Below are 72,089 nucleotides of genomic sequence, written 5' to 3' on the forward strand. Positions count from 1 at the left end.
GCAGTATCCCATCAATCAGAGGGGGAAAAGGATGGGTGAGAATAAGCTAAAGAGAAAATGGTAGAGGAGGAAGTAGAGACAGAGTACAAATATTGTGAAAGTAAGCGTTTTTTGAGTGGGTTTTTTTGGTTTTTGTTTTTTTTCCAAAAGAAAGCTGAGAAACAAGGCAGTAGCTGGTGAAGTGGTCCCAGAAAATGATTAAAAAATTACTAGAGAAATGTTCCAATAACGGAAAATGATGATGTAGAAAGGAAGAAGGGAAAATTGCTGGAGTGATTCATATTAAACCAACCTTGAATTCCTGAAATAAACCCTACTTTTGGCAATGTTGTTGCACCTTTTCTTAAGTATTTGCTGGATTTGTGTTGTTAATCCACTTCCTGAAGAGTATTTTTGTATCTATATTTGCAAGTGAGATCTTCCTGTAGTTTTTCTGTTTTATAATTTCCTCGTCAGATCCTCATCAGATTCGGGTATCATGTTTATTCATATCAGCCTGAGAAATAAGTGACCTTGTTTTTTCTTTGCCATTTTATAGAAAGGTTTGTATGAAACTGTATATTTCTTCCTAAAATATTTAATAGAATTCACTGATAAAGCTACCTAAGCCTGGGGTATTATTCTCTGTTGATTTTTTTTCCCCATTTGATTTCTATTTAATAGTTAAGAGTCTTCTCTGTTATTTCTTTTTTCTTGTGTCAATTTTCATGTTTAATTTCCTAGAAAAGACTTTTAAGTTGGCATGAAATCATTTGTAACATCCTCTTATTTCCATATACATAGCATTATGCTTATTTTAATTACAAGAAAATATTTATCAAGTAATTTTCCTTCATAATATCATCATAATATATAGCAAAAAGTAGAACTTCTAGGACCAAAGGTATGAAAAACTATACATTTTGCTGTTACGCTCCATAAAACTTAACACTAATAGTAGTGGAGAACAATGATAATTTTTGTAATTTCTGCCATACAAATAATATGTCTTTTTTTTTGGCCAATTTACCTTATTGAAAACTACTTAATTTTAATAGCATTTAAACATTTATTTGGAAGGCTAAGCATTTTTAGTTTGCCTACATTTTGGTGAATTGACTGACACATCCTATGGGTTTCATTTAATTTACATGCTTAAACACATAAAATTGTTTTTTCATTTGTTCTTTTTAAGATATACATGACTGGTATATTTTGACATATTATACATACATGGCGTATAACTTACTCTAATTAGGATCCCATGTTTGTGACTGATTGTAAATGATGTGGTTTCACAGGTTGTGTATTCATATATGAACATATGAAAGTTATGTCTGATATGTTCTTTTTTCCTATTCCCATCCTCCGCAGTTCCCTTCATTCTCTTTTGTCTAATTTGATGAACTTCTATTCTCTGCACCCTTATTGTGTTATCATCCACATATTAGAGAGAACATTCAGCTTTTGTTTTTTGTGGATTGGCTTACTTCACTTAGCATGATAATCTCCAGTTCCATCCACTTACTGGAAAATGCCATAATTTCATTCTTCTTCATGGTTGAGTAATATTGCATTGTCCATATATGCTACATTTTCTTTATCCATTCATCTACTGAAAGGCACCTAGGTTGGTTCCAAAGCTTAGTAATGGTGAATTAACTGCTCAAAACATTGCTGTGGGTGAGTCACTGTAGTATGCTGATTTTAACTCCTTTGGATATGTATGGAGCAGTGGGATAACTGAGTCAAATGGTGGCTCCATTCCAAGTGTTCTGAGGAATCTCCATACTGCTTTCCAGAGTTTTTGTACCAATTTGCAGTCCCACCAGCAATGTATGAGTGAATATTTCCCCTGCATCCTCGCCAACATTTATTGTTATATATATTTTTTTTATTTATTGGTTGTTCAAAACATTATAAAGCTCTTGACATATCATATTTCATACATTAGATTCAAGATGGTTATGAACTCCCAATTTTACCCCAAATACAGATTGCAGAATCACATAGGTTACACATCCACATTTTTACATAGTGCCCTATTAGTGATTGTTGTATTCTGCCACCTTTCCTATCCTCTACTATCCCCCCTCCCCTCCCCTTCCATCTTCTCTCCCTACCCCATCTACTATAATTCATTTCTCTCCTTGTTAATTTTCCCATTACAAAATTACATATAAGAGGTTGTGAGGGGAATGTTACTTATATTTTTGATAACTGCCATTCTGACTGGAGTGAGATGAAATCTCAGTGTGGTTTTAATTTGCATTTCTCTAATTGCTAGAGATTTTGAACATTTTTTCATATATTTGCTGACCATTTGTATCTCTTCTTCTGTGAATTGCCTTGAACAGGTAAAAATCTGAAAAAAGGAAAAATGTCAAGTTCTTCAAATATGGCCACTGACCAAATAATGTTATTAATAGTGTGTGATATTCATTCTTATTTAAAACACTAAGTTGTACATTTTAAAATATGCATGAGTACAACAAAATTTTGCCATTGACTATTTTACATAACTCTTCCCTATCAACTTATTTGTAGAGATCTAATTGTATGAATATTTTTTAAAGCAAAACAAAACACTACATGTAAATGTTTACCAAATCACAAGTAAAAATTGTTATCATATCAAATTGTCTCTTAAAGCAAAAATAGACAAAATGAAGATGCAATAGATGCATACTACTAAGTTTTTGCTGAAAAATTCAAATAAATTCCTTAGAAGTCTAAGTTTTTGCTGAAAATTTTCAAAATAGATTCCTACAATAATTCAACACACCAACAACTACATCGTTAACAGTATGTGACTAATACTGGCGTTTGATCATTAACAATTTGTACATGAATTTGAAAAATAATTTATAATTTTTCATTAATTACATCTATTTTTGAAACCAGTAATTTATAAATTATTTTAAAAACCATTCTTTCCAACTAATTAATGGGTACCAGAACATGGAAATTTAACTCAATGGAGCATAGAAGAATGAAACACTTAATGATGAAATTAAACACTCAATGATGAAACTGCTATCACAGGGATCCTTATTATGGAATTTTGAGAGCAACAGGTAAAAACTGTAAGTGGATGAATAGAAAACTGTACTACTGAATTGGCCTTGAACTATTTACTGTGTGATCTACACTAAGGCATGTAGATATTGAATATGTCTCATAGAATTTCTTAACACTAGTGACTCTTTTTAATATATATTTAATAATTTTTATTTTACTAATCTTTTTGGTAACAGTTCTTTTTCTATTACTCAATTCAAACTTTTCAAAAATTTTGTAACTGATCATTGTCTTGTGAGGCAAATGCTGGTTAGGAGCTCAGATCCCAGAGTCAGACAACTCTGTGTTCAATATCATTTCATCAATTACTAGCTGTAAAAAAATGGAGCAAAATTTCTTTTTCCTTTGTAAAATGGTGATAGCTATTTCCTATCTGACAAATTGCTGTTTAGGCTAAAATATTTAAAAGTGCAAAATACATCCCCTTTTCCTGAACTGACAACTACCATAAGCCTACCATAAACCTACTCAAACCTGAGTCATTTCACATCTTTCTTTCTTTTCTTCCTCATACCTACCATTGTAAATCCTGTCAACTCCTGTTCCTTAACTCCCATCATCCATACTCAGTTCCCCATCTTAACCACTCATACATCCTCATCATCACCCCCCTGTCCTACTTTTATCAATAATTTCCAAATCTGCCTTCCTCCACCTTTGCCCCTCTAATTCATTCTCCGGGAGAGTAACATTTTCAAAATATAAAATAAAACATGTCAGTAGAAAAAAAAAAAAAAAAACTTTAACAAAATTAAAAAAAAAAACATTTGAAATAAGAAAAAGTATATAAGTGGTGCTATGCTTGTGGCTCAGTGATAGAGCACTTGCCTAGCATGTGTGAGACACTGGGTTTGATCCTCAGCACCACATATAAATTAATAAAATACAGATCCCTTGATAATTAAAAAGTATTTTTTTTTAAAAAAAGAAGTACATAAGTAATGAGATTCTCAAACCTGTATCTCTACCAATTGTGACAATTACAATGTAGTCGGATATAATTATGTTGATTCAAGTATCATGGATGATGTTCTCAATTGCATAATTTTCCAAAATGATGATCAGCACCTGGTAAAGTTCCAGACATTAACAGGGCAATTATTAATTGGGTTATTACAATTTTAGAAAAAATTAATGTATATTTAAACTGAAAAATCATCTGTTTACATATAAAATTAAGTCAAATTTAAATTCAGATAATTGTAAATTAAATTTTTATCTACATGAGTATACAGCGTGATAGTATATGTGCAAGGATAATTCCTTATTGTACAGAAATGTCCCTTCATTGTAGGATATGAAATGCCAACATCATTTTCATCATTTTAATAAAAAATATACCCTTCTTTGAAGCAAAAAAAAAAAAAAAAACATGTCAGTAAACCGTGTGGGACCTTGTGGATAGGGTCCTCCATTACTTCTAGAACAAAATACACTCCGTAGTAAAGTCCCTAAAGAGGTCATCTGACTTTCAGAACCTTTCCAGTCTCAGGGACTGTTTTCTTTTCTTTTTTTTAAAAAAAAAAATATTTATTTATTTTTTAAGTTATCGGCAGACACAACATCTTTGTTGGCATATGGTGCTGAGGATCGAACCCCGCACGCATGCCAGACAAGCGCGCTACCACTTGAGCTACATCCCCAGCCCTGGGGACTGTTTTCTTCCATTCCATCTCCAAACCCCCTTCAGTCATACTTAACTGTCTGCTGGTTTCAAAACTTACTAAGTCATTTCGCAGTTCCATACCTGTCCTCAAGTTTATCTCAAAATTTTCTGTAATTCAGCCCAAGACATGTTCTTTGTGAATTATTTCCCTATCTTCTTTGTCTTCTCCTCCCTACCCAAGGCAGGTTTGACTTCCCTCACTTCTGTTCCCACTGTAGCCTAGACAAACGTATGTCTGTATGGTAGCACCTGACATCTTTGTATGTGTATTCCCTGATGTTGAACTCTAAGGACTGTATCATCTTTAACAAAGAGTCTGGTAGCCATATCTTGGAATCATCTAAAATCTGACTTCTTAAGAAATTTTATTATCCAGGGAAAAGCCATTAATATTACTGTTCTAAAATGCTATGGTTTCAAAATCAGAGTCGAAAAGGTCCTTCTACAACCTCTCCAGGAGGTCATCATATTAAATGGAATAAGCCAGGCACAGAAAGACAAATAGTGCATGATATTACTCAAGTGTGCAATATAAAAAATGTTCATCTCATAGAAGTTGAGAGTGCAATGGTGGTCACCAGGGCCTGAGGAGAATAGAAGATGAAGTGGGGAAAGGCTGATCAGTGGGTGCTAAGCTACAGTGAAATAGTGTGAAGAAGCTCTGGTGTGCATTGCAGAGTCGGGTGACTATAGATAACAATCATGTACTTCGTATTTCAAAAAGCTAGAAGAAAGAATCCTGATATTTTTATTATAAAAATGATAAATGTTTCAGGAGAGATATTTAATCTGATTTAAATATTACACAAAGCATACATATATTGAAACGTCACATGGTACCCCATAAGCATGAACAATTTTTTATATTTTTGTGTCAGTCAAAAAATGCATTTTTAAAAATAAAGTTAAAAAAATTCTGCCAATATACATTCTACTGTCATGTATAACTAAAAATATTGTTTTAAAAAAAGTACATCTATTTTCTACTGATCATTCTAAGTCATTTTTGAGAAACAAATGACCTGGATTTCTGTTGTAAAATAAGATTATGATACCCTAGAAATACTTTCAAAGTCATTAACTGGAAAGACTTGTCACCAATGCTTGCAGCAACCATATGATATCAGTAGACATAAACCATTCTACGTAGACTCAAGAGGCTGAGGCATGAAGATCTGAAGTTCAAAGCCAGCCTCAGCAACAACCAGATGCTCAACAACTCAGTGAGACCCAGTCTCTAAATAAAATACAAAATAGGGTGGGGCTGCTTAGTGATTGAGTGTCCCTGAGTTCAATCCCCACCCAAGAAAAAAAAAAAAAGAAACCCCCAAAATTGGCAAATTAGTATCTAGAAACAAGATTTCAATGACTGTTTCTGATCATAGATATGATTGATAGTGCTAGCCCATGAGAGAATACTCTTAATAAGAAGACCAACATAAAGCAACCAATTATAATCAAGTGTTAGGACAATGATTGGAAGGAGAACACTTTATGAGAACTATCTTCTGTTCTTATATCACATGCTGCATTCAGATAGAAATGAAGACTTTTTAAATGAGCTTTTGCAATAGGCACAGGTGCTTGTCCACACTGGGAACAACCATTGACAGAGCTACATGTAAAAGTATCTGGAGATGTTGTCTAGAACTTTAGATAAATTAATAAAAGCATTAACTAGTGTGATTGAATCCACTATTTTTGTAAGGGCTATCTATTACTTTTGCTTTTCTATATAACTAACAAACATAATTTATGCAACTGTGAGAGTTGTATCTGCCAGGGCCTCTACCCAAGGACAGGAAAGGGAGAGCAGTGTTAGCCAGTTAGGCTGAAGGGCCTAATGGCATTCTGGTCTTGCCTACATTTCTCTTCTAAAACCTTTTCTGAATTATTTTCTGCATTTCACTACCTTTTTTCTTTTTAGTATTTGTAGAATGTCCTTAGATTTTGTAAACTTGTTGAAATTTCATTTTTGTCACAATATGGCTAGAATAAGTTCTGGAAAATGGAAACAATTCAATTTATTAAGCTGAAGTTAGTGCCCCTTTCTTTTAGTGTAAGAATTTCTCTTCTACAGTCTGAACCTTAAATTTCCTTTCAGGCAGAAAAGGTATGCTAGAGATTGTCTAGATGTCTACGACCACTAATTATTTATCCTACTTATGGCTACCATCATTTGGAAGTTTTTCCTACAAAGCTATTGGAAACCTAACATTGTTTAGGCCAAGTTCTTTGAAGGCGTTCACACATAGGTTCTTAGTTATGAAAATTCTACAAGAATTGAAAAGACGTATTTATAGAATGAAATTTTGGTTTATTAACTTGATGTTTCCCAAACTGTGGTTTGTAGACATATTCTTGTGTGTCCATAATAATCATTAAGAAAAAAGATCTGTGTATCATCAAATTGGGAATATTTATATATGCTACCCCTGCTCCAAAAGGGGGAAACCTTGAGAGGGATCCTCTGTGCATTTCAGCCCTTTTCTTTCTCTCCCTTCTGATATTACTGGAGACAAAATGAAAGCCAGACCCTCTCTGCCAGAAAAAAAATGTGTATCTCACAGATTCGGGAACCAAAAACTTCAGGTATGGAACCACAGACGCCACACTAAAGGACACAGGTTTCCCAATCTAAAAAGACTGAGTATTTCTTCTGGGCCCGTGAGCCAATAATCGTCTTCTCAGCAAGATGAGGTATGTCTGAGATATGTATGCTACCATGAATTTCCGGAATGCTCCTCTATGAAAGCATTTCCCCAAGTGTGAGCTGTGGAATTATGGTACAGGAAGATGTTCCATTTGGAAAGTAATATATCATAGTCTATACATTAGATTACGCCATATAAAATAGTCCTTAATTAAAAAAAAACAATATTCAAAAGTATTAATTAAAGTAATGCCTAAAACTATTTTCTTCTCCCCGTAAATACTTTTCTGCCCATAATCGGATGAACAGATTTGAACTTCCATTGTTGCCAACAAATATAGCAGCAATTACAGTCAAAAAACCAAACTGTTGAAGAAAATTAATCGTTTACTTTGAATGAATCAGACACTATGACAGCTTCCATAATTGTGTCTGACAGTACCAAATCATGTCTGAGATAAAACACTGCATGACACATAATCAAACAAATAATTTGCAAGAGTCCTGGGAGGGGAGAGAACAAATGCTCCCCAGCACTCTTGTATGTCATGGGAGCACATGACAAAGGGTGTTAAAGAGGTACAATAGGCTACTGGTACTGAGACCATTTTAGACCATCTTATCACTGGAATACTACAGAACACCATCGTCTATTTATCACATAGTAAGAAGGATTCTATGCTGATAGGATTTGTTTGTATTTGTCCTATTTTATTATCATTTGACTAACATCCTCTGTTAGAAACAATATTTAGCCCATCTAGCCTCAATATAGAAAGCTTTTACCACATGAACAAAATCAATTTGTTCTGTTTGAAGGACAGAGTAATTTGATTAACTACAAAGTACTATAATGCAAAATTTATTCCCATTTCATCAATCTAATATAAGCAGAAATGAAATGTAGTCAACAAGTAAAATATGCACAACAACCAGGCTTTTTTATACTAGCCTTCAAATGTGTGTACATACAGATAGATATCATACATATAATGGTATACATATACTTTTGCCGAATATCCAGAGCATTCAACATATTTCTTCATTGTCGATTTTTATTAAGTGTTTTACCATTTGATAAACAAATTTATACCTCATTTCCAGGATACTAAGTAATTGTACATGTCTAACCCAGTAATAACAATTTAGGTACCTAGCTCAAAACAAGTACTTTGGTCCAATAGATAACATTATGAGAATGTTTTCAACTTTAATTTCAACTACAGTACAGAAAATGTTTTTTTTTCTAGAACATAAATCATATAATCCATATCCATAAGGTATTTTTGACATTCATGATGTATTTTTCATATCCTAATTTGCATCCATATACATTTCAGATCAGACTAGGTACAGAGTGAAAACAGTAGAATATTTGCAATTTATCTGAAGAACACAAACGTGTACGGGTTTTTTTTTTTACACTGAATGTATAAAATTATGAATAATGCAGCATTATCTGACAAGAATTCTCACAAATAACTATTTTTAAATTTCCCAGCTTGCATTCTACCAAAATTATTTTTCATATTTAGACCTCACAGCTTATCAACGCTGACAAATATGCAATGTCAAAATAAATCTTTTATAAACACATTGTATGAACACATAAATAATTCTATAAAATATCAATTTATCTTTTTGCCTCTTATTTAAAGACTGTAATACTATATGAACTTACTTTCCCTATACCTATGGAAGCATATGACTACAGATTTTTGAAAAATTCTAAAAACCCTGAGTACATAAGGATAGTGTCCTAAGTAAACAATCTTCTCAAGACTTCCTTAGGTGCATTAGATGAACAGATTAGGAAAGAGTGAAAAGTAGATATGCTTTTTAAGGATTTTTTTCTCTTTTGCTCATATTCCCTGACTTGAGGCATCCAGTTGAGAGGGACTGCCATTTCTGTAACAGAAGCCAATAAAGGGAAATTACGTAAAAGAACTAAAGACATTAAAATTAGTTTGTCTTAAATTTATAAATTGATAAAATCAAATAGAAATTCCAGCCATTATTATTGAAAGAAAATAAATAAAAATGACATTATGTCTGAGATGCTCCCTCAACAGTATCATTGCCATTTTAAGAAACCTTCCTTAAACATGTTTCAGTTCTGGAGGCAGGGAGGCCATCATGAAGATATCAGCCTCTTTGGTGTCTGGTGAGGCCTGCTCTGCTTCCAAGGTGGTGTCTCGTTGTCCCATCCTTGCCAGGGAAGAACATGAGGTCCTCACACAGTGGGAGAAATGGAAGAGCACAAGAGAACTAAGGCAGCCCTCAATCCTCCAGCCTTTTGTAAGGCATTAATCCACTAATGAATGAAGCCTTCATGATACAATCCTATCCCCAAAGGTCTCATCTCTTAATACTGCTACGATGGGCATTAAGCTTAAACACATGCATTTTGGGAGGAAAACAATAAAATCATAGTAGTTGGATTCCTCTTTTTAAACTTCCAAAGACAAATGTAGTTGACAAAAGAGGACCAAGGATACAAATCCCCCCACCCACTGTGGCTTAACTTCTTCTTCTTCTTTTTTTTTTTTTTTGCTGCCATAAACCCCACATCTCTACTACTAGCCAAGCAGAACTCAATGAAGTTCCAGAATGAATGGGCACGAAGTTGAAGAAATTTAATTTATCCTAAAATATTTGCAGACTAACAACAAATTCAGGAGATAAAGTATAAGAATGTTATCTTTAACAAACTATTCAGGTATTTCTAGGCACCTCAAAGTTGCAAAAGCCCTGAATCAACTACAGGAAGAGAGGCATATTGGGCCTAAGTGGCTAAAGGTATCAAACTAAATGAAAACATGGGTTAATCTCATTTATTTCTATAACCAGACACATTCTACCAACCAGAAAAAGGCAATGTCATAAATTAAAAAGCAAACTTCTAAAGAGAAGCTGCAAAAACATTTTAAGAAGGAAAAATGAGGAAAATACAAATAGGATCAAATCCAAGTATACCAAGGTGGCACTTCTCAGCTTGTGTACTAAAAAATCCTGCAGAGTGAAAGGTGGGATAAGTGGCTTTCAGATCACTCCCATGTGCCACACAAATATATACAAATATTTTCTAAGTATGTTAAGGAATGAAAATATTGTGAAGTATCAATTTAATGAAAGTGCTAGCCTGAGAGAAAAAACCTAGGTTCAACTTCTTGCTATCTCAGTAGCTAAATGACCTTAAATTACTGAGCCTTTTGAAACCCTTAGTAAGACGCATTTATTAAATGAGAAATAGTTTAGACTAATTTAGCTCTAAAATTCCATCATTTCCCATACATATACACTTGATGTAAAGTAACAGCCACACTTATTTAATTAAAAACTCTCAACTCCTTCAGTCAATCAATAAATATTTATCAAGCACCTAATCTGTGCCAGGTATGTGAAAATCTGGAAGACATAATTCCTAAATACATCTTAATGTGAAAGTGGTTAAATAGTAAATGCTTCTAAATAGAAATCTGCATATATAATGAAAGCTTACCTATGCATAATTAATAAATATTAACTTTAGTTATAGTCAGAGCTTCTGCCAGGATGATTTTCCTCCTCTATATACTCAATTGCTTTTAAAAAAATTATTTATGTAAACAATTACTGCTAAACTGCATTTAAAATCAAAATCAATTCCAAAAGTATAAGTTTATAAAAATAGTTTATTTTTAAAGACTCAATACGACTTCAACATCTTATTTTCAGATTATACCAAAAAAGGCAATTGAGTGTTCAATATATTTTAATTCATGATGGAATCTGTTCCATATTGAAGACTATATATATATATATATTGTCTATTAGGTGGGGGAAAGCATGATTCAAAGTTTTAATTAAATATTACATAATTGGATTTCACCCCAAATATTTAAGCTGAAATTTTCAAATGAATACAATTTCACAAGTTACAAATATATATATCAACTTACAACTGAAACATTTAGTATTTTTACAGTGTTTTTAAAAATCTAGTTCCATAATCACTTTCTTTTCCTTAAAAAAAATCCTTAGCATATGAGAAGTTTACATTTCGCTGGAAATGCATACATGCACCTAATAGTAAGATCCAAAATGAGAAGAATTACTATCTCCAGGAGTGGGTGGGGGAGGTAGTGGTGGAGGAGGGGGAGGCGGGGGCAAGGAGTATGGTAAGTTAAGCATTGGATGAGGTGCCATGTTAGGTGCAGCCCAACCCATGTTTACAGATGGAGGTGGTGGAGGGAGTGGAAAGTTATGCATGTCAAACACAGGCGGAGGAAAGGGGTATTGTGGCATAATAGGATTATCATGTCTCTGAGGTGGAAATCCCAAAGTCTCTTGAGATACCATATGTTCTGAATTATAAAACTGCTGAGCTGGAGGCCTGCTGTGGCAAGATCGAGGGTATCTACCCCTAGAAAATCCTCGTGTGAATTCCCTGTTGCGATATCCTTTTGAATGTTCTGAAGAAGGGCTATAAGCATTCCAATTCTGATGAACTTCAGCAAAATCTTCACCTTTGAGTGGGGAAAAAAAATATATACATAAAACCAAAATTAAAATACCAAAAAGCACGGTTTGAAATTTTAATAATGCCTTTTTTAAAATTACCAAAATACGGCAGTTAAAACAATGTTAAATTTGAAGTTGTCAATTTTAAATAAATTGAAAAAGTAAAACTTAAAGCCCAAGGATTGGGATAAACCAAGACAGAAAACACTGAAGACAATGACTCCAGCCAAACACCACAGAAACAACCACAGCACCATCCCACTTACACTCTCAAAGGTGAGCAGACAGCCCAGACTTCTACCCTTGACCACCTGTAATGAAACACCCAATCATCCTGCCAGGACAGTGTCAGAGTCAGAGTGAGCATGGCCCTAGTAACAAAACCTCCTCAGAGTGATGGTGGAGAGCACATAGAGCCAAAACTTCCACCTCCACCAGCAGCAGCACTGTGTTCTTCCCTTTGTGCACTGAGGTAGTGTAGGAGAAGACTCAGCAGAGTCAGGACTTTCACTCAGCCCAGTGGGAAAAGGTTATCCTTTACTGGTGTCAGTGACAACATAACTCCTTCTCCTACCAGGCCCTGGAGAAGATCTAGTGAGGTGTCAGAACTTCACCACTGTCTTACAGTAACGAGGCACCCCTTTCTACTTGAGTGTCAACAAAGGCTAAGAGGAAAATCTAGGCTCTGCTCTACTTCCTTTCCCTACTAGAACAGTATCTGAAAAACAGACAAATGTGAGCTAAATCATACAATTTACATAAGATCCAAGTCTCATAAATACCCAATATACCCAAGCTTTAATAAAACATTAACTCACCATAAAAAAAAGGAAAATTTCAAACTCAAGAAAAAAGGAAAAACCAGCCAGAGCAATATAAAGATATTAGAATTAAGAAAGATAATGACTTCACAGAAATGCTTCAGCAAGAAATGTTATGCACACCTTTAAAAAATGAAAATAAGAAAATCTCAGATAAAAAATAGAATAAAAATTTTAGATATGAACATTATAATAATCAAAATAAATAAAAGTGAACAATATTGAAGGAGAAGAACAATACTAGAGGATTAACACTACCCAACTTCAAGAGTTACTATGAACCTACAATAGACGCAACAATGTGCTATGGAGAAAGAACAAACAGATCAAAGAGACAAAAGAAAGAGCCCAGAAATAGACCTATACAAATATTTAAAATATATAAATTTACATACTCAGCTAATATTTGACAAAAGGTACTTTAATGGCACAAAGGCGATTTTCAACAAATGGTGTTGAAACAACTAGACATCTGTGAATGAAATAGAATCTGTGAAAGAAAGAAAAGACAGAAACCTTAACCCTTCATAAGATTTAATTCAATATGTATCACAGACCTAAATGTAAAAAAATCACTGATAAGCTGAATTTCATTACAATTAAATTTTTCTGCTCTCTGAAAGACAATGTCAAGAAAATGATGCTAAAAAAACAACTTATAGACACAGCTGACTTAAAAAAACTATTATTAAAAATAGACAAAGAATTCTTAAAACTCAACAATAAGAATCTGATTTAAAAATAGGCCCAAGACCTTAACAGACACCAGACACCTAACCAAAGAAGACATATAGTTGGCAAATAAGCATATGAAAAGACACTGTTATACATCAACAGAAAAGTGTAAATTAAAACAATGAGATACCACTACACACTTATTAGAATTGTCAAAATCCAGAGCACTGAGAACATCAAATGTTGGCAAGGTTATGGAGTAACAGGAACTCCTAAACATTGCTGACAGGAAAGCAAAATGGTAGTCACTATGGAAGACAGTTTGTAAGTTTTTCTCATAACTAAGCTTACTTTTAACATATGGTACAGCAATCTTGTTTCTTGGTATTTACTCAAATTAGTTGAAAACATACCCATCCACACACAAACAACAAAAAAAAAACTTGCACATGAATGTGTCTTTATTCACAAATCAATTTTATAATGAACCTAATACTGATATGTAAAAAAAAGAAAGTCTTAAAAAATTGATGGACGAGTTCAAAAACAATACAGGGAACAAGGAAATATCAGAGAACTTGAAGATAGAAAAGTGGGAAATACTCAAGAAAATCAACTGGAAAAACGTATTAGGGCTGTGTTCTGAAAACTACAAAATGCTAATGAAAAGAAATCAAACACCGTCTAAATAAACAAAACTGTGTACCATGTTCATGGAATGTCAGCGGAGCTTGGATGACAATTCTTTCAAAATTAATCAATACATTTACTGCAATTGCTATCACAATTCCAGCAAGATTTTTTGTCAATACAGAGAAGATTATTTTAAAATTTGTAAGGATAGGCAAATGACCTAGAATAGTTAAAAATTATTTTAAAAAAGAGAAAGAAAGTAGGAGGTGTCACTCTAGCCAATTTCAAGACTTAGTATTAAGTACAATAATAAAGACTGTGGTATAGATAATGGAACAGAACAGAGAAGCCAGAAACAGATCAACACAATAAACATAATATAGCCAAATAATTTCTGATGAACCTCAAAAGGAATTCACTGGAGTAATCATAGCTTTTCAACAAATAGTGAAGAAACAATTCGACATCTATAAGCAAAAGAATCAACATCAATCAAATCACTTATCCTATTCAAAATTTAACTCAAAATGGATCATGAATATAAAATGTGAAGCAGAAGACTACAAAACTTTAGAGAAAAAAAGAAAAAATCTTTACTATGATTAGGCAACAAGTTATTAGACTTCATAAAATGAAAGCTGATAAATTTGGCTTTCATAAAACTAAAAACTTTTGTTCTGTAAAAGACCCTTTTAAGAGGATGAAATGACAAGCTACAAACTGAAAAAAATTATATATAAAGTACATATTTGCCAAAGGACTCAAATACAAAAATTTATTTTTAAAAACTTCAAATAATTCAAAAGGAAAATAACAGAAATACAATTAGAAAATAGAGAAAAACATGAATTAACATTACCACCAAAGAGGGTAAATAGTTAAAAATGACCACGTGAAAAGATGGTCAATGTTATTAGCCATTAGGAAGGTGCAAATTAAAACCACAATCAAAGATCACTTACACCTAAAATTAAAAATGACAACACTAAATGTTGGTGAGAATGCAGAGAAGCTGAGTTACTACTGATTGACAATATAAAATAGTACCATCAAACCAAAAAAAAAAAAAGGGCATGACAGTTTAAGAAACTACGCATGTAATGCAACTATCATATAACTTAGCAATTACATTTTTGTGTATATGACCCAGAAGAATGGAAATTTGTTTTCACACAGAAATCTATATACAAATATTTATAGCAGCTTTGCCCAAATGAACAAAAAATGCAAACAACTCAGATATCCTCTAATAGATGAATGTTTAAACAACCTGTGGTATAGTCCCAACATGGAATAGTACTCTTCAATGAAAAGGAAAAATCTATTAAGTGTATCTATAATAATAAATATAACAACCTGGATGGATGCCAAGAAAATTATAGTCACTGGCAAAATCAAATCCCTAATTTTAACATGCTATATGGCTCCATTTAGATAACATTCTTCACATGACACTGTATTTTAGAGAAATGAATAACAGATAAGTGGTATAAGCTGAGGAAGCAAGATAGCAGGAAAAGTATATGACTATAAAAAGGAAACCTAGGGAGCTTGCCGGTGATGGAAACGTTATATATGTTGACTGCATGAATGTCAAAAATCCTGGCTGTGATATTGTACTACCAAATTTTACAAGATGTCACAACTGGAGGAAACTGGGTAAAAGGTATGCAGCATGTCTCCTATTATTTCTTATATCACAAAAAGTTTAATTTTAAAAAGCCATCACTAACTATTCCCTTGTGACTCTCAACCACCCATATCCCATGTTGCACGATTTCTCCAATAGTTCCTGGATGCCAGAAAGTAACACAGAACATAGAAACGTCTTTCAGCTTTATTACTGATAAACCTATATAGATCTAAATGAATGTAAATAAAGACTACATATTCACTCACCTGGCTCATTAAATTCAGATTTGAGTTTTTTCCGGCCTTGAATCTGAGATTTTTTTCTCTGTTTGGCTTCTTTTTCTTTTTCATCATCACTGAAGTCTAAGGCCTTACAGATGAAAGTAGATTCACATCACACAGATTTGTCAATTCATACTTAGAGACTTAAAACAAACCTGTAAGACCTATTATTTACCAACTAACCTTGACAAGTTTCTCCTTTCAGTACTTAATATTTTCCATTAATATCTCAACTAATTAGAAATCTTAAAAAATCAAGTTTCTTTGTTTTTGACAATTGCCTAAAGACTTCATTAATACAGGCCATTAATCAAGCTGTTAAACCATCAATCAAGGTTTATTAATTCCTAGAAAGTTTTGGGTAGGTAACTTTACATTATCAGGTATGGGCACTGCCTGGCCAGAAGTCTGACCTCCAGCATACACTTAAGATTGATCATAATGCCAGTTGCCAAAGGATGCCAAAATAATGATTGCTTAGTTAAGATTAAGCAAATTTCACACACCATCAGATCCAATATAAAAATAAGACATTGCTTTGTGACTCATTTATTTAAAAACATTAATATAACCATTATATGCCAGTCTCATTCTACACTCTTAACAAGTTTCAGTAAAGCCAATAAATATAAAATAAGACAAAGTAAGGGCATAAAAAATCATGGGGACATTATGTAGATCCACTCCCACTAGAAGCAGCACTGTGTTCTTTCCCTTCCCTGGCTTTCAAAACCAGAAACAGAACTACATGATCTAAATTCTAAGAGGAAATTATTTCAAATTACTAGCGTAAAATTCACATTTTACGGGGAATTGGAATTCACCATTCTACACCTGTCAGAAAATCAAGATTTATGTCATGGTATCTTTAGTTCAGGTATATTGTTTTTCTACTACCACTAGAAAACATATTACTTTCACATGTAGGCGTATGTGCACACTTAAAAGAAAGAAATATAATATATGTAAATGTCTCTGTATGGCATTTTCAGTATGCTCTTGCTGAAATAATATAATATTTCCCAGATAAAATCCTCCATGAACCACTAAGACCATATACCTACCATTATCATTTTCAAACACATCAACTAAATTTTAGTACTTTCAAATATAAGATACTTTTTTTTTTTATTACTGATCTTAATGTATTAAGACTTTTAAACTCAGGTTGAATCTGGCATCCACCAGACACCAGAGTACTGAGATCAGATGGAAGACGTTTATTTCTTTGAAACTATTTAGTCAAATGAGAAAACAAATGAACCAGCACTACAATGAGTAAGTATTATGGGGTTGGATAAAGAGGAAAAAAAGGAAGAAAGCCTTCTTGGTAAAAATAACCCAAGATAAACATCTCATGAGTTAGCTGTGAAAATAAGGGAAAGGAAATCTTCAGGAAGTGGGAATGATATGTGCAGAGGCACTTAAGTATATGGTGTGTAAAAAAAGTTAAAAGGATTCTGTAAAGCAAAGTGAAAGCTTCTTATACAGCAAAATCAAAGAGACGAGGTTGGAGAAGTTAATAAGAACATTATTGTGCCATTTTAAATACCCATGCATCATCTCAAAGCAAGAGGGAAGAAATAAAGAATTTTAATTTGGAATAGTTTATTTTAGAGAGATTACGTTGGTAAAATTTTGCTAAGATTTACTTTTCCTTGTTTTCAAATTTGCATTCATTAAACATTTATTCAGTTATAAATTTCATATGTTTATGTTAGAAATGGATATAAAATAAGATGTATTCCTAAGTGATTTTTAGGACCTTAGTGCAACATTTTCATAGTACATTATTTCTCAAATTTTCTTTTATATGTTAAAGCTTCCTATTTTCAGGGCACATAATTTATTTTAGGCCTCACAAATTCTAATCAACCATCAATATCAGGCAATAATTGGGAACTACAAAATGTCATCAACAAATATTACAAAATCCAATCCCAACACAGTTCATGATCCAGTCTGCCACCTGGAAAAAATAAACATCATGAAGCACGTGGGATTTCATTTTGTCATTCATCTTTTATGAAACCAATTTCATAAACACTTTACATTATCACAATTAGTAACTTCCATGTTTAGTCTGGAAATAATAGGCATGTATTAGTATATCTGAATTTCACAAGAGATATATTTCAAGATCTGATTCAATCTCCAAAACACTTTTGAAACAGAATTTGAGAAATAAAATGCTCTAAACCTACCAGATAACGTTAAGTGAGTCTACAGAGCATTACATGTGTACATGTTAACTAGAAAACATAATCCCATTTCAATGTGGATAATAAGCTAAGATCCCTCCCTGGTCAAGTGACTCATACCTGTATAAAATTCTCTATGTGGGTATAAAACTACCTCAACAAAATTAGAAGTTAATACACACCATGAGCTTGGCATTGCTTGAGAATATCTAAAATGATTAGCTGAATCTGCAAATACCAAAAATCAATAATACTGAAAAAATTTTTACAGAATTGAGTACAAGAAAATCTGCTTAACATCTCCATAGAGAGTTAAACCAAATAATTCTACTAAATAATTAATTCATTTACATATTACCCCAAAATTAAGTTCACATCTCTAAACAGACTAGATTATCAACCCATCGTTCCATGCCTTGTTGGAATAGATATAAAAATATAAATCAAGGAGATCTTGTTTCAGAAAGGTAATTATGCTATAAAAAATGGGGAGGTAGGTAAGTCTCTAATGATTTTATATGAAGGGTGCATATTATGAAAAGCTTCACAATAATGTTTTCATGTCCCATTTGAAGAATTTACTAAAACAATTAAAAACTTACTAAAAATAAAAACTTTAAAAATAAAATAAAATAGTACCTTTACCAGTTACGAACAAAGTTAATACAACAGGAAACACAAGGTAAATGAGGGTATTATTTTTAAAAAATGTATTAGACTTAAGTCATGCCTACTTTATAAAACATTCAGTAAGAAGCTTAATACTTACATCTGGTGGTGGCTCCTGATCATTCTTCCATGATGCATCTGATCCCCTATCCCTAAAAAAAGAATTTTAATAAACAAATTTAAAAAGTACTTATCAAAAATATGCTGTTAACAGTGCTTATATAACAGTAATAGTATGGAAAATAAAGAAGATGAGCGCAACTGGCAATTTTGCAATACATGAAAATAGCAAAAAAAACAAAAGACCATTTATGTGTCCTTTACCTTATTTCAGATGATATGAGAATCTCATAAGAAAACCACAAAATTTGGACCCATTTAAGTATTAAAGAGAAACCAAGATTGTGGTGTACAGATAATTGTGATACCTGAAGTTTGCATTAACTCTGTTCAGGAAATGTTTGTTCAACATCAGTTACAAATCAGAAGTCACTGAGCAGCTATAGGTGCAAAGATATGAAGTGTTCCCTTTTCCGGGATTTTACAGATCTGATGCTACAGATATTTATATAAATCTTTCTCTCCTCATTCTGACTGACTGTAAGTAGCCCAGACTTATTTCAACAATTATTAAGTGGCCCAGACTCATTTCAACAGGGATTCTCAAAGCACGGAAAGTGAAAGAAAGACTAATTTGGGGAGGATGAGAAGAAACACTGAAAATTCAGAAGGACAGAATAATCAGAGGTGTATGTGGAAGGAGTAAACGGAACTGAAACTTAATTCCTCCTGGTGGAAAAGTTTCACGTTCTATAAAAACCAAGAAAAGTAGATATAATGAATATGATTATAATTTCTTAAACCTCACTTTTAAATCTTACCTTTTTAATCTTATTAATTCCATGACTTCAGGCAATAGAGTTATTCAAATATTATAAAGTACTGTGACTGGATGTTCTTTCTCATTGCTTTAAACTAGATAATGAGTGAGGGTCTAAGGAATTAATGCCACTAAAATCAATGCACAGATGTCAGTATGGTGGCACAAAATGAACATCAAGTTTGCTTTAAATATTTGACTTGGATCTTTGACATTATATATGATGTATTTTTTTATCAGTTAAATAAGGTACTTATTTATTCAATTGTCATTTTACAATCTGTGCATTTAACACAGCTCCAATATTCCTTTTGGAATATATGACATCTCATGACCTGAAATGGCTTAGCCTGGAGTTCAAATATGTAATTGGGAAAAATTCCCCAACTAGTACATCTATCACAGGAAATCAAAAAGCCACTAAAGGAAAAATCAGACAACATTTCTGAAAGCACTTTTAACAGACAGTATATGGAAAGCTAAAATTAAATTAGCCTTGCTAGGCTGGTAAGTTAAGTAGTGCACAGAGTTCCCATGAGAGACACCAAAGTGCACCATCAATGGGGTTTATGCAGGACAATCTAATTCCCAATTCTATAGTTTATTCCTATTTAATAAACATTTTCAGAAAACATTCCAACTACCTGTGTTAAGCTAAAATATTTATTGTTAAAGGCTAAGAATATCGTATAACCACAGCAGCATCTTGATATCCATAGCAGATAGAAATGTTAATTATTTAAAGCATTATTTTAAAATATATTAAAACCTTTATGACTTAATGTCTATTTAATTCATCTTTCCTGATAGCAGTTATTTAGGGAAATTAACCTTACACAATCTGAAGAGATTGAACAAAATTATCTTTCAGATAATTATGATCTTCTTAAACATGAGTTTAATCAATTAAAGACTAAAAATTTCACCTCTGAAATAACTAAAGAAATTCAGTGACTTAATTTAACTTGGAAGTGGAATAGAGACCTTAAGCTTTGCAGCATGGACTAATACTTTGGAGGAAGACCCAAGGTTACCCACTGACTAAATTTCCTTGAAAAACTACATCTAAAAATACATAGCCTGTATTTCAAATTTCCTATAACAGGAGAGCTAAAACTTAAACAAATCTGTATCAAAGTGCAAAGTCTTTTTGGATTTAAGACCCCCTCTGCCTCCCTCTTCTGTGGTCTTCTTCCATTCCTAATTTGACTATATTTTTGTAGTTAATTACAGCTTTCTCAAAGCACTCAACTTATTTTTATAGAAAAACCTATCCTATTCGAACTCATATACCATGTTTAGATAAAAAATTAAATTATGGGCTGAGCTTGGTGGCACATGCTGTAATCATAGACACATAGGAACTGAGGCAGGAGGATTTTAATTTGACATGGGCCTGGGCAACTTAGTGAGATCTTTTCTCAAAATAAAAATTAAAATAGGCTGGGAACAGTGGGAACCCCCTGAAGTTCAATCCTTAGTACCACCCCCCTTCCAAAAAAAAAGAGAAAGTAAGAGATTAAATTATATAATTATCATAGTAAGTTCTACTGATATAAATCAGCTGTACAGCTAATACTTGCCAACACAATACTTGCAAAATAGACAATAAACCAGAAAGAGTACAATGAGGCAGAAATTTTTTGACTCACATACTACAGGGATCATTCTGCATATACAGAGAAAAAACGGAGGCCACTAATTTGTTGGAGAGGTCAACCTTTTTATGACAGCTTTACATTCAACTTCTCAGTGACATATTTTAATTGTCTCTCTTCATAAATTTACAAATTATAAGCAATCTAAAATTTAGTCACTTTTTTTCTTGGTAAATATTTAGTTTTATTAAATAGTTAACCCTATGAATGTAAACCAAACAGAATTTTATTTAAAATCTAAAGGAACATTTTAAAATCAAAATACCAATGTTGAAGTAGTTACATACAGAACATAATAAAAAAAACAATGAACTAGAATTCATAAAATTTACACAATACAAATGTTCTCCCAGTGAGCTATCATTACATCTGGAACAAAAGATACAAATGATTTCTACCTATAAAATGTAATAACAAATCGTAGAATTATTCTTAAATGTTAGATAAATAAAGAACTAATATGTCCATAAAGTACTTACTGTTTTAGTTTTTCTGTGAATATATATTGGGTGAAGTCTTTCATTGATGGAGCAAAATACATAGTCTCCCTTATTTTAATACCTTTACTTTCAATGTGATCTGAAGAATTAAACCGTAACACATAAAACGGATGTGCAACAGGTCCAAATATTTCAAATATCTACAAAATAGAAGAAGCATAAAGGTACGTTTTAACATGGAAAATGATTTGAAATGTTAGCAATATTTCTTTTGAAAATGCCACTTGTAGCTGCTAAAATAAGATAATTTTGTCAATGTTAGAGCAATGAACTTATCCTTGTCCTGTTTATATACTCAGTCTTCATATTTTGATTATAAATGCAGCTTATCCCAAATTTTCTTATAAAAATTTTTTCTAAGCTTGTTTCTTAACAAATTAAAATCATTATAGTGGTTACCTTATAGATGCAAATTATGAAATTTAAAAAGTATTGTCCATTTAAGCTGTAAGGTACAAATATTATAACTGGTAACTTTTGAATTTAAGATGCTATCTGCATTTGTACTTTTATAATTGGGAAACTAAAGTAAGCTTCTGCAGATCAACTCTTCTGTTTCCATAGAGTGTTAAACATTTTAAAAAATTAAACCATGACTTTTTAAAAAGCAGTTAAGTATATAATTTTTATGGCTATATAGCACAATTTATTAATTTGTCTCGTTACTATATATTCAGGCAGCTTCCAAGCTGTCCAATAGAAGACATGATGCCATGACGGACGTCTTCATATGTACATCTCTCTCTAATTTTGAAAACTTCTAAAAACTGATTTGGAAGAAGCTGAATTATCAGAACCAAATATGATAATTATTAAAGCTATTGATGTAAATTACTAAATCCTTGGACAATTTATACCAACTGGAAAGTGTCTATTTTATCAAATCTTTGATTTTAAGTGTTCTCATTTTGTGATACACAGTATAGTATTCCAGCTTTTGTTCATTTTCACTAAGGCATAAAACATCTAACACAGCAAGGCACACCATTCTGAAGGTTATTATACCCTAAAAACAAGTAGTAGCATTAAAAGCAATTAAAATGCCAATGTATTCTGAATTAACATCAATAATTTAGAACTGATAAAAATTTAAAAGTAAAACAAATGATCTAATAAAACAACAAAAAAATCATCTTTGAGAGGTTTATATAAACACAACAGACGTCTAGCTGACACAGTGGCACATGCCTATCTATAAAAAAAATTATGTCAACAGGGTTATAAAGAGTCTGGTTTGAACTAAAATGTAAATGACATTAAAATTCTTAGACAATGAAGTGCTTATGAGCCACAACTACAGTGGAATCATCATAAAGTTTTTAAGTGAAATAACACCACATTCAAGAGGAAACAGAAAGTTGAGCTGTGAAATTGATATGTGGCATGTACCAATATTGACCTGTACCCCTACCTCAAACAGTCACAGGAAATTTGGCCAAGTCTACTTAAGCAATTTAGCAAACAGTTATTTAAAAAAAAAAAAAAAAAAAAAAAAGAATTTGATAATATTTTAAGTAACTGTCAACTGCAAAATATAGATATATCTGATTGCTAAACTATGAGGAGAAACACAGCAGAGCTCAGGCCAGCCCATGTCTTCTCATGCAATTCTACAATGAGTAATTTGTATCCCTCCTTAGTAATTCCACTCAACTTTGGGAACTTTGTAATTTCCAAAAAACTTAACTTGAAATAAAAGCAAAACAAAAATAACAGACTGCAAGGAGAGTGTGAAAAGAAAAATTTAGGATAGTAACAATGGAGACATTTACTTTGAGGTGGTTGAGCAGCTTTATACCTTAATCAATAGTACATATTCTGTAGCAGAAGTGCTCATACAAAGGATTTCTGTCACACAGAAGTTAACATATACCACTACCACAACATGGTACAGATATAACATGGAATCTGTTAGGAAAAAACTGAGGAACACAGTATTAATGAAGTGTATGCAGTCCCTCAAATTCTCATTCCACAGGATAGGCTGGGCTTAGACATTTTGTATACAGCATGGCCAAAGTCCCAGCAAGTGTATGTGCTGGGCCTGCCTGAGCCAGCAGACTGACAGTCACAGAAAACACTCTAGTAGGGAGAATGAGCACCACCCTATTCTCCCTCTCTACAAACACACCATGTCACACACATAAAAGTCAGTCTAAGAGGGATTAGTAAGTCACAGATTCTCTAAGTAACAAGAAATACATCCAGGAATCTCAAGGACCAGGAATAGCACTGGAAGACTGTGCATGTAGAAGGCCAAGCCTTCTAAAATGCTGCTGGCCTGTTCTACTGAGCCAATTTTTTACTACACTACGAGAAGGTGAATGAAAGTGAGGAAAATTAATCTCCACACCCTTTCAGGATTGTCTTATATCAATCATTTTGTGATTTTTTTAACGCCCCATTAAAAAAAATGAAAGAATGTAGACAGGCAGGGTATCCCAAGTCACTGGTCAAATCAAGTGATTACTTCAATCACTGTGTGTATCATATCACAAGTTAACATGAAGTATCCATGAGAACTGAGGGAGGCAAAAAATACAACACCGCATCCATATAACACGGAGACCTTCAGGAACCCATCATATCCTACCTACAAAGACTGTCAATATAAACTGATCTTTAAAAGAAAAAAAAAATCAGTAAAAGTTTCTTAGCCAATGATATTTGAGAGGGAAATAGATCCCAATACTTACCAAAGAGAATCAATCATCACGGGAATCAAAGGGCAAATCTAGAAATAGTAATCTGAGATTGTCCTCCTGACATCAGTGGGAATGGCAATGGGAGGCGGGAAGAAATGAAACTGAGTTCTCAGGTCAATTTTGCTCAATTTTATCAAGTTTTCTCTCAGTTTTAAAAAGTACTGAAGGAAAAAATATTCTTGCTTCTGAACTGCAGTGCAATGGATGGATTAATTCTGATAATTCCATGTAATTTTTTAGGTAAATACCCACAAGGTCTGGTTAAGAAATATTTCAATGATCAGGGAACTTGATAATTATCAAAATACAAAATTCTTTCTTGGAACAAAAAAGATCCCAGACAAGCTAAATGCAAAAAATAAATATTTATGATGTGGGTGTCAGTGAATTTTAAAAAGATAAAGAAGCTGGGTATAGTGGCACATGCCTGTAATCCTAGGGACTTGGAGGATGAGTCAGGAGAATCTCAGATTTAAGGCGAGTCTGGGCAAGTTAGTGAGACCCTGTCTCAAAACAAAAAAAATGGAGGGCTGGGGATGTGTTCAGTGATAGAGCACTTGCCTAGTATGCACAAGGTTATGGGTTCAATCTCCAATACAGGATGGGGGTGGGCTACAAAGAACATAAAATATCACTGTGGCTGATTATTTTTGTTGTTATTGAAGAGCAGAGGACAAAGAAAACATGAGCAATGGCTCATGTTATGTATCTAGATAAGATAGCTAACAAGCTTAAAGCACATCCATTTCATATCTTGCTCCTTTCAAAGACAAATGACACAAGCTGATTATTATTAATCACACTTAAAGGTCTGAAAATTCTATATCGGGGATATAAAATGTCAGTTTAGAGGGTTTAATTAGCAAAGTGTTTGGGTATTTTCAAATTAAAATTAGCTAGTAAGAGAGAAAGGCAACCATCATGAATATCATAATAAAATAAATTAAGAAGTGCTCAGCTTCAATAATGTCCTATTCAGAAAATTAAGAAATATGTTTCCCTTGCCTCTTCTCCCCTCTTTTTACGGCTCTTCTTTCCCCTTTTCCTCCTCTCTAGAGCAGAAAGAAAACTTTGATTTTTGCCAGGGAAGAAAATAGGTTTCTCCTACAAAAGGGGACCAATGGGCATGGACAGCCTTTTCCATCATGATCATCTGCTCATTTCCCATTCCTTTTCTCTCTCAACCCACCCAAAGGTCAGTCTATCTCCAATCTTTTACAAAGGCATTGGCAGTTAGCAGAGTTTGTACTATATACTTCAGTACTTCTTTCTAAATTTGAAAATTCTGAGGCCCACTTTCAAAAATAAAAAGCCACACTACCATCCTTTAGACACTAACAAGTCCTCTTCCCCCTCACAAACTTTCTCAAAAAATGCCAAAAATATTAGTTCATCACTCAAATTAATTCTTCTACCAACTGCTTTGCAATTGAGTGACTCACTGCTTTGGTTAACTGGCCAGTCAATATAAAAAACACATTTAAGTGGTGAAAGGCAGCAGGACACTGATAAAAACCCGACCACTTTCTAAGTTGTGTTAGAATGGACAACAGAAAAAGTTACTGAAAACAAAAAGGCTGTGTAAGTTAAAAGCTTAAAATACTTGTTTTTTCTTGATTTAAAGTAAATTATAACTCCTGGAACAAAAAAAAAAAAAAAGAAGAAGAAGCCAATTATTGCTCATTTGGGAAACCCCAATAAGTTATTTCACCAGAAAACAGCTGGTTACTTATCCCCCTTCCTCCCAAGTCAATACACATTTACTTATCAGCACATAAACTTAGAAAGAACTATTTATATTCATTGAAATATTGAGGTGAATAAAAAACTGTCCCTATTGTCACATAAAAAATGAACACTTGGTTAGGACTTATATTTTTCTTCCCGGTGCTGGGAACTGATCTCAGGGGTACATTGCCAGCCATTCCATAATTTTGAAACAGGATTTCAGTAAGTTAGTGAGGCTAGAAATGAACTTTGGATACTCCTGCCTCAGCTTTCTGGACCACTGGGATTATAAGCATGTGCCACTATGTCTGATAGTACTTATATGCTTGATTTTATTAGATTTTATGTCTTATGCTTATTGTCAAAATTGCCTATGTGCTTAGTGAAGTATGTGGTTTTTCACATTAAGGATGAACATGCAGGTTGTTCCACTACTTAGATGTTAAAAGGCCTGGGCGTGATGGCACATGCCTGTAATCCTAGTGACTAGGAGGCCGAGATGGGAAGATCCCAACTCAAGACCTGCCTCAGCAACTTAGAAAGGCCCTAAGCAACTTAGTTGGAACCTGTCTCAGAATAAAAAATAGAAAGAGCTGGGAACATACCTCATTGGTAAAATGCCCTGGGTTACATATTCAGTTCAAAAAAAAGAAAAATGTTAAAAGGGACCGAACCTTATGGTGGTATTGAAAATACACATATTCATAGTTCCCTAGAGGGTACTTACAGTGACACTTCACTGCTGTCCCTGAAATCTTTTCCACTTGAAACAGACTCTGCTCTTGGCTTCTACCTGAGAAGTCACAAATTCACTGGGACTCACAAACCAAAAATGATTGAGAACTAGTACCCTAAGGAAGTCTTCCTCACTTAGCTCAGCTCTGCAAACTAGGAGGGCAGGGAATTGTGTCTTATTCAGTATGTATACCTATAGCCTAGCAAAGTACCTGGTAAGAATGCTATGTGTGTGTGTATTCTGTGACTCATGGAGCAAAGATAGCAGTATGAAACCAATTTACAGATTTATAAAGGACTGAAGGAAATCAAGAATATATTAAATATGAGAGCTCTAGATTGCTCATCTACTAAAATTAATAAACTCTTCTTAGCATCAATAGGGGAAGTAAAAAAAAAAAAAAAGACATACAATAATTTGTAGGATTTAAATTTTACAAACCTTTCCTGCTGCTTGTCGATCACTTTTAAAAATTACAGTCTCCTCATTAACTGGAGGTAGGTTATTCATAGACTCAATTATTACTGAAAAACATAAAAAAAATTATTTCAAGATTTAATCCAAAGATAATGTAGAATTTTGGTGAGAATTTATGCTTTAATTACAACATAATTTAAAATAAAACTTAAGGTGGGGTAACATACACCTTAGCAACTATTTCTCTTCAGTAAACAAAATATAATCACATAGCACAGGCAACTAACCTGTGATATTTAACACAAAAACTTATAATTCCAAAAAGAAAAATATAAAATATAATGGAAAATTCGAATCACTCATTAAGAAGTCAAAAAACCCAAGAGTAAATTTTGTCAATTTTTGCCAAAAATAGTAAAATCACATGTAGTTACAGAAGAAATCAGTCAGGTTTCTCACTCTGAAATTATTTCCTACAAAGCATTGATTATTTACTGATAAATAAAAATAAAAATGTTAAATTAAGTGCTTAACAAAACATTTTCCCCTGAACAGATGAAAAAAGGGCAAAAGAGTTCACAGTAATTTATATCATTACATTTAAGTTCCCTTATCAAAAAAAAAAAAAAGCATTATCCCATTGGCCTATTCTTACTTGTTGCTCTAATCTTAAATATTTGTCTCATGTTTATTTTTCTTTTTGTGGTTGTATGTCAGTTATTTAACATTTTTGACAGTGACACTTCTCTGCTTCTATCTAGATGGATAATATCTAATTAGCCCCTATTTTTAAAATTCAAACAGAAAAACCCAGCTTGGCTTTTAGAACTACGCCGTACAATGTCAAATCCTTTCTTTTCATCTAAGGTCTTACTTAAATTCATAGATTAATTTTGCCTAATGTATTAATAGTTTTCCTTTTTTTAATTTGGTCAAAATTATGTTAGATATGTTAGGCTTTCAAAACAGGCTGATATACAATAGTAGCATGTGTTGATTTTGATTTATTCACTCCTTATTACCCAGTAAAGTTGAAAATTTTATTAGTATATTTCATTGTGTTGGTCACAATACATTTACAAAGCATCATTCCATGCACATCATACAGTTGACTTTTCCTTGAGGATCAACGCTATGACCTATAATTTGTCTGCAAACATTAAAACTAAGAAATGCTCAGCTGATACTATAAGAAATTAATTATCTATTTGATTTATCTATATATTTTATTAAGAACCACAAGGTAAACTTAAAAACTAGTACATGCGATGGCGTGGAAACAATGAATAGAGTTTTAGTAACCCAAATTTTGATTAATAAATTTAAAACTATAAAATTAATTTTTTAAACACTGACTGATACGGACACTGTCAGAAAGGTCAAAAGATGGAGTCCTATTTCAACCAATGACTTAAGACAACTGATCTTAAAAGAGTAAGTGACTTGAATATTTCTGTGTTCCTTAGATTCTCTAAACTAAGAGGGCTCTTGGGCAATTTACTACCTTCTCACAATTCAAAAATTCTATGATTTCATTAGCGTTGCATTCTACTCTCAGGTGTATCTCATCATGAAAATTAATGGCACCCACATGAACCTCAAGACTCACACCTTTGAGCCAAACATATCTAAACTCTCCCATTCTTTTCATATTTCATGTCATAAATATCCACTTTTTTTAAAGAGAGTGAGAGTGAGTGAGAGAGAGAGAGAGAGAGAGAGAGAGAGAGAATTTTTTAATATTTATTTTTTAGTTTTCGGCGGACACAACATCTTTGTTTGTATGAGGTGCTGAGGATTGAACCTGGGCCGCACGCATGTCAGCACGCTACCGCTTGAGCCACATCCCCAGCCCCATAAATATCCATTTTAAATCATAGAATTTCAAATTTACATGTTTGTGAGATAAAAATTTGAGGTACTAGAAAGAATGGCTCCCCAAAAGATATCCCCATGTTCCAATTTCTGAACTTAGAAATATGTTCCTTAAATTTAAAACAGAGACTTTGCAGATGTCATTAAATTTAAGGACCTTGTGATGGGGGTAGAATGCCATGGATTACAAAGGTAGGCCCAATCCAAGGAGTCCTTAAAAGAAGATAACCTTCCTGGGGTGTGGTCAGAAAAAGAGGTAATGATGGAAGAAGGGTCAAAAAAAGATGCTACATTAATTACTTTAAGCATGATGGAAGATAGCCCATGGGTTAAGAAATGTGGCCTGCATTAGTCCAAAAGAAACAAAGAAATGGATTCTCCCCAAGAGCCTACAGAAAGCAGCTCAATCCTGCTGGACAATCTGATTTTAGCCCATTAAGACTCAAAGTCTCATAACAGATGTGTGGTCATGAGTGGTCTACAAGAACGGTAAGATAATAAATCTGAGCTGGGCATGGCAGCACACACTTGTAATTCCAGCTATTCTAGAGGCGAAGGCAGGAGGATAGCAAGTTTGAGACCAGCCTCAAAAACTTAGCAAGACCCTGCTCAAAATAAAAGAATAAAAAGAACTGAATGTAGCTCAGTGGTAGAGTTTGTGGAGCTAGCTTGGGGACCCAGAGTTCAACCTCCAGTTCTTTGAAAAACATATATAATTAATAACAATAAAAAAATTATACTGTTGTAAGTCACTACATTTGTAGCAATGTTAGAATGGCAATATAAAACTAATAGAGGAAATTCTGAAGAGAGTATGTCAGTAAATGCAGACTTTTAATTTTTATAGAAAAAATGTACTTCTCTATCATTTAAATACAAACTGAATTTTATACCTCAAACTTAATATTATAAAATAATATTAGTTAAAAAGCCCTTGATTTAATTATGCTTGTGGACACAAGTAATTTTGTTAATAAAATTACTTACATACCTAATTGTTCAATTATACTTGAAACCATCCCAAGAGGTTTTAATTCAATATCTTCAGGCAGAATAATAGTGAGTTCTTCAACAGAAGGCAGCTCCTATAATAATATTTAAAGAGAGCATTAATCTTACTCCAACTTCAACAACTTAAAACATTTTCCATTTAAAATGTTATACACATTTCTGAAGATGTAACATTAAGCACTTAAAACATCCTTATTGTGTTATCCTTTTTACTGGCTGCATGGACTTCTGATAGCACTTCTCCCATTTAAGTGACAAAAGTATCTCCACAGGTCTACAATATACTCTCTACATCCAATCCAGTTAGAGTATAGAAATAAATATTCCAGACTTTCTCCAATCACATTTCAACAAGAGACACACATTATCATTAAGGACCCCCGAGACATTCCATTAGAAGAGAAATAACTCTACTAGCAACTATAATTGCTCCCAAAGAGTTCTCTTTGAGTTGTCTTATCAACTTGATTAATTAACCTCGCTGTGACTAAACAGCAGACTATACAGCAATCTTTTCTGGGCTGTATGGAGAAGAGGTGAACATCTGGCCTCTTCAGAAAAAGAGCAATGAAAACTGTCAGGCAAACACAGAATTCCTGGAAACAGAATGTAGCCTGAGAAAGCTGTGAAGGTGTTACCTGGTATTTTCTCTAAATTACAAAATAAATTTCTTATTTTTAAAAAATAAATTTTAAAAATTTCTCTTCTTCGATCAGCTAAAAACTACAAAAATTCAGTTGCTAACTGAATAGAGATGAAGTTGAAGAGAAATCTACGAATAAAACTGATACTAGCCATTAAATTAAAAAAACAGAGCTTTTTGGTCTTGACCCTTGCCAAATTATATTAACTCTTGGAAGGAAGTTGTTCCTAAAGAAGTCTTGTTTGTTTATTTTTTGGGGTATCAGGGATTGAACTAAGAGACACTCAACCACTGAGCCACATCCCCAGTCCTGTTTGATATTTTACTTTGAGATAAGGGTACAAAATGAACTAAATATTGAACAAAAAACACTTCAGAGACAAGTAAATAAAACCAGCTGTGTACAATTTCAAGTTGCAAGTTTGCCTTTGAAAGTCCTAGTAAGTCAAGTAGTATGTATTTGCTTTGAAAATGGCAGATATTTGGGGAACTGAATTAAAGGAAAACAGATCTATTTGTTTACTATAAATGAGCATGCTAGGAGAGGAGAAGTAAAGAAAAATATTCCAAATTCCATCAATAGGAATTCAATCAAGAGATATACTTTCATGGAGATTTTTGGCAGATCCAAACATATAAAGCTTTAGAAGATGCAGAGGGTTCAGATCTCTCTGCAAGATTCGCTTGGATTACCACATCAGATAATGTGTCAATGCCTGGATGCTAATTGTCACCATCTCTTTCCTAACTATTAAATTTAAAATAACTGGACTACCTCCAAGCCTAGTTACTACTTACCAAATTATCCTGCTGCTTTTCTTCTATCAAAATATCTTATTGTTTAACATTTCATTTGTTACATACTTATTGTCCATTTTCCTAAATAGACAATAAATTTAACAATAACTAGGACCCAGTCAGTCATACTTGTTGCAATAGCACCAGAAAGATAATTGGCACATAGTAGTAGGTGTTCCTTATACATCTATTAAATGAACTGACTGACCTCATCAGACTAAGCTAATAAATTTCAGAAGTCAGTCTTTTTTAGACAGAGAAACCAGAAAATAGAAATATAATTCAATGCAGACTTTTCAAGGAATGAAAAAAAAGACCTAAACCCTACCTTTTCAAAAATAAAATTAAAAAGGCAGATCTTCCAAGGAAGATTAACTACCTAGAATGTATGCATAGATACCTCTGATTTGCAGCAGCAAACATTACTATAATTATTAGATTAACAGGTGGCTCCCTGATAACACAGCAGCTCCCCCTGGTACAATGTCAAGTAAATCTCTCAGCCATATAATCTCCTTTAATGGAAATAAAACTCAATCACTTTGCTTTTCCATGTGTCAGAAAGGAAGGTGTACATGTGACAGAGAAGAGAAAAAATTGGCCAGAACACATACTGAGGGGCACTATCATTTTGACATTGCAGAGATGATGAGGGAACCCTGGGATAGAAAGACCTTCATTATTTAATAAGCAAAAAACCAAGTATGCTCAAAATGAGAGATAAGAAAGCTATCTCCCTAATGAAGGTTAAGGAGATTAAAGTATTTACCTAGATTACCCTACTAGCCTTGTGAAAAGAAGAATAAATGGGTGGAAAAGTCCCCTTTTATTTTACATATACAATTCTAGACACTTAACTACATTTGTAAATTTAATTAATTAAAATTCAGTCTCCTGTCACACTTGCCACATTTAAAGTGCTCAACAGCGCTAGTATTAATATAATAGAATATGGACATAAAACATTTCCATCTCCGCAGAAAGATCTATTAGCACTGCTACACACTCTCACACATCAAGAATCCTTCATTACAAAACATGTAGCAAAGTATCAACAGTATCAATATATTTCCTGCCATTAATACAGGTATAATTTTAAGATAACACTATAACAGCATGTATCCTAAGTCTTAATGCTAATCTAAATACTCCATTTGGGAAATAAAGATTTGTGATAAATCTGCATTATCATCTTGTTTTTGAAAATTAAAATACAACTAAACACTTGTCTTAGATGTACATTATCTGCAATTAGAATAAATGTTAATACTATCATTTAAAATTAGTATTATAAGTTGTTTACTGGCTCAATGTCAAAGAACAGTAAAAATTTTTTTCTGGACATAATCATCCACTACTTTTACATGTAATAACAAAAAGTAGTCATGGAAAGGAAGAAAAATATTCCATTGACATTGTCAACAAAAAGAAAAGAAACATGGAAATAAAAATTGCCAGACATACCACATCACTTGGTAACTGAATTACCAAAATTATACATACTAAAGAAATTCATTTATTTCCTACACAGTCCAAATCAAAAGGTATTTTAAGAGGCAATCTAATCCATGCAAATAAAATTTAAGAAAGCTGACATTAGATGATAAATGCATCCTTTATCTTGACAAAATATGCTACATTATTATTATTCAAAAACTAAATAATCAGAAAGTTCAAGCGAACAGAATCCAATGTTGGTATAAACATTGCTACTAAAACCATGGAAATCTTAAGTATTATTCCCTATGAATCTGCTCCTCCCAACTGCTGGGTCCTCAGGCAAGTGACTTAATTTCTGATACCAGTTTTCTTATCCAAAAATAATGAAAAAATTCAGTAAAAGTTCTACATAGTACAAACACTGATACAATTTTTAAAATGTTGAAGTGCAGGAATAGAAAAGACAGTACAATTAATAAAGAAATTATATACCAGACTTGAACAAAATAATTACTATAATCCTGTGATAAGACACCATAACTATGGCAGCCAAAAAAAAAAAGCAAGATCTTAAACCACACTTTTGAAACATACATGAAAGCAATCATTGTCTGTGTCGTAAGAATATTATTAAATTCTCATTCTCTAAATATTTGTATGAGCTACAAGGTTACTCTGTGAAGTAAAATATTCAAATAAGTAGTACACAACATTAAAAATCCATCCTATTGAAAAGTAAATTATAGACATGCCAGTCAAAAATGAGTGTCTAAAACTTCCAGCATAAAAATGGAAGGAGCTATTATGTACAAAAAGGCCCTATGAGAAAATGACATTCATGCTTTATAATTTGGCCTTGACTTCCCTACCTCTTCTGAAGGCTTACCAATTGGGCAGGGGCGGGGGTGGGAATCAGTAATTTGGGTATCTTCTAAAGCAAAATTATCTAAAGAACATGAATTTGGATTTTTACTCATGAAAGCAGAATAAGAGCAGCACAGGGTGGTGTGTAAAGGAATCAAACATTCGAAATGGAAACTAATTCTTTTTGGTATTCATTTGGGAAGAATTGAGAAAAGTGGGGAAGATAGAATAAAATTATTTGACCACTTTTTCTCCTATTACCCAAGAATAGAGGACATGCACATGGCAGCCAATTACCTGATGCTACTGGGTGAGCCTTCACTTTTCAGATATGGTTGGAAAGTAGGATCCCATCCCTGGAGTATTGAGAGCCATGATTGGATTTTTTTCCCTATAGCTGGTAAGACATATTGGAAAAAAGAATGGATTAGGTCTGTATACTTTGTGCAAAGTCTGACCATATTTAATATTTAATTTCTAACTAATCAACTTCTCCAGGGAAGAGTAATTTTACGTTTCCATGGATTGCAGCTATTTCTGTAGCTATCACCAACAGCATTAATTTTTTGCCCTCATTTATTACCCTATTGTTTTTGACACTAACTGTAAGATGGTCCATTAAATATTATCACCTAAAAAATTAAAATCAACAATTCTCTGAAATGTCTTTATATTTTTAATTTAATGAATATAATGTTTCCACCCTGTTCTTCTCCAAAATTACAGTCATAGAAACAAAGTTTATAAAAATATCTTCAAAAAGCTGAAATAAAATTGTAGTCCATTTCAATAAGAAAAAAAAGATCCAACTGTAAATGTAACTCAAAGTCTACCTTTTATGTTAAGTGAGGAGTCTATATTTCATGAACTGCAAAATTCCATAGTCCAAATTTCTTAAAAAGGTGAAAGGTGAAAAATGTGCTTGTTTAGAACTAAAAATATTAATTGTATGGATAATAAATGAATGAACAATAAACATTCCCTGGTTCCTACAATGTTAAATGACATTGAGAATAAAACTGTCATGTGACACACTTGTTCTTTTCCTTTTAAGTCCACATGCTCTTCATTGTCACCTTCCCAACCAGAGCCATCTTTCAATCTCCCTCATATCTTCCTTAATCACTGCAGTGCAAATCATCTCCCCTTCCACTCGATCCTATGGCTTCTTCCATCCTTCTGACATTCTGCATTAACTGGTGTTACTTTTCTCTCAGCCTATTATGTAGGCTCACCCTCCAGCTACATTCTCTTTTAATTTACATTTGTCTTTATCCAGTACAGTAATCAGGAGAACTCACTTATTAAAATCTACTGGGGAATGGAGGAATCTAAAATATAGAATGTTTTTGTATAGTAATAATCCCATATGTATATATACACAGGACATATATGGACACTACAGTGAATAAAACAGTATGTATTTGAGACTTAAAGACATCATCCATGCTTCCCATAAACTCTTTAGAAAGTGTTGTACAGTGAAAAACAATATTTTATTTTGTAAAAAACATGAATATTGAAGAGCACAAAGTATTAATAAAAAATAACCTCAAGTATATATGCAATTCCCTAAATATCAGGCATTTTGAGAAGAATATTAGTAAGTACCATCACATTCTAGGATAGAATGTAAATTCCTAATTTATCTACAGTCATAAAACGCTTAAATTTAAAGAGGCCTGCATTTAGGACAAAACTTACAAAAAAGATATCTGTCCTTGAAAACTACACATTCAATTAATGTTAGGTGCAGAGCAAAGTATAATATAATTTCATAGCACTGGGAGATCAAGTAGATACGAAATATTTCAATAAAACTTCTAACCACGTAAGGTGACCCAAGACATTTCCTAATATCCATTATCAGGATGTTTTAGAATGTGTGTCTATGCTGCAGCATCAACAAGAGAATATTTATATAAATAATATATTATATAAATATATAAAGTGTACCTTTTTGATATAACACAAGTAATCTATAAATTACGAAAATAAAATTTCTCACAAATTGTTTATCAGGATTAAATTTTTTTTTCACTATGCTACATTATATGCATAAATATACATCATCATCATTATTATCCTTTTTTTAAACTCCCATAAGCACTGGGTCATAATTTTAAAATATTAGGTACAGGCTTTCAGGTTTTCAGAAAAGAAAACAATAGACATGATTTATAAAATTCATTTCTGGTTAAGACTTCAGAAAAACACAAACCCAACTGCTTTTATGATTCAAAATTTTCAGTTACATTTGATATATTCGAATAAAGAGTTCAGGGCATAAACTGCTGAGAAAAACTTTAAAAAGGACCTAATTTTCTAATTCATCAAAACATAAATAAATTCTATGTAGTTTAATATAAGTCCAAAGCTATAGTATGTGCTGCCTTACAGTTACACTGTAAGTTATATATAAACCTCGGTATTAAAGAAAAGTTTATGTTTAAAAGAATAGTTCCACTTGGTTAAATTTAAGACCACATTACATAATTGAAGAAAGCCAATTAAGACTCCATTTTCAATGTCTTTGTGGCTCACCAATCCCTCTCCCAGCCCCCATTCCCCTCACCACTTCCTCATACTGGTTTTTTTTTTTTTTTTTAATTGGGTTACAATCAGATCTTCTTGAGAAGACAAGATTTAGTTATAAGCCAATACAGGGTGAGAGATTATATTTTGTAAGGTTTAATCTTAAAAGAACAATCTTAATGTTACTTCACTGTAACTCCTATGCATCTATAACTAAAGATCTGCACAGTTAGTACAGAATAAGTACCTCTTATCTGAAAGGACTGGTACCAGAAACGTTTCAGATTTTTCTTTTCAGATTTTGGAATATTTGCATATACATAATAAAACATCTTAGGGATGGAAACTAAGCCCAAAGATTAAACTCATTTGTTTCATACATACCTTATACATGTAGCTTAAAGATAATTTTCTACAATATTTTCAATAATTTTGTATGTGAACCAAAGTTTCATGATGTAGAATTTTGACATTCAAAGTCTCATTATGGTGGTGTGTCTCGTTGACATTCAAAAAGTCTCAGACTGACTATCTATCTATACCTTCAGATTAAGGATAATTAATTCTAAGTGCAATCAGATTGCTAGACTCTAACTTTCTAAGAATGAAAAAGCTTTAATGAGACAGACCCTGAAAGGCAATTCCTGCTGGATGAGCAGATTAAACAAAGGTAAAAATGAGGCTCAGCATCTCTAAATAACTACAGAAAAATGCCTAGAACATTTCAGAAAGACATGGCATGAAACAGTTAAATTGGGCATGTCAAAGTTCTAAAGATCCCTGAGGATCTAACACAAACTCTAAAATTGCTATTAACTATTTGGAGTATCTTAATTTATATTGCAAAAACAACACGGCTAGGAGAGTTCATTAATTTCCTTCAGAATCTCATAACGTTATTAAATTAATAAGACTGTACAGAGCAAGCAGCTCCCAAAAGCCAAGTGCTACATCAAGAGTTCTGAACACAACAGCACACACTACACTAGGTAGAGCTAGTTGTAGCAAAAGAGGGGGTTGTCATTTTTCTATAAGAACAAATCTAAGTTGGAGCTGGGGATGTGGCTCAAACAGTAGCGCACTCACCTGGCATGCGAGGGGCACTGGGTTTGATCCTCAGCACCACATAAAATAAAATAAAGATATTGTGTCCACCGAGAACTGAAAAATAAATATTAAAAAATTCTCTCTAAAAAAAAAGAACAAATCTTAGTATAGGACTGTACCAAAGCAGGCAAAGAAATATGAAACTAATCAGTTCATGGGAAAGTTGAAAGTAAAATATGCCTTATTTAGAACCAGGGACACTGAAATCCAGAAAGCTAATATTTAAAAAAGTCAACCTACAGGTAAATAGAGGAAGCCAGTCAATAAAAAAAGAATGACACTGAACAAGAATGTTCAAGAGGCACTTAAAAGAAACAGTGTGGCCAGCACTTAGTTCTCAGGGCTTTCTCACTCAAGCAAGTTTGCTATAAATCTTTCTGTTCTCTTGAAGTAATTTGAGTCTCTTCCTCACAAATATAAATACTTCTAAGTATTCCCTCTATAGAGTATAACTAATATGCTGACTACCCAGCTTCCCCTAAAATGGATATAAGCCTTCCTTTTCCTGCAAGAAAGAAACCATTCCATATGGTTTATATGGGGCTGGTAACACGCACCCCCATCCTCCTCAAAATACACACATTCACACTCCCTTCCTGTCAACTGGCTCTTAGACATTCCCACCCTCTCTCACTAGCCCATGAGTTCTTTTAATCTTCTATTCTCCTACACAGGCTCTCACACTCTCTCCTACACACTAACCTACACAGATTTATGCCCAAGCAATCCAAATACTCATTCCACTGGCCTCAATGCTTTGTTCAAGGCTGTGTACCAGGTCCCCAGGAAGCTAGAAAAAGTCCTCCCCATGACTTGCCCATACTAACATTACTGGCCAAACTGCCAACCCTACAGAGCAACACAAAAAGAGGTAGAGTCCTAAAGACCCCGAGAACTTGTAGGCATACATACCACTCTTGGTATTCAGGACCAAACCCTTTTCCCTTGAACTTCGGAGCTGAAATCCTGAAGGAGTCCTGATACATCCTTTCAGGGTTCTAAGTCAGAAATTTACAGCATCCCCAGGAACTCATCAAACCTCTACTTGTTTCTACCAGCAGAATGGTAAAAAGACTAAAAACTTTGTAGTAAGTGTCCTTCCTAATCACTTTTTGTAAACATAAAGTGAACAGCTAATTAAGAATTCAACATTAAAAACTGAAATTGTTTCTTCCATCCTACTCAAAGATTCCCTGAGTAGCACAAAAAGGAACAGACCAGTTCACTGTTCCAAGTTTTAAAATCTAACAATACATTTTCCTAGTAAAGATTAAATTTTCTGATGAGGTGAACACTTATATACAAAATTCAACAACACTCTGGCAATTAAATTTGTCTGTGTCAGAATCCATTAGATATTACAAAAACAAAAATTGAACTAGTCTTATTTACAGCCTCTGGCATATGGCAGGTGTGCTACAATTTCTTAAACGAATGAATAAATGTACCATGCCTATTGAGACACTTATTCTATAATCATTGCTACTTTTCACTTAGATACCATTATCTGTAAAGCACTCTATTGGGCACAGAGAAAATGCAAAGATCAGATAGGAACTCAGTTCTCAAAGAACATACAAGCATTTTTGTGGCCAAAGACCCTTTATGAATTTTGGTGAAAATATGGGCACTCTATTCAGCAAAATACCTAAGCAGATACGATAAGATTCTGCATAAATTTTTAGGGATTCCCACAGTAAGAATTCCAGTCTTAGTAAGATAAATAACACAATGATATAAATGCATTCACAAAACACTGTGGTTTTTTATTTGTTGGTTTTTATACACTAAGAAGAAACTTCTGAAAGATGAAACAATACTTTCAGAAATTAATTATATAAATTGGGAGCCTTTGTATAAGAAATATTAACATGCTGTGTAGCATGAAAATATAAACAACTATATACAAATGCAAAGGTTTTCTTTCAACACATAAAGCATAAATGAGATTAGAAACTTAAGACATTGACTGCCCTTAGGTTTTACAGTTTTTGAAGACTAACATTTAACTATCTTTATTGATTTAAGTGTTACATAATAATTAGGACTAGTGATCATTAAACTTTTAAATAGCATCAATAATAACTAAAATATACGGATGAATGGAGTAAGAACATACAGCAATGTAATCTACATTTTGAAATTCTGAGACGAAATTTCCTCTTGGGTTACAGGTTTCAATCAGATGACTAGCATACTCCTCAGCTTAAGAGGGCATAATCTCACAAGACTAACTTTGCCACCCAAATTTATCAAGCACCAAAATATACCATTCTACAATAAACAAGTTTTCTCCAAACTATAATTTTAGAAAAACTTTACAATTTCAAGTGAATAGAAATCCTAAAAAGCTTAAGCTATTGAATTTTGCTTACTACCTCTCTAAAAACAACCAATTAAAAAGAAGTCAATTACTATTAGGAAAAATTTTCAGACTTGTGGACAAAACACAAAGCAAGCCTATAAACCTGCATCAGTAATATCTTTTTTTTTTCCTTTTTCTTAAGTGCTTTACCACTGAGTTATACTCTCACACAGAAATACTGTCCAAAGCAAGTGAAAAAAACAAAAAGCACCAGAATGAAGTTGATGTCCCAACAAGATCAATCGACAAATGTCAAAGTTAGAAGCAACCTCAGAAATTACCCAAACCATTCCTCTTTTATGTATGAAAGTAAAAGCACAGCAAAAGCATGCTCAATAAATTAAGAACAGATTCCAAATTTATGGAACAGACACAGGCCAAACATAACCAATATAAGTATCACAATAATGTATTTTAAAACATGAAAATTAAATTTAACAAATCTAAGTACTTACATTAAGAAGTAATTCATCTTTTGTTTTAAGAGGAAAATTTTTATTTTCTTTCTCAACTTGTAAATCATCATCTCCATCTGACAACACTGGAGGAAGTGATATATGAGAGGAAGAAGAAGATGAGGAAGAAGACGATGAGGAAGAAGAGGAGCTTGAACTATCTGAATCTGTTTCACTGTTGGAGGAAAAAAGTTAAAAACTTGGTCAGTATTATTATAATGCTATTAAAGTAAGATCATTCATCTACTTTACCCTGCTTACTACTCCAAGTCTAATTCAAAAGCTAGCATTTCAAAGCTTATTATAATATTGAGAAAGTAGTCTTTATTCTACCAATAACATTTTCAAAATCTCTGCTATAATCCAGACCCTTACTGCCATAGTTTCACATGTTACATGTCTGTCTAAGTATAGTTAAGTCAGTGACAATCACTGCTTAAAGGATGCTCTAGGCAGGGCACCTTTCTTGGTCACCAATGAAGAGTTTCTTCTGTCTTTAGACTACTGGGGAACCTTGTCTTCTCTAGTAGCTGAACAGCCTCTCCCCATAATAATCACCCCTTCATCCCACTGCTGTTATTTCCAGAATTTTATGACCCTCCATCCTAATCAGTTCATGCTCTTGCTTTTAAAGAATTGTTAGAGTACACATTAGATAAGAGGGAATTATTAATTTTATATAAACAGTATTTATGTATTAGTATTTTATAACAGTATTGTGTTTATGAGAATGTTTCCCTTCAAGAACACATGCTGAAATATTTAAAATCTCATGATGTCTATTAATAACTTTAAAATGGTTCAGCAACATATTAAACAGTTAAAAAATGTTAAAACTGTTAAATCAAGGTGATTGCTATACTGGTTTGTACTAGTGTGTATGTGTGTTTGTGTATACACGCATGCACACATGCGCATATTGGGGATTAAACCCATGGGCACTGAATTGCATCCCCATCCCTTATTTTGAGACAGGGTGTTAAGTGGCCCATACTGGCCTTGAACTTGTGATCAGGACTCCTGTCTCAGTCTTCCAAGTAGCTGGGATTATAAGCATGCATCATTGTGCCCAGCTTCTTCCACTTTTCACTAGAAAATATTCAATCATATAAAAAAGTTTTAAAAGTTTTTCTATAAATTTATACTACATCCAAGATAAAAATCAATGACATTCTTCACAGGACAGTCCTAAAATTCATTAGGAAGAATAAAAGACAGAGAATAGCCAAAATCAATTCTAAGCCAAAAAAGCAATACTAGAGACATCATAATACCTGACTTCAAATTACACCGCAGAGCTATGGTAACAAATGCATGATACTGGCATAAAAAGACACATAGACCAATGGTACAGAATAGAAGACACACAGACCATCGGTAAAGAATAAAAGACACAGAAACAAACCCACATATCTATAGCCCAAAACATACACTGGGAGAAAAGATAGTCTTTTTTCCAAATGATGCTGGGAAAACCGATTATCCATATGTTAAAAAAAAAAAAAAGAAAGAAAGAAAGAAAGAAAGAAAGAAAGAGAGAAAAAAGAAACTATATCCTTATCTCTCACCCTGCACAAAAATCAACTCAAAATGGATCAGACCTAGGAATTAGACCAGAAACTAAGCAACTATTTTCTCAATAGGACCCCTAAAGCTCAGGAAATAATCCCAAGGATTAATAAGTGGATGGCATCAAATTTAAAAGCTTCTGCACACCAAGGGACACAGAATTGGAGAAAATCTTTGTACTCTTCTGACAGAGGATTAATATCTAGAATACATAAAAGAGCTCAAAAAACTTCACACCAAAAAAGCAAATAACCCAATTAATAAATGACAGACTCAAATTAAAAACAGACAGTTCTCAAAAGAAATACAAATGGCCAACAAATACATGAAAAACGTTCAACATTGTTAGTCATTAGGGAAATGCAAATCAAAATGAGATTTTATGTTATGCTAGTCAGAATGACAGTCACCAAGTACACAAATAATAATAAATGCTGGACAAGATGTGGAGAAAAAAGGGACACTTTCACACTGTTGGTGTGATACTGTAAAACAGTACAAACATCAGTATGGAGGTTCCTCAAAAGACTAGGCATGGAACCACCATATGACCCAGTTGTAACATTTCTCATTATTTATCCTTAAGAATTAAAGTCATCATACTAGCATGATACATGCATACCCATGTTTATAGCAGCATAATTTACAACAACCAATCTATGGAACCAGCCTAGGTGTCCATCAACGATGAATAGATAAAGAAAATGTTGTATATATACACAATGGAGTTTTATTCAGCCATAATGAAAAATGAAATTATGTCACTTGCAGGAAAATGGATAGAACTAAAGACCATTATGATAAGCGAAATAAATCAAAACTCAGAAGGTTGTTTTCTCTCATATGTGGAAGCTAGAGAGGAAAAAAAGGGGGGAGGGCGCTCATGAAAAGGAAAGGGAAATCAGTAGAGGAAAGGGACCAAGGGGTGGGAGATGGGGTGGGATGGGAAAAGTGCTTGGGAGTGATACTGGACAAATTATAGTGTATTGTGTGCATGTACAAATATAAAAAACAAATTCTATCAGTATGTACAACTATAACATGCCAAAAAAGATGTAGGAAAAAAAAGTTTTCCTGTAAATTTATATTGTATCCAATATGAAAGTCATGCTCCTTAGCATGAGATCTTAAGAGTCTTAGCAATCAGGTTCCTGGTAAACTCCCCAATCCCATCTCCCACCACTTCTCACATGGATCCCATATCTAGCATACAAACTCATATAACTTTCCATAGCCCCTAACATTTTCACAACACACCACTGCTTGTGCTATTTTCCTTGCCTGCAATGCCCTCAACCCAGAAAAATTCTCTTTATAGTTTCAACTCAAATATTATCTCCTATGAAACCACCCCCCACTCACCAAATTTACTTCCTTCCCTAATTCCCACAGCATTTCTCAAATTGCTACTATACTCTATTAGTACTCTAACATAATTCTTTGAAAACCATGCTGGGTTACCAAAAACCTGAAACCAAATACCACATATATGTATCAAAACGTTGTCTAACTACTAGTACAGGGCAATGGTTGTACCACTTTTCATTTTTTCAAATATTTGGTACCCCCTTCCATCATCCGCATATGGTCAGTAGTGTCCCAACATTGTTCTGTTTATTGGAATGATGTACCCCAATGCCTGCCTTCAAAACTTGTCCCCAGATCATCTAGCACTTACTTCACTTTCCTAGTGACATGGACTCTGAAATCCCATAAGATGATTATAATCTAAGAACTGCCAAAATATCCTGCCTTGTTTATAAATGGCTTACTTGCCCCTCTCCTTCATACATTCCTTCTTGCTGTATTTAAATTCTTCATCCTTCTCCACACCCTCTACTCTTAGTTGATATTTCCCTGAAAACTCCTTTTCTCCTCACTGTGTATCCTCAGTACTTGCCCCCACCCCCAATTATTCAAATATCTGTAGGTAATGTTCAATGAGGTTTTATAACAAGCCATATACTGGAGCCTTCTCTCACAAGACACAGGAAGAGGTTGTTTTATAAAACGTATTTAGAGCATAAAAAACTAAATAACTGTTTAGCTAATTTCATGAACTTGTACTCCCTACAAGGATTCTAAAATTAACATAATTTTCAAGAACTAACTGGAAACAAAACAATACGTATGATCCTCATTTCATCTGATAAAAAAAAAAACCCAGGACTACACTCTAGACTTAACATAATAAAAATAATAATAATAATAATAATAATAATAATACCTGTAACTCAGATCTGACCCAAAAAGTTATAGCCACAAGGGTATATGCCAAACTGAATAGTTAAAAGAAAAAAAAAAAAACAGACTTCTAATTGAAAATCACACTCCCCATACATAAAACCACTTTGGCTATCAAATTTAGAAAAGTAGCGCACAGGGCAGGAGCTAAGCAATGGGCAGTGCAAACTCGAGGTCAACACGTGAGCCCTGAGTACCAGCTACCTCACCGCTCTCTAAGCCCACCCCGGCACCTTCTGGGCTCATAGGTGCCGCTCCCCGCGCGGGTCACACAAGCCCCATCCCCGCGGCTCCGGGGCTCCTAGGCACTCCACCTGTCAGAGTCCGAGTCTGAGTCCGAGTCCGAGGTCTCCGAGGAGTGCGGGGTCTGCGCCAGTCCGGTGGCGGCCGGGCCTGTGATGCAGGCCCCGCAGCGCGGCAGTTCTGGCGCAGGCTGGGGCGCAGGGCTCCCGCCCGCCTCGGCGCTCGGGGAAGGCGGTGGTGGTTGCTCCCCTGCAGGCTGAGCCTCCAATGCCTGCTCACGGTCTGGGCAACCCTCTTCCGACTGCAGCGGCGGCTGCGACCCCGGCGCGGGAACTGAGTCCGGAGACTGCACCTCTGCACCATGGGCAACCCCAGAGCCAGGGCCACTGAATTTCAGGGTTTCCAGCTGAGCGGCGGCAGCCTCCACCACCTCCATCGCGCCGCGCCAGACACCGAGACGGCCTCACGTTCCGGACCTGCAGACACTCTCTCGTCTCCCGCCAAAGAAAGTAAAACTCCCACAGCAAGAGAGACAACCGCGCCAGACGCAAAGGTCCCGCGTTCCACAGGTAACTACACGCGGAGAAGCCTGAAGACACGCCCCCGGCGTTATTCAGCGGCACTTCCGGGAGAGCGTGTGACGTAACGTGACGCGACGGCGCGACGCCGTTCACTGGACGGGGACCTACCAGGGCCCTTGGGAAGTAGGCCACAGTCCATAGATTTCTTTGCTGCTTGTGAACTTTCTCATACATGAAAGGCCGGAAAGCAGGGCTTTCTGTACCTGAGTCTCGGCCACTTTTACTCGGAGCGCCGATTTGAAGCCTGATTAGGGAACAGGAGAGGTACCCGAGGAGTGCTAGGTTCTGTACAGCAGAATCTTAAGCCAGTTGTTTTTGTATTTGTCCCCTCCACTCCCACCCCAACTCCGGGAACTAGGCATTGAACCCAGGCACATTAAGCCACATCCTCAGCCTTTTTTGAGGTGGGATTTTGCCAAATTTAGGGACTCGCTAAATTGCTAAGGCTGGCCTCGAACTTTGGACCCTCCTGCTTCAGCCTCCCCAGTCGCTTTGATTACAGGTGGTTGTCATCATGTCCGATTTAAACCAGGACATCTTGAAAAGACCTTTCTGGTAATTTAACTGAAGTTAGATTGGTGGACCTACAGATAGAAAGCACATTTATCAAACACCTCAAAAAAAGCTGGGCGCAGTGATGCATGCTTGTAATGGCAGGGACTGAGGCCAGAGGATCACAATTTCAAATTCAGCCTCAGCAATTTAGCAAGACCCTGTCTCAAAAAAAAAAAAAAAAAAAAGGACTGGGGATGTGGGTTAGCGTTGAAGTGTCCCTGGATTCAACTCCCAGTGCTGGAAACAAAACACCAAACCTACAATTATTCCGTTTCTCTTTTCCCCAAAGTACTCCCAAAATAGCAGTAACAGCGAGATTTTGCTGCTTATTGATGTTATGTGGATGTCCTTATTGTAGTTGACTCTGCTTCTCAGAAAGGATGAGATGACACCAACCTGGGAAACCTTTTGGTTCCTGCGTTTCCTGAGAAACCTTTATTTTGGATTGTAAAGAGGGTAAGAAAAAGTTCTTATCACAGAGGAAGATAGACTTCTCTGTTTTCCTATTAGATCTTCATTGTGATGTATCAGTTACTCTAGTAATAATCATTAGTACAATTTGCTAAGCATGCATATATTATCAAGGACTGTGCTAAAGATTGTATAAATTATTCATTGAGAATTTATTATAGACCATCCATAGTAGTAGAACCTTCACACAAATTTAAGGCAAATATAATCAATCACTCTTCAGTATCCAAGGGGAATTGGTCCCCAGGGCCCTGCAAATATCAAATTTTAAGTATTTTGATATAATAGTTAAAATGATGTAAATAGTTATATATAATCTATACACATCTTTCTGTCTGTATACTTTAAATATCTTTAGATTATTTAGATATTTACAATATCAAAAACAATGTAAACAGTATGTAAATTATTATAGTGTGTTTTAGAAAATGACAAGAAAACATTCAGTGTTGACAAAATTTTAAAAAATATTTTCAAATATTTGTTGGTTGAATTTATGAATGTGGAACCTACTGATCGGGTCAACCAAAGAAGGCACATAATCATAATTTTAAGGAATTTACAATCTAGTAGAAGTAAAAAAATGGTAAATGTACAGGAGATAACCAGAAAAAAATTTAATAGAAGATGCAAGTGTTGCAGCAAAGGGAAGGTAAGTAGGGCTGGTGAGCTGTATCATGGAAATCCTCCCAAGTGAAATAGGAATTTAAATTTGAAATAGTATGTAGTATTGTAGTGATTTAGTAGAGCTCAGAGTTTCCAGACAAATATAATTTCAAATATCACTTTTACCATTGTGTTCAACTTTCAGTTTTACTATTGTTGTGTTCGTCTAACTCACCTTGAGTGGTAAGTTATATACCTAAACATCAATTTCCTTATCTGTAAAGTGGAACAGAAAAATACTATCTCATTTAGTTCTTGGCATATTAAATAAGTTTGTATAGAGGAGAATGGCATGTTGTGTATATTTAGTGTGAAAAACTGAACAATGCATGCATAAACCTATGAATTAAATAACACATCATTGACAATGACAAAATGTCTGTTGCATTTTTCCAGGAATTCATTGGTAGAAGTCTGAATCAAGGGATGAGCCCATGAAATAGAGGAAAGGTAATTCTAAACATCTGGACTGAATCAGCACACTCTAAAATTCCTGACCAATGGAACTAGAAAGTTGATATTACCAATAAAAATGAAGTAGTTGGAAAGAGATAATAAACACATGAATTTGAGTGAAAACTGGTCAGTCATTTGTGCCATTGGACATTGAAGAACAGATTGGAATTCAATAGAAGGGTTAAGACCAGAAACAAATTCAAGAATAATTCAAGCACTATGAACTGTGAATACAGGAAGGTAAATAAATCATAGTCCTTGTCCTTAAGAAACTAAGCTAGTTTCTTAGTTTTATAAAAAACAGTTGGAAAATAAGTAATATGTACTATATTAGAGGCATATAGAGGAATGTACATATGGGAAAAATGAAAAAGAAGGTACTGGGAAAGCTAGGGAAGATATCGAATACTACTAGAGATATGTCATGACTGTAAGATTAATGACAGTCATAAAGCCACTTAAGCATCTAACAGCCCATAGTACACATCACACAGCAGTATGATTACAAACTGGCCCCAGGGACTTCCAGGAGACAAAGGTACCCCCATACAGATGAAACTTTCATGAACCTTAAGAAAAAGTTTATCCTTAAGCGAATAGCTTAAACTCCCTTTATGAAAGAAATACCTTATAACTGATATTGTCCAAAATATAGGAATAAGAGGAGAAAAGGAGCACCAAAACCTAAGAGTGGTCATGGTGAAGGACATATTGTAAGTTGGTCATCTGACACCCTTATTGTTACCTGGCCCATGCCACTGGTCTGCTCCCGCTTTCCACCTTGGAAGACCATAATAAACTATTTGAGAATCACAGCCACTAAGACTCAACTTTGACTCAAATGGAACCAAAGGGAAGAAGGGGACGCTGGGAAAGTAAACTAGGATCACACTGTCCTCTACCCTCTGCCTCTGCAACAGAAGGCTTTACAATGAATGTGATATTTGTGCTGGGACTTTAAAGAGAATCATTAATTTGTTAACCACAGAAAGTAGGAAAACTTCACACAGGAAAATAAATAGGATCATTTAATTTCTTGCTTCAAACCCTGAATATTTGATAACACTTGAAATAAAATCCAGACTCCCAGATTTGATTTTCAAAACTCTATCTGAGGTGGAGGCTACTTCCACTTCTATATTTTACCATCTCGCCCTCCTTTATTGCCACAAATTTCTGGTTTTGATCACCCTTCATCTCACCAAGTTTATTCTTTGCATGTGGCATTTTCACTTAGTTTTTCCTCTCCCCATAATACCATGGCTTATTTACTTTTATCTCAATTTTATTTTATCTCTACTCAAATATAACACTCTGGAGAGAGTTTTCCAGAATATCCAATCTAAGAGTCCTTCAATACCAGTCACCCTCTAAATTATTGCTCATTGTTTCCTTTAAATAATACGTATCTTCAAGTTGTTGTATTTGTTTACATCTTCCTTGTCTCTGTTTTCCCATAAATTAAAGTCTCATGAACCCAGGAATTTTGTCTAAATTCACAGCTATTTCTTCATCTCTGGAATCATAGTAAATCCTATAAAGGTTTCTGAATAGAAGAATGAAAGAAAGAAAACAAATAATAGAGCTTTATGGGACAATTGCAGTAAGGAAGATGCTTCACATATAAAGGTACAGAGAATATTAAGTTTATCTGTTCAATTTAAATTAATATGATTATATAAGGAATGCTACAGTTGCAGATAAAAATTTTTGTTTATGAAATGGAGATGGTCTCTGGGTTGCAGAATAAGTTTAACTGTACCTATGCCTAGCTTCAAAATAGGTCACTCTTTCACAATGGGTATTTTTTCCAAGTGCCTGAATGTTCCAAAATGTCCTGAATTTACCTCCAGCACTTCAGAGCCTGCCTGTCTACTGCATTATTTCTAACAGCTGCTAAACTTAGCCTGAAGTCTTTAGCCTAAGGCTAAATCTAACAAAACTCATTGAAAGACTGAGGAGCTTACAGGATCACTAAAATTAAAAGAGAATTTACAGTAAATTAAATTTTGAGTTAAAGGCCAATCACATTTCAAAGTTAACATGTAAAATAGCCTTTAAAGTTCAAAAATAAAGTTCATGAGAGCATACATTTGAGTTTACCAATCTCTATGTATTCTAAATATTGAAAAAATTTGTGAAAAAAGACCCAATAACTTCTTAAAGCCATTTTTTTTTTCACTGTTTTGGAGTGCTTTCGCTACTTAGAAATGCTGTGGCAGATAAGCAGCTTTGAATCATATGGAAATATGATGTAGAATCTTAGGCCTTATCCACTAGACCTTTGACATCAAAATCTGCATTTTAATGAGACTTCCCATGTGATGTGCATGCATGCTAAAGTTTAAGAAACTCAGTGGCTGTGTCAGGGAGAGAACATCCTTAGACTAGCAGACTGCTTGAAAATAAAATGAAACGAACCCTTTTGTAAAAGAGTAGTTAAAGTGTTGAGCCACTGAAACTAAGCTGAAGAGACTGAATATCTGTCTATTGATACCCGTAACTTGGATGCCCTGTGAGTGAGATACATAAATACATAAATAGCATTTGTGTGTGTGTGTGTGCACGCGCGAGTGCGTGGTGCGTGCATCAGGTACAGTTTTTCTAAGCACTTTGTAAATTTAAAACTTCTTTCCACAAAACTTTAAATTAGATATAATTATTATCCCCATTTTCCAGTTCAGGAAGTTGAGGCTCAAAGAGGTCAGTTTTGCATTGGCGTCACCAAAAGACCTGACAGGAGTAAACATTTATTTTGGCTCATGGTTTAAGAGGTTCTGCTCATGGTTGGCCGAACCTAGAGCTCTCTGGGCCCAAGGTGAGGCAGATCATCATGGTAGAAGGTCATGGTAGAGGAAAGCAGCTCAGGACATGGCAACTAGGGATCAGAGAGAGAGAGAGAGAGAGCGTGCATGTGCTCCATTCACAAAGACAAACTATAAACTCCATAGACATATCCCCAGTGACCTACTTCCTCTAGCTACACCTTACCTAACTACCCACAGTTACCGCACAGTTAATCCACTGATTATGTTACAGCTGTCATAATTATTTCACCTGTAATCATTCCTGCATTGTCTTACACATGAGCTTTTGGAGGACATTTCATCTAAACCAAAATAGAGATTGAATGAATTTTCCAAGGTTATACAGTTGGTAAATATTTTTTATGTTCCTCCAGAGGAAGCATGAAGATTCTAGCTGATACAGTGACTGGGAAGGCAAGACTGTCTAATTATAAATGTCCATTTTGCTACAGATTTAAAGCCAGACTCTCTAATCAATTTTATCAGTAATTAAAATAAATTTTTTTCCATCCACTATATCTTGAGTTATATTTCCAGACTGCTCTGTACTCAGGAGGAGAATAAAGGAATGTTATTTATTGGCTAACCAAAAGTCCATCATTTAAGACCAGGGACTAGAAAAAGCAAAATATATAGAAAATAAGTTTTCAGTAGTAAATAACAATATTCCACCTCTTCAAAAACAAATAACCCACATAATGTAACATTCTCCAAATGATAATTTCCAAATTAGTGTTGTCCAGTTGAAAATCTGCAATCATGGGAATGCTATATATATTCATCCCCAGTGTAGTGTTCACTAGCCATATTAACTATTAAGATCTTGAAATATGACTAAAGCAATTGAGAAACTAAATTCTACTTATATTTAATGTTGATTACTTTAAATTTTAGTGTTTCTACAGATGAGGTCTGAAGATTCTAACTAATAAGGGACCAAACAGACAAATACATCTAGACCCAATAATAGACTATTCTGTTGCAGCAGCTACCATATTGGACTGTTCCATTTGAAACCTTTAACATCCTTGCAGAAACTGTCAAATGTTTCTGTTAAGGTCAGCACCCTTCAGAGTTTGCTGTGGATAGTCCTGTGGTCTACAGTTATTATGTTTTTCATCCCTGTGTGATCATGGCTAGCACTGATTTTCAAATGTGTCCCATGTTGGATACTAAACTTTGAGGTCAGAATGTTTGGGGCTTTATGTCCCATGGAAGCTAGTCAATTTTCAAAATGGCCCATGCATTGGAACCAAATGTCCAAATCGCCAATTTGTCCTTTTGTTTTTAACTCTAATTTTATTTGGTTAGTTTTCATTTTATTTTCACAAAAGCCATAGAGTATGTTTCACTTATCCTACCCACCCTCACCAAAAAAAGATCACCAAAATAAGAGGGATCAAGTTTTCACAAATAAAGAGCGCTCCCATTGGACAGATTTAATGGAATAGTGGAAGACAAAAGCTGTTTTTCAATTACATGGCACGAGTCCATATTCAAAGTGCCAATTACACAGTTATAGCCTCCAGACATCCCTGACCATCTGCCCATTAAAACCTGGAATAGGTCCCACAGCAGCATACCCTTATAGCAAAGCCAAGAACCTACAAAACTTTGCTGAGAAGCATGCTTCTCTGAGAGCAGAAGATGATTCAAACAAAGGCACAAATTAGTGCAAAATGACCCCCAACAGTGATGGAGTGTTAACGATCTCATCACTTTCTTGCTTAAAACCTTCTGTTTTGTATATTGATCTTATTTTTCTCACCTTATACTTTGCATTATGGTTTGGATATTAAGTGTATCCTGAAAAGCACAAAACCAGAATGTTCAGAGGTAGGTAAAATGATTAGATCTTGAGAGCTGTAATCCAATCAGAAAATTAATTCATTTGCTAGATAAATAATTTTGTGTGTGTGTGGTGCTAGGGATTGAACCCAGGACCTTGAGCATGCAAATCAAGGACTCTACCAACTGAGCTATATTCCCATCCTGGATTAATAATTTGAATGGCCCATTGGGTAGTAACTGAGATAGGAATTTATGATAAAGACAGAAAAATGCTAAGTCTAAAAAGAAACGTCACTGAGCCATCAAGAGAAAGAAGACATACTTGTAATTTTGAGCAATAGGCTCTTGGCCCATACCCTTGTAAAATGAGGGAAATACAAATGTGCAGGGAAGGGGGCCGGGGTTGTTGCTCAGCAATAGAGTGGTTGCCTAGCATGTGGGAGGCCCTGGGTTCGATCCTCAGCATCGCATATAAATAAAGGTATTGTGTCCAACTACAACTAAAAAATAAAAATAAATAAATAAAAGTGCAGGGAAAACTGACACAGAATTGTTCAGCTCTATCCTGGCTCCAGTCCCGCTCTTACTACAACCCTTCTATAAATACTGGACCCCCAGCCCAAGGCAGGCTTCTCACTCTTGAGATAGCCCTCATTCTCCCTTAAATGTATATCTACTTTTCTAAATAAACATCTGTCTATGTCTTTGACTGTCACATACTGAATTTCTTTTTCAACTTGTATGCCAAGATCCCTGTTGTTTCTGGATTGAATTCCCCCTTCTCTCTAGGAAATCCTTGGACCATTCTTCAAAGCCAGCTCTTATGCTGTGATAGTTAACTATAGGCAGGTAGGAAATGGCTGGAGGAAGAGCAGTGGAGTCCACCAACCATGAACTGGTCCTCTGAAACTGTGGGCTCAAAATTACTTTTCCTCCTCGAAGTTGTTCTTCTCAGGTAGTTCACAAGGATGAAAACCTGACTGACACATTATGAATGTTTTCAAAATTGCCTCATATGTTCTATCCCAGGCCAGTCCTAAAACTCAAATTCAATGCCTTTAGCAGCACACCAAGGACTTACTCCTCTCCCCAGTCACATGCCAGACCAGTCACATCAATGGCTACTATGGAGGGATCAAGTAATTGAGGGGAGAGTGACTGTGCCTTGCATGTCAGTAAATAGAGGAAGAGATCTAGTTAAAAGGACTCTCAGAGACATGCTGAACTGCTACACCCAAATCATGCTCTGTAGTCTTCTTTGTTTCTTCTAGCAACCTCTTATAATTTTTTTCCAATTATATCTCCTCAGATTTTGCATTCATGTGCATATATCTTTTAACCCTTTTGTTACTTGTCCTTATTAAATATTGTCTTTTTGCCCAACCTGCACATCTCAGAACTATCTTGGCTAATACTGCTTCAGAATTTCTTCTTAATCTTAAGCATCCTCTAACCCACCAGCGCATCACTGCGAGCAGGGCTGCCACCCACTTGGCTCACCTATGCTGAACTGAGACAGGAATAGCAGGTACAAAGGCATAAGAGAAGACGGCATTAAGACACTGAGGTTTTTAATTGGAACTGCTTTAACAGAGGGTGAATTCAAAGGTAATACATTCAACACGTTTTTTACTCTTAATTTTTGTTTATTTTCAATCCTGTCTGAAGCCAGGGTTAATGTCCCCCTTTTTCTAAATTGTAGTTTACAGGCCAATTTTGGTATTTCTATTTGCTGTCTATAATTCAATCTTGGGGACACTAAAATTGATTTTGCTTTTCCAAGAAAAAAAAATATTTTCTTTTGAATGAAGCAATATCAAAGTTAAACAGAGGTCAATCAATCATTGAATAGTTTCATGAAATAGCCAATTAGAATGTAGCAGCTGTCAACCCTTCCAATTTGGGAAAGAAACTGTAAAACAGATGTTTGTGCTTTGTTTGCTGGATGAGAGAAAATTATTTTCACCCTGCTTTGTTGAGATTTCCTGATGATTGAGGGAATGTTCTTATAGGAAATATTTTATTTTTCCTCTATATTCTAAATTCAAATATGTCAAGGTCACTGAATTAAGGATGATGGCAATCAGCGGATTATTTACTGTATGCATCATTGGAAAGGTAATACTTGAATGATAGAGTAAGGAAGTGGTACTTTGGCCTAATTGGCTCTGCAGTCTATTTGTCAAGGAAAGTCTGGTGCTCTGATAAAATTAGACAAGAGTATTTCGCATTTTTCAGGGATCATGTGATTAACTCCTTCGTACTTCCCAGTCATGCCTTAATATGAGAGTAGTTTATCCATTTTTCACCGTTCATCAGGGTGTGCAATTTAAAGAATGGTTGCTCCTTTGGTTGTTTAGTGCAGGCAACATAATTCAACAATGTAGCCAGATTCTTTTAAACTCACAATAAGGTGAGTTTAAAACAGCACTAGAATATTTCTCAACAGAAGCTGAAAGAATATTGACAAGAACTTGATATTGCATTGCATGGTGAATTAATAACTTCTAGAGTAGTGATTCCAGTTTTGTTTTTGAATGTGTGGACCTCATCAGAAAATGATTTGCAAGCATGTACCCTCAAAACATGCATATTCAGTTACTTGTTATATTGCATTAAAATTATATTAAGTGAATTAAAATTCCCACAAAAGTGAAAATGAGAACACGATAAATTTCTTTTTTAATTCTTTTTCATTTTGTAAGATAATGATAAATTTTAAGTGAAACTTTAGGTGAAATAAAACATACTATTAATATAGTACAAATTTTAAAACAATGCAAAAATTTTAATTAGTGGTAAAAAACAATTTTGCTTCTTCTGAACACATTAAGGGTATTTTCATTTTTGAAAATATTTAGTCAATTTGATAAGCACTTTACAAATACAAAGAAACCATTTTCATAGCAATATGAGAATTTCCAAGTACTTACAACTGCAATAAAAAAAATTGATTGCTAATAAACTCTGTCCTGAAATCTAATGCAGAGTTACATGTCACAATTTCTTTAGACAAAAATTTTCTAATTTTTTTTCTTTGTTCTGGGGATTGAACCCAGGGGCACTTAATCACTGAGCCACATCCCAAGTCCAGATAGATAGATAGATATTGATTGATATTTATATATATGTATATATATTGGGGTGTGTGTGTGTGTGTGAGAGAGAGAGAGAGAGAGAGAGACAGAGAGAAAGAGAGGGGGAGGGGTGTCTGGCTAAGTTGCTTAGGGTCTTGCTAAATTGCTAAAGCTGACTTTGAACTCAGGATCTTCCAGCCTCAGTCTGCTGAATCTCTGGGATTACATGAGTAACACCTGGCTTGTTTTCTAATTTTTAAATTGATAAATAAATGTTGTATATATTTATCATGTACACATCATGTTTTGATATGTATACATTGTGAAATAGCTAAATGAGGTAGTTAACATAAAATATCTCTCTGCTTACTAATTTAATGAGAGCAATGCTATTGAATGTGCTTTATTACTTTGAAAACACTGTGTCAACACTGTGATACAGTAAACTAAAGGTGAGACTAATACCCTCTTATTAATGTTTTTACCTGTTGTGATGTGAAAAATTTTAATAGAAAAATAGAGCAAGTACTAGAATAAGACCCTCTGTACTCTTCATGAACAAGCTGAAGTGAAATGCCTTTTCCCTCGTAGTATAATTCTATCCTAAGTTATTTCCTCTGTAAAATGGGTCTTTGTTATAGAGAGGGCTCTGGGCATTTTTCACAATTATTGCTCTACCTCTCCCTCTGCCAAAGTCACAAAAGGATCTCTCCCAACTCTTCATCCTGAGAACCAGTTTTGGAAGAAAAATCTCAGGCACTATCTCTTCAAGTATTGATTCTGTTCCATGGCTTCTCTCTTCTCTTTCTAGGACTCCAATTACACATGTAATAGATATATTTTGCTATGTCATGTATTTCTTACTTTCGTTTATATATTTTCTATCTTTTTTGTCTCTCATACTTCAATCTGGACATTTTTATTTGGATCTGTATTTCAACTCACTTATTCTCTTTTCAGTTTTTCTCAACCTGTTGTTAAGCCTATTCATTGAGTTCTTTAACTTGGCTACTATATTTTTCAGCGCAAAATTTCCTTTTGGTTCTTTGTAATTTACGTTTCTCTGCCAAGACGGCTATACTGTCCTTTAACATTATGAACATATTGATCATAGTTATTTACAAATTCATGTATAATCATTACATTACTGGATCTCCTCCCTCAATTTTTGATTAATTATTGTCTTCTAAAATGCCTGATGATTTTTCATTTAATGTTAGAATCTATATATGGGGATTATGGATATTTTGAATCTCAAGATTATGTTATTTTCCCATAGAGAGATTTTACTGTTGCTTCTTTAAGAAGTAATGTTTCTAGGAATCCCAAATCATTTCCATCCTATCTGCAACTGACCTGATTCTAATTTGCGTCTTATTTCTGATTTACTCTTAATTCTTAGTTTGGGACCCTTCAGGTTCCTAGCAGTGTTTACTCCAGTTTTCTGTCCATGGAACTTCATATGTGCCTAAAGTTACAGAGCCTCAGTAGTCACTTTGGAATTTGCAGATCCTAGGTTCACCCCTCAAAACTTCCATTCTCTCTGGAATCTTGGTCTTAACAAATCTGCCATTTGGCAGCTTTCTTGCAGCTTCAAATAGATCTTATTTTATTTTTGTCCAGAACTTCTAGTTCTAAGTTAGGATTGGAATTACTGAAAATACTAATTTTTTTTTCTTTTCCAATAGGACCACAAGGAGTTATAACATTTGTTAGTTTCTGTATCTTAGTAATCAGAAATTTTGGTGCCATAGCAATTAAAGTATCAAATAAACTATGACCCAGCAATGGAATACTTGCCCTTTGCACCTTCCCCTATAATACTGGGGATCTAAATCACTTAGTTTTTTTATGATATAGTCTTTAAATTTTTACCAGAAGTCAGTGTCATATGCATGAAATTTCTTTTTGTAATTTTCCTTGCAAACACCAGTTCTGGCTAAGGCAACAGAATTTTATGGCATCTAACAACTGCAAAGTAGCCTGTGAAGTTAAATATAGCTGTCTGTGGTTAAGCAAGCTCTATAGGTGATAGTTTCTTCTTTAAAGCTCTAGAGCTAGTTTGTTTAATTTCATGATTCCACAAACTCTAGTAATAACTCTAATGATTTTTACATATTTGGAGGTCATCTCAGTGGAAAACTAGTGAACTTTCCAAAATTGCATTAAATAGATTCCAAACTCCTAAGGAAGATGTCTCCTCACCTTAATTAATGCCTTTTATGCTTCCTGGCCCGTGTAAATGCTCAGTAAGTATTTGACATATGCATGAGTGAGTGGATACATGCAAACAAAATGTATTCTCCAGATTTTCAATGTTCTTCTGAAAATATTAAACCTCAAACTGAGTACAATATTCCCATCTGTATTCTTACCAATATCAAGTGGAGAAAGGGAATCATCTCGGAAATTTTGAGACAATTTTAATTGGAGGAAAAAAAATAAAAAGAACAGAATGCAAATAACACAGTAGCTCAAGTTAAAAGTCAGACTTGATTGATTTTGGTTCTGGCAATTATTTGCCTTCAGGGTTTAAAATAATTTCTGAAGGTTTATATATCTGAAATCTATTACAAATTAAGCTGTAATATTCTCTTCATAACTTATTTTTCTCTAGAAAAATATATTGCATTCTCTGTCATTATTACCCTATATACACATATGAGTACATGACGAGCATGATTCTACATCATGTACAAATGCAAGAATGAGAAATTATACTCCATATATATATATATATATATATATATATATATATATATATATGATGTGTCAAAGTGCACTCTACTGTCAAGTATAACTAAAAAGAATAAATTTTAAAAGTGCAAAAAAGTTGCTAAAATGAATTTTGCCTTTTAAAAATAAACCAAAATGTTCCAAAATCTAAAATTTTTTGAGTGTCAACATGATGCTACAAGTAAAAACTTTTATACCTGACTTCATGTGACAGGTAGTGGTTAAAATGATTGCATAAAATTATCTTTAGAAACATAAATAAATTTCATGTTTAGATTGGAAAAAATGAAAAAGATATTGCACTTGTTATCTTTCTATAGTATTATCGAAAATGCAAAGATATACTAAAATTAGATTAAATTGGGAAAAATAGAAATTTGAGGAGCATTTAATGATTTCCAACCATATCTTTCTTCAATATACTAAAGCTATTCTATGTCAATATTTTACTTATTACATTCTATCTACTCCTTGAAACTTTTTTTAAATTGGTGAAAATAATTTATGAGAGAGAATGTATATGTTTGATAGGAGATATTTAGAGTACTCATTTCTATTTCTTTAAACTTAAATATATTTATATTATAGCAACTTTTTTCTTTTTAAAAAATTATATCTAATAGCAATACTTTTAACTGCGAAATTAGACTAACTTTATAATGTTTCCCAAACTGGCCTCAAACTTGTCATCTTTCTTCTCAGGCTCCCAAGTAGGTATGCATCACCATACCCTGCTAATAATCAGTTTTAAGAGACCTTTGAATATGGTTTGTAACTGTTTAAACAATAAAATACCTTCACAATTTCAAGTTGTATTTATAAGTTTAATGTCTTGATTTTCTTCTGAGGTACTGCAGTATTCTTCAAATAGATCCTGTCTGATTACTTACATAACTCTTATAAATTTAATAGATTTAATTCCTAAGAATTATGAGCCTTAAGTTCTCTGAGATGTCCTAACACAATGCACAAATTAATAAAATTTCATCTTAAAAATTATCAGTCTAAATTATCCAGTTTTATATATTGAACTTAAATAATTAGACTTTCATTTTACTAAACCAAATTCTTGTTAAATTACTAAACTGTAAGATTTTGGTGTACACTTTCCTTCTGAACACAAAAGTATTAATTCTAATATGCTGCTTCTCTTTCTTATATCTTTAAATTCTTAGTCCATCTTATTCCTGTGATTAAAGGATGCATCTTACCTATGAGAAAATAAGATCTAACTCAGTTCACACCTTCTCTCCCTCCTTTGTTCATTCAGCCAGCAGATATTTCCTGCCTATCTACTAAGTGTCAAGCACTTGTCTGGGCACTGTTTTTGTATGATGAGCAAAGTAGGGTAAAATGTCTGCTCTCATGGGTCTTAAGAGAGAGGGCAAATAAACAAGATAAATAAGTACAGTTTATAGTATGCTAAAAGGTCATGGAAAAAGCTAATCCTGCAAAGTGGCTTGACACAATTTTAAATATGATCTCCAGAGATCTGAGAACTGAGGTTACTTCCTCAGTTGCAATTTTGAGTAGAGCAGGAGATATCAATCTGCAGATATTCAGAATTTTGGTTTCACCATCTGTCATCTGAGCCTCTCTGAGGTCATGGACTACAAAATTCGTATAGGGATTGGTTTCACAACTTACCTTACCTGATTTTTCTTTCACTTGCAAGCAGATCACTTTTGAGAATTTTACATATTTTTAGTTTTTAAGATGTGTAAATTATCCCTTCTAGGTGCTAAAAAGTCCTGGGATTGAGCTTATCTACCTTTAGAAACATATAATTTTCTTTTTGAATGCACAAAATATAAGTATTCTTTGAGATTGTAGTGATGGATATTTTTCCTGAGAAAATCTATTTATTGCATTTAAAAATGATACTTGGAATATATTTAAAATGCTAATATTTTCTCAAAATAATTATATTAGATTCACATAAACAAAAGATTTTCCTAATTCTTATCTAAAAATTACATTAACAGATGTTTAAGTTTCATCTGGCCAATTACATTGAAATAAGCAAATATCTGCTACTACCAATGGAGTTTGATATGAGTAATAGCAAAAATTTTCCCTGCATAAATTCAACAGAAAGTAAATTGCCAATATTTCTAGGTGCATTTTTGACCATTAACTTGCTATGTGACTTTACAAACATACTTTACAAAAAGAAAATTTACAAACATACTTGGTTAAAATTTGCTGATTACATTTTAGAAAGACATGATACAGAAACTAACAAAAATCTATAGTGCACATTAAATTACACTGCTGTGTGCAGACAAGTGATGTTATTAACAAATTTAAGCTTATTCAATTTAATGTTTGAATGGAGAAATACAGTTGTTTGACAGACAGAATATTAACTCTAAAGTAGAATATTCCTGGCACTCCTACTCCAAGACCAAAATTACATCAAGTAGCCAGAAGGAGGAAGTTGCTGGATCTGGAAAAGCTTTCCCTTCAGGACTGGAGGAAGGAAAAGGCATCTGTGTTTTGTGAGCAGTTGGAATGAGGAGGTGACAGGGCCTTCAAGGGGAGATGACAGGGCCTGCAGAGGGAGTAGCTACATGGCACACCCAAAAGGTTTGATTTAAGATTCTTAGGATTCCAGCTGAGTAGAGATCCACATATCCCAGTATGATGAGGAATCAGTAGAGCTTCTTGTCAGGGATCCTTTCTCATATAAAAAGTTCAATTACTAGATCCAAAACCAATTAAATGGCAAGGAGTTCTTGCATGCCAACTTAAGTTTAGGTTTAAGATCAGATCACTTATTATTTTCATTCTAAACAACTTTGATACTGGGTGGTTTTATCAAAATAAAAACAATTAACAAATTTTTTAAAAATTCTTAAGGATTTGTTGATGGGCATCTTCCCCCCCCCCCTGATTCTCTGTTGTCAAACTAGTCTTAATTTCCCATTATATCCTAAACTGTCTATGACTCCAGTGACAGTTAAGGAGAAAAGAAATGACTGGGAAAAAAAACAACAGAAATAAGACAGAAGAGTAGCAAGTTACAAATAAAATAAATTAACAGTGTGATCTGGGACCATGTAGTCACTCATGCACAGAGTGTGAAAGGGAGACGAAAAATTTAAAAAAAAAGATAAACAATAGGACTACACTTGCCCTTCTTCTACCTCCAAATAAACTAAGTACATTACAATTTCCCAGAAGAAAATGTACTCAGAAATACATTTCTAGAAAAAGATGTAGCATTTGAGGGAATGTTTAGTTCTCTGAAATCGTACTGTCAGAATTTGATACTTACAAAGGATAATAATAATTTACCAGCATCTTTGTGAAATCCTAGCTTGAGGATATACTTAAGTAGACAGTTGTAAGTTTATTTTCTTTGTATTACTGGATCATGAAGACACTCCTGGTCACAAATAGAATTAGCTTCCATGTCATATACTTATTTAATCAGCATATTGTTCTTTTTCCTTATTTTTAGCTCTAATTATCACAAATCTGTGCTTTGCATGTGTTATTTTTAGAACTAAAAGCTGCTCTAACCTCATTAATAGCTTAGATTAGATGCTAGCAAAAAAGAAAAATCAGAAAGTAAAATATGTCAGACATTTTTCCCAGACATGCTCAAAACAGTGGTTATCTGATGATATCTACTTCAAAATAGTTAGATTTCCCCCAGATTCAAATTATGAGAAATAACTTCAAAAAATAAAAGCTTATTTGTTTTAGAAGTCTTTTATGTTTGTCACTGACCTTAGAAGTATTTGGAGAACACTAGAATTTGCAAAATCCCCCTTCCATAAAGACTTTTCATAAAACCTTAGAATACATGATCAATAGAAAATTAATGTATGAAAGGGAGGAAAATCATTACTAGGAAGGAGTTACCTTCTCCATGTCCACTTCATTCTACTTTCAATCTTCCTCATGAACTTCAGGCTTGTATTCAACCATCTACTTCACATCTCATCTTGCATGTTTAATAGGCACCTCAAATTCAATATATCCAAAAAGCAAATACCTATTCCAGAAGATAGGGGAAGGAAATGAAGTTGTAAGATCATGAGAAAATAAAAAGCATTATAAACTTACCTAAGGTATTTATAAAAGCCTCCAGAGAGTTGTGAGCAGGAGACAACATGATAAAAAAAAAATGAGAAAACTGGCCTCACTAACAAGAGGAGGAACCCATGAGGAGGAGACAATGGAATTATTTTACTGGAGGCAGAATAGTTTAAATATGTTTGGAAGAGAAAATCAAGCACCTCCCAATGTGGATACTTAGAGTACACTAGATATTAGAGATGCAGAGATCATAAAACAGAATTTGCACTTTAGTGGGAGAAAAAGCAAAAACCAAATAACGATAATACCTTGTGCTGGTATAGTGGTCATGACATATAATTGTAATTTCTTTGTTAGATTTGCCAACTGGACTGAAAGTATTCTAAGTCAAAGACTGCCTATTTTGTATATCTCCAGCTTCGAATGCAGTGAATATGACTTAGTGAATATAATATAAATACAAGTGAATGAGCAAAACTGAAGGGAATCTCAAAGATGTAGATGGGTAGTATACAAACACAAAGGGAACAGATATCAGGTAAGATTTGAAGAAATGGGAGCAAGTTTAGCATGTCAGGAAAATAGAACTGTTTACAAAATTCTGGAACACTTGGTTTGTGGTTACAGAATATAATTGAGACATGTTAGAGTCTGTAAACAAGTCAAAATGGCGCCTGGCATTTTGCCAGAGGGAGTGGTTTGTGAAGTAACGCCAGCGAGCCATTAAGTGTGGAGATTCCTTATTGGTTGACTGCTGTATCTAGTTTGTGTTAATTAGATAAGCTGTGTGGAATGTATAAATGCTCCTCCTGTCCTACAATAAACGGCTCCCACTCCTGCTGTATCAATCTACACAAGTTCCTTGTCAGCCCCCGGTTATTTTGCTGCAACTGGACTGCGGCGGAAATATAGAGAAAAGAACAAATAGAGTTCAAGAAATATGAATGCATCATGTCATGTATGCATTTGTAAGCCACTTCAAGATTTATTTCACATACATATGGTGGGGAGTCAGCAGAGGTTTCTTAGCAAAGAAATGATATGCTGAGGCAGATACTATATGGCACTGATCTGGAGAATGGATTTGTAGCAAGATGTTTTGTTGTCTCTTAATTTGGAGTTATGGAGTAGAGGCAAACTGGAACATGACATAATGACTTCTCTAACTATTCTTTCCCTTTGTTTTATACTTGAATTGGAGCCATTTGAATCCTTCCTTCAGCACTGCCTTTGCCCCAGGACTTAGGAGCAAATCTGTCTATATTGAGAAGTAATTAAAAAGGGAGATCTGAGAGCCTGGAAGACAAGCAGGAATACTCTTCTTATTCTGACTTCGTGTCCTAAATTTAATAATCTGGCTGCTGCTTTGTTCTCACAATCATGCCAAAAACTCTACCTGTGTGTCCGCTGGGGTTGGGGCTATGTGTCACTTGCTAATTACCCTAATTGTATAGCTATCACTAGTCTACATAATATTTTTGAGGGAATTAGAAAAAAGTTATCCTCTCTGGGAAGAAAAGCTGGGGTTTGGAGAAGTACAGGATTGGAATTTAGCCCTTACTGACTCCCATGTTGGACAACTTTGTGTTCACAACTGTATAACTGTACATATTGGTCTTGCCTGAATCCTGTGTCTTATCCCTGAACCTCAACTTCATAACCCTCATATTGCTACCAGTCCTCTAACACTGTTGATCACCAGCCTGGATTTCTAAACATTTCCTTCTCCTTGAAACTCAGCTGAGCTTCTTCTAGCTACAGGATAATTTAAGATCTTGGGGAGGGAAATGGTTTTAGTTGAATTTTTATTTTAAAAGAATACTCAAAATTTTTTTCAATTAGATTTAGAAATTCTATATTAAGAATTCAAGCTACATTTCTTTTTTGTAAATTCCTTACACATTATTATTAATTAATATCTGGTTTTATCATGTAGTTAAGATTCCATTTGGTAGTCTCTACTATTTGTATTTTTCCTTAGGAGGTATATTTAAATCATAAATCTGACATTCATATATGTGTGGATCTCCTTCAGTAACCTTTATTCTGTTTCATTGTCTATATGTATATTGTTTCACCAATATCACATTGTATTAACTACTTAACTTTATAAAAAATTCTTTATAATATATATGTGAGAGAGACGTGTGTATGTGTATATTATTTATACTAAGATTTTGTGTTTTTTTTGCCTGAAAGTCTACTAGTTTGATTTTAATACATTCGCACAAACCTTTTAGATAATGGTTACTTGGTATATCTTTTCAATACCTCTTTTCTTAGCTTTCTTTGACATATTTTATGTGAATAACCTAGAAGCAGTATGTAGTTGACTTTGTTGTTACTGTTGTTCAATATGGTAATCTTTGCATTTTAATTGAATAAATAAGTTCAATTTTATTTACGTTAATAACTGATTTGTTTGTGTTTCATTCTATCATCTTTCTATTTGTTGAGTAGTCATCTTGTTTATTTTATATTTTATTTTCTCTCATTTAAGCTAGTCAGTTGCTCCAAATATATATGATTTCAATTATCTTAGCAGAATCCCTTCACTATAATACTACTATCCTAAGAAATGTAGAACTTTAGCAAATGTAAAAGTATACCTTGAGTGAAATAGATGTAAACTGGACAGTAAAGGGTCAGAGAAGACCACAATTTAAGAAACAATGGGTAGGCAGCTATTAAGGAGACAAGTAAATCTTAAGAAACAACATATATTAAATTCCAGTGTTGAAGGGGCTAAGCTTTTGTTTTTTGGTACCAGGGATTGAACCTAGGGACACTTAACCATTGAGCTGCATCCTCAACCCTTTTTATATTTTCTTTTGTGACAAGGCCTTGTTAAGTTGCTGAGTGTGGACTAGGGATGTGGCTCAAGCTGTAGTGCACTCGCCTGGCATGCATGGGGCACTGGGTTCGATCCTCAACACCATATAAAAATAAATAAATAAATAAAGGTATTGTGTCCACCTAAAAACTAAAAAATAAATGTTTTTTTTAAAAAGTTGCTGAGGGTCTCACTAAGTTGCTGAGGCTGGCTTTGAACTTGTAATCCTCCTGCCTCAGCCTTCTGAACTGCTGCAATTTCAGGCTTGTACCACCATGTTCTGCTTGAAGGGGCTAAGTTATATCTAACAGAGTGTCTGAGGAGAAAATATTGAGCGCTCTGATTAATTTTTAGGTATTTATATTAGTCAGTTTGAATGGTACATAAAACAACCCTGTAATTGCTGTGTCATGAAAATAAATATTTATTCTCATATTAAAGATTATGTGAATCAATTTATAGGCTCTTTGTCAGAGGTGGCTCTAATCTATGTGTGTTCATTCTGGAGCCTCAAAAGTAAAAGAGGTTTGAATTGTCAAGAGGAATACGTAGAAATAGATAATGACATTTAATATCTGAAGTAAAATGTGCACACTATCACTTCCACCCACATTCCATTGACCAAAACAAGTGCCATGGTGAAGGCCACTATCAAAAAGAATAAGGAGGTCTCTTTCTCCCGAAAAGGTAGGGAGTGTAAATAATAAGTATGTGCTTAACAATGGTCTAACCAATCTGTGTTTAACTGGAAAATGCTTTTACAGCACCCATCATTTTCTGTGCTTTCTGTTCATGACAGCAAAAATGTTATCCTTGGGCTTCTGTACCTTTTTTATTTTGATCTTTATGAATCTTTAAATGAAATCTTTCCTTATAAATTCAGCTTTCAATAGACTACCATACATTTCAGAACTTGAAATAAATTTATATAAGATGCTTAACTCCTTCCCATCCCCACCCCACAACAGGAATTCTGTACTGCTTCTCAGATGCAGGAAATGTCTTTTTCAGCAGGCAATTTCAACTGGATTAAGTCTAATGTGGTAGCAAATACTGAGGACAAATCTGTTCCTGGGCCTTAGGGTGTTTGCAATTATAGTATGCAATTTTTCCGTTTTGAAACTGATTAATATAATAGGCATTTGAATAAAGTAGATGTTCAGAATGTAAATATAAAGATATTATTTAATCATCTTATTTACTTTTTACTCTTTTGCCTTTTTCCATGTTATATTTAATTTTTTTAATTGACATGGTGTTCGTACTTATTTATAGAGTTTAACATTATAGTTTGATACTCATCTACAGTGTGTTATTAAATCAGGGTAATTGATATTTTATGGTTTTTACTATTAGAGAAATATGACAAATTCCCAATGTATTAGAAATAGCATCAAAGAGAATAAGATGAAGGCACTTCCAATAAGATACTCACGTAATAATAATGTATAACACTTTCTCCTTGCTGAGCATACACATATAAAACCTCTGCATGCAAGAAGTACTAAAATTAAAGATAAATGCAGAAAGACACATATCCAAAAGACCACAAATAAAACAAACATCTTCAGTCAAATGAATATATGTAGCAATATGAATAGTACAGAATAAGGTGGCAGAGTATTGGAGCAGGTATTATCAATGATGGAAGTTTCATTAACTTATATCTTTAGATAAAAGGAATTCATAGTAGGTACTTCAAAAGAAAAAACTGCAAAAAAGTATGACAATGCTAAAGATGACATTATAGTTTTTTTAAGTTAAGAAAGAGCAAAACAAACTCAATAAAAGTTTTCAATGGATTTGGTTGACTCAGAAGGGTAAAGCTGATTGATGCTGAAAAGTTACCAGCAGCAAAAACAGCACAAATTAGCCATGAAGACAGAACATAAGGAAGGAAAGAAACTGGGAGAGTTAGAAATAAGAGAAATCTAATCTGTAAAAAAAAAAAATCCAGAAGTTTCAGAAGAAATATATAGCAAAGGAAGGAAAAAACAGTGGGAGGAGGGAGGGAAGGAAGAAAGGTAGAAAAAACAGGACAGGAAGAGGTGGGTGAAGGGAAGCATCAGTTAGACCTAAGGCAATTACCAGCTTTCTCTCCCATGTGCCATGTAGATTTTTGCTTTGTTATTGTTTTCATTCTATGAGAATTTTTCATTTTTTCAATCTTAAAAAATGTTTCAAAAATACCTCTAGCATTTTATATGTGCTATACTTGAAAGGTTTCTCTGAACACTTAAAACTCTTTATTGCCAGAAATAAAAGTCTCTGCTTATAAAAATCTTCACTGAGTCTAAGGAAGACATTACATTCTTATATTACCATACAATTTTCCAAATCTTTTCATTGATTTGAGAAGCTCTGTTTTTCTAAACCACATTCCTTTCTTTCAAGATAATTTACATACATAAATTTTTAGAATATATTATAAAAAATCTTGCTCTCAAGTCTATAATAGAATTCATTTTTTTGAGATAAGTTGTGTTCTACAAGAAGCCTCCACTGTGGGAAAGGGGCACAGAGTACCATATGGGAAATTTTTGAAGGAAGATTATTTGGTTAATATTCAGATTTTATTTTACTCTGTTTAGTTATGAAACCCAATTACAAAAAATGCTCAAAACACAAAGTATGTCTTAATCTCCTTTATGCATATACTGCAAATCAAAGTATGGGATTAGTGAACTTCTTATTTTTGCTTCCTCCTTCAAAAACATGGCTTCTTTGAAGCTTATCTACTTGATGTACCATCCACAAACTTCATTTCTGTCACAGACTATTCTCTGGATCACTCTCCTTCATTCACAGATGTTTTGAAATCCTTTTCTTTCACTGATCATTTCCAAGGTGAATGTATTGACTTCTTGGTTCTCATATTCCATTATGTTCAATTTTCTCTACCACCTTTTCTAGACATTTCCATGGTTCCACTCTACCCTAGACCCTTTCATTACCTAGCACTGTCACAGAAGTTTCTATTTCATGCATCTCAGACTCTGACCTGCTCATCCAGCTTTGGTAGCTTCTGCCAGTTTAATTACTCTAATAATCCAATCTGCCACAACTCTCTGATTTCACCCAATCAACATTTTCAACATCACAAGTTTCTTCTTTCTTCAATGCCCTCTTCATTCATGGTCAATAGCCAGCATATCATTTTCATGCAAACACCCCAGGTATCTTTCTTTATCTTTCTTTCACTTTGTCTCACTAATAGACATAACTAGAAAAAAACAAATCACACCCTTTGTTGAACCCAGATATCTTTGTTCCATTTACAGCATAAGAGAAAAAAAATATATACCCACATACCTTGTGATTAAATGATTACATGCTATTAAAATCATAACTGAATCAAACCACTATTCAGAAGTGCCTAGCAATTCTTTCCTATTGGGCTAGAAATTTTACTTTTACCTTTTCTGAGATGACCATTTCATCTTCTCATAGGCCTTTATTCATTCTCTTTAGTGCTGACTTTTCCACATGTTGTTTTAAAAATACTCAAAACCAAAAATAATTAATAAATCAACAAAACTACATGTATCCTATTCATATTATATGTATTTTTCCTCTATCACCAAGGAATAAGTGTTGGCTTCCTTCAAAAGCCAACCCTGCCATAATACACTGGATCCTTTCTCCTCTTGCTCTCTCTGCTGCTGAGGCTCTTCCTATTAGGACTTCCTATTCTCTTTAGCACACGAGTCTCAGCATTGTCTTTCTTTGACTTTGCTTTCCATCCTACTTGCTCTTTTTGACTTTGTCTTTTTGGATGTCTTCTTTCCCATTTATTCTTGAACCTACTTAAACTGGGCTTCTCTCCCCATCGAATTTACTGACATTATTTTTGTCAAAGTTTCAAATAGTTTTCAGAGTTATTAAATGTAATGGACTGAATATTAATCTTTCGGGGCTCTCAGCAGAGTTAGATGTCACTGAACCCTCTCTGCTTCTTGAAATAATGTATTTCCTGTTTCTAGAACATAACTTTCTTTTGCTATTCTTTTTGTTTTCTACTTCAAGGCAGTCTCAGGATCCTTCCAGAGTTCATATTTTCTAAATGAACGCTAATGTTGGAGTTCTCAGAGCTGATCCTTGAATATAGTTCTCATGAATACCCACTCTGGTTGTATGCCCTTAAAAACATTCTATATGTTCACTTTTACATTTATATCTCTTGCCTCAACCTTTCTTTTAGCTCTAGACTCAATCTAACTCCCTACCTAGAATCCTCTCTTGTGTAATATATTAGTTGGAGCAACATTAGCTACTTCAATAAACTAGCCTTCCAAATTTCAGTGGCTTAATATAATAATAAACATTTATTTTCCACTTATATAAATGGTACATATTGGGATATTTCCATAAGCATCTTTTCTTCATGGTAGAAATCCTAGACTCTTTCTCTCTTATATTTTCACCCTTATCAGGGACCTGATAAGAGAGAGAAGACAGAGTACATAAAGGATATGTATATCTGGGTCTCCTCTGTCCAGAACAGCACACACACAATGTGTTCTTCATTATTCCATTGGTAACAAGTAGTCAATTGGCCTCATGCAGTACAATCTAGTAAATATCTCTGGTTGAAAAGCTATTCACCAGCAATGACTATATTATACTATGAGGAGTACAAACCTTGGTGAGCAGCTAGCCATCTCTGCCACACACTGCTTTCTTACTACCAGATAAATGTCCCAATCCTTTCTTCTCCTACACAAAATACAGTCATTGCTTTTTGAAGATTACAACTAAAAATTTCATCAGCTCCTGCATCCAGCGAAGATACAAGTATCTCTTGGTAAAGAATGATTCTCTCTAGCAATGGTGGATATGGTTCTTTGTGCTCTGAAACATGTGAACTAACAGAAAAGTTATCTACTCTGTACATGAAAACATTGAATACATGGTGGGGACAGAACAACATAGAACAAAAGCTCACATCTGACAAGGGAAGAATGGGAGATGTAGCAGTTACTATGGGTCCATAGTAATGATGAAAACCCTAACAGTAGGCACTGTGAGGTTTTTACCTAGGTAAGGAGAGAAATTTATTACTTGAGAGTCTAAACCTGCTTTCTAGGAAGAATTTATTTGTTCATTGTCTTCCATGACCCCTGTCTCCATGGGCCAGAATATCTTCAGAGATGTATTATCTGATCCATCATCTTGATGACTGCATCTGATTGAATTTGCTAATGCATGCCCTTTCTTGGGGGTGGACTTCTTATGCAGTCCTCTTCCTGGTCATGTAAGTTTGAGATCTCAATGGATGTTTAAAGTTTTGATGAGTCAAAGGTAAACTACAAAGGGTTTTACTGCTATTGTTTGGTAGTGGAGATTGAATCCAGGCACACATTTCCACTGAGCTACAATCCCCATTTCTTTTAGTTTTTTATTTTGAGAGAGGATCTCACTGAATTGCAGAGGCTGCCCTTGAATTTGCCTCAGTCTCCTGGGATTACAGGTGTGCACCACCGTGTCTGGCATTCAAGGATAGGTTTCCTTAGTAATATGATTTATCAAAAATTTTCAGTCTTCTGATTTGTTTCCAGTTTCATATACTGAAACCATATCCAAATTTATTTAGATTTTAGTTCTCAGATCAGTTTTATTCATATTTTCTTGACCCAATACTTCTCTCTTTTAACTTGGTAGTAGCCACTTTGAGGAAATCTAAAACTATATGCTTGGATAGCAAATTCATATTTAATGAGCCTCTATTACTCAATGATTTTCAATTACAATATTGTTTGGTGTCTGAAATGGTATTTTTTTCTAGTTCTGAAATATCCTAGCTCTCTGGGCTCTATTCACTTTCAATTTTGCTTGCAAATTGGCCAATTTGGATCTAAGCAGATCTCTTTCTTTTAATACCCTGCCAAATACAGACAATAGCAACCCACCCACATTACTCATATGCCTTCCCAATTATTTTCTCCTATAGCAGAGGGTCTTAATATTTTTCCCATGGATCTCTTTGGTAGTCTACAGAATTCTATTAACTTCCTCATAGAATTTTAAAAATATGAAATATAAATGCAGATAAAAAGAAAATAAGTTACTTGCATATGGAAATTCAAGTATCAAAATATTGTAAAAACCTAGTAGTAATATATATTTTAGTTTATTAATGCATCTAATAAGATGGTATGTTTGAAATAAAGACAACTTAAAACACTTTAAAACATATTAATTAAAGCTGTTGTTACTTGACTGAAAGAAGAGCATTAAGCAGCAGACTCGCTTCTGATTCATCTCTTTCCACACAAATTTGTCTTTCAGTGAAAAGCTGTCCAATGCCTATTCATCAATCATCCTTCTGGGTTATCTGATTCTCACATTTCATTGTCTATTTTATAATGCTTTTGTTGTAGTAACTGATGAACTTGTAAATTATATCCTACTAGAGATTTAATTGACTTTTCCGGCTTTCTTCCTCTCCCTCAAAAAGTAGTTCTACCTTCATTTTCAATTTATTTCAGCATTTCCTTTACTTCATATACATGTGTGATTTGGGGACTTTTCATTTAAACTCATTATTAACATCTGCATAGTTATCTCTTAATAAGTAAAATAAAATCTTACTGTGTGTTCAATTTTATATCTGTATGAGTTATAGTTTTATGCATTAATTTAGTTATAATTTTACTCATAACTTTTTAGAAAAAATATAACACAATAATCAGCATTTATAGATAGCAAATCCTGGAAGCAAGCTTGGAGATCTGTGTCACAAATGATGACACAACTTACAAAGTGAAAGGTTGCTTGTGGAGTAACATAAACATCCATAAAGAAAGAGGTACTTGGCTTGGAAATGACACCTAGCACCATGTTTTATTTTCCATTGGTCAGAACCAATGATATGGCCTCACCTAGATGAAATAGGTTGGGAAATGAAATCCCTGAGTGTTCAGATTCTTACCAGCAATGACTCACATTATATAATAAGAGGAAGAATATTTAGTGGATAGTTAATGTCTTGAGCAAGAATATATAGTGGATAATTAATGGTCTTTGCCACACATAAATTAATAGACATCTTAAACCTAATACACTCTCCTGAGAACTTATGATATCTGCATCCAGTAAATCAAATGTTGTTTCAAGGCTGGCAGATATTTTTATATTAAGGAGTCTTCTTGTTTTAAAAAAAAACTTTTTAAAAAACGTTGTCTTTATACATCCTCAGTTACTATTGAAGCATTAAAATCTTCTATTACATTTCAATGTAAAGAGATCACAGAGCAAAAGACATAAAAGTATGTCAAGTTTTTTTGTAAGTGCCATAATTAAAGAATGACCTATGACAACATAAACTGTGAAATACACAATATTTGCAGTATTATTTTTAAGGAAATATTTCAAACTATTAAAATAAATAGCAATATGTCTCAGGTTGCATCATTATTCAGAGGCATAATTAAGAATTATAAAAGAAGTTTTTTCTATATATACTGATCTTTTAAAAACATATTAGATATGGACTTTC

The 72,089-nt window shown here is 33.9% G+C and overlaps 1 protein-coding gene and 1 long non-coding RNA gene across 2 annotated transcripts; one reads left to right on the forward strand and one right to left on the reverse strand.

Annotated features, from left to right (window-relative positions):
* Nucleotides 1-8,225: 8,225 nt before the first annotated feature.
* Nucleotides 8,226-45,131, reverse strand: Naf1 (nuclear assembly factor 1 ribonucleoprotein). The gene is made up of 8 exons (XM_076852331.1): nucleotides 44,640-45,131; nucleotides 40,513-40,687; nucleotides 30,286-30,379; nucleotides 27,444-27,526; nucleotides 21,813-21,973; nucleotides 18,896-18,947; nucleotides 15,911-16,013; nucleotides 8,226-11,887 (listed from the first exon to the last, which is right to left on the reverse strand). The coding sequence occupies exons 1-8, from the start codon at nucleotides 45,002-45,004 to the stop codon at nucleotides 11,445-11,447; spliced, it is 1,476 nt and encodes a 491-aa protein (XP_076708446.1). The 5' UTR covers nucleotides 45,005-45,131; the 3' UTR covers nucleotides 8,226-11,444.
* Nucleotides 45,132-45,252: 121 nt separating this feature from the next.
* LOC143396456 (uncharacterized) lies at nucleotides 45,253-47,387 on the forward strand. The gene is made up of 3 exons (XR_013091104.1): nucleotides 45,253-45,413; nucleotides 46,063-46,160; nucleotides 47,238-47,387. It is a non-coding gene; the product is annotated as an uncharacterized LOC143396456 (long non-coding RNA).
* Nucleotides 47,388-72,089: the final 24,702 nt, after the last annotated feature.

The sequence above is a fragment of the Callospermophilus lateralis genome, chromosome 4, assembly GCF_048772815.1.
Source record: "Callospermophilus lateralis isolate mCalLat2 chromosome 4, mCalLat2.hap1, whole genome shotgun sequence".
Lineage (NCBI taxonomy): Eukaryota > Metazoa > Chordata > Mammalia > Rodentia > Sciuridae > Callospermophilus > Callospermophilus lateralis.

Coding starts and splice junctions, on each gene's coding strand:
- Naf1 (XM_076852331.1), bottom strand. CDS start 45,004: ATGGAGGTGGTGGAGGCTGCCGCCGCTCAGCTGGAAACCCTGAAATTC. Junction 40,688..44,639: donor TCAGACTCGGACTCTGACAG/GTGGAGTGCCTA, acceptor TTCCTCCAACAG/TGAAACAGATTCAGATAGTT. Junction 21,974..27,443: donor ATCGACAAGCAGCAGGAAAG/GTTTGTAAAATT, acceptor TCTATTTTGTAG/ATATTTGAAATATTTGGACC.